Raw genomic sequence first — 70,372 nt, forward strand, 5'->3', positions numbered from 1 at the left:
GGGTTCTTTGAGCCAGCATCACAGGGAAGCACACCAATGGGAGTACCAAGATCATTTCATGTGAGAAGAAGAGAAGTAGACACAACGGTGCCAACATGCCCTACCAGTGGGCTTAAAGAACATTTTCCTAAAAAATTAAGACAAAAAAAATAAAATCCTGAAAGATAACATGATGATTATTAGCACAATTAAGATAGACCACAGTTGAAGGCTTTTTCTATGGACCATCCAAAATACCTTTTACCTTCCACTTATACATTTGTATTCCACAATAACATTCATTAGTGGGATATCGTTGTGGTCATCGGATCTATCAAATTGAGAAGACAAAAGTGGTGAACTTCCCATTGATTTTCCTATAAATTATACTTATATTTACACTAGATATGAAAAAATAGGCCAAATGTTCTTTGTGCCCGTCAGAACATAGGCTATGCCCAAATACATGGGATTGATGAAATGACCACCCTACACTCTAAATGGTAGACCCATGTGTATGAATGCAGACCGTGCTACGACACACTAGTGATTGTGAAGCATTTTATAGACCATAACTATGGCCATCAAATCGTAGATTATGTCAATAGTTTCTTTTTTAAAAATCATAGATTACACAAATTTTTTTTTTGGTAGAATCATAAATTATATCATCTCTGGGCATGGGATGAGGAATATTTATTTTTTTGGTAAGAGATGAGGAATATTTTTAACCAACAATGGTAATGAGGACACGTATCTCTTTGCCCGCCAACAACCCTTGGGCCGGAAAAGCAGAAGAAGTGCGAGAGAGAGAGAGAGAGAGAGGGGCAACCAACAAAAGGACAAGCTTTTGGTTTGATCCGTTCGTATAGGGGAGAGGAAATAAGGCGAGACTAGCCTCGTAAGAGAAGGAAGAACAGAAGAAGAACAGCGAAGCAAAATCGGAGAGAGAGAGAGAGAGAACGCAGCGGCGGCATCGCGAGGATTTTGGTCTGAGTGACAAATGGCTACGCTTCAGACTTCTTGGAGAAAGGCTTATGGTGCTCTCAAAGATACCACCAAAGTCGGCCTCGCCAAAGTTAACAGTGATTTCAAGGTAGGAATTTCTTATATTCTCTCTATTTCTGGACAAAAAAAACTTAAAACGTGATCTTTCTATAACGAAATCTCGAATGAAATTATTTGTTTTTCGTCTTGACTGATTAATGGTTTTTATTCATTGTACAACTTTATAATTTTCTTATTGAAGGACGTGGATGTTGCGATCGTGAAAGCCACGAATCACGTCGAATGCCCTCCTAAGGAGAGGCATATCAGAAGTGAGCATCTATTTATCCAATTCAATTTGATTTTGTTTGGTTCATTTGTTTTAATGCTATTTTAGGTGGGTTTTTCTATTTATGGGAGGGTGTAAATCTTCTGAATTTTTCTTCTGTTTTCAGAAATCTTGAATGCCACTTCAGTGATTCGGCCCCGAGCGGATGTTGCTTATTGTATACATGCTCTTTCCAGGCGACTGGCTAAGACGCACAACTGGACGGTATGGTTTCTTTCATTCTTTGAAAGTCAATAGCAATGTCAGATTGTTTTCCTTTTTATTTTGTTCTTTTGATATTTAGAGCAATTGGGTTGGGTCAATTGCTGTTCCTTTTTTAATTTGTTGGTTTTGGAGTTCCAATTTCTGGTTAAAGGTGACTGGGAGTTGGGGCAAAGGGCCGTTATCAGAGAAACAATGTTTGATCTCTTCATTGATCATTTGGAACTTTAGCAGAAACCTAATTTGAAAATATGAAACTAAAAAGAATATATAGAACAGAGGCAAAACATGTGCCTCAGGGGTGGAGGTCGAAAGTTTGTTGATACCCTCTCTCATTTTTTTTTATAAATTCCCACAGATGAATTATGCTCGTATTCTTTTGTCTCCTGCTGTATGTTTTGATATCATTGCCCTCTTCTGTAATCGAAGCATCCTCTTTGGAAAATTTGTCACCCATCCTCTGCTGAATATCCTTTTGAGATAACTTTTCATTTTTGTTTTACTTCTGAATTTTTTTTTGAAAGTTGTGATATCATGCCACCACTAACTTGGTGTAGAAATACCATCTTCTGTTAATTTTCCTAATCTATTACTATCTGATTTAAGCTTCATGGTGTCGGGGTCTTGCATAGGGTTACTAATAGTGACCTCATAAGTCCTCTTCAGTGATCCACGCACATCTCAACATTTTGTGTCTTTGTAGAATTATTCCTTCGAACATCATTCTGCTTTTATGACTTAACCATACTGATTGTAGTATAAATGTCCTTTTTGGAAACCATCTTCCTGCATTCTCTTACTCTCTTGCTCAACCAAAAATGAATAAGAAGAGGTACCATTGGGTTGAACACTAAATCTCCTGATTCCGTTGTGATGTTGTACTGCAATGCAACAGAAATCCAGTACCAGTTTCAGAAAAAAAAAGGAGGGAAACTCATGGTTCTATTGGCAGTATCCATCCCCACCCCCCCCACCCCCCCCCCCCCCCCAAAAAAAAAAAAAAAAAAAAAGGGGGGGGGGGAACTATTAAGCACAGAGAGGGTGGGCAGAAGAGTAACAGCTATGAAGAAAGCCTTGGATGTTTGTGATTGCACCCATATCAGCTTGATAGCAGCAGAACAGGATTTTCTGACTGAAATACTTGATATCAGACCTTGTGATTTCATTCACCTGAGTTCCTAAACCAGTTGGAGGAGTCAGTAACAGGAGAGTAACAGCTATGAAGAAAGCCATGTCATGTGAGTGGCTCTGGATAATAGAAGGAAGATGAGAATCTTTGAAGAGATTCAGTGCATGTATAGTTTGTATTTATAGTGATAGAGTGGGCTTTTAGAAAACCATCACATACCAATGGGATGTATTCCTAGGTTTGCTCATCTATGAATGGATAAGCAAGATTGGCATTCAATTGGGAAGGATTGTCAGTGTCAAAGGCTGCAGATGTTGTAAGGATGAACTTCCAATCATTTATTGAGTTTCCAGATATAGAGTTGCTATTGTTTCTGGCTCTATGGAGAGAAGAACTGGTTCATCTGTATGGAACCCACTTTTAGAGGACTAGGAATGCTTGCTGGTTTCTTCACCATGAGGAGGTATTTGGAACTTTAAGAAAAGAGAAATATTACATATGTCAAGTTGGTGAAGGAAAATGAGTATTGGTACCCTCAAGAATAGAGATGTTTTTCCTTTTACATCGTTGTTCTGTCCCTCCTTTGCAGAGCTTCTTTCTAGCTACCTTACAATTTTGTTTCATGCCTGTCCTGGTGTGGTGAATTTTTTTTGTCGTCAGTGCTGCAGTGGACAGAATAATTACCATCAACTACTTGATAAGTAAAGGAATGTATGCATAACAGCGAGGATTTGAATCTTTGAAATTAGTTTTTTTAGCACCTCCCCAAAAAGAGATGGTCAGAGGAGCAATTGGCTGGCTGTTGTTGATACTTGTTCTGCTGATTGTTTGAGGTTCTTGCCTTGTATGGTTTGGGGATGGAACTGAGGTTTTTTACTTCACCCCTTTGTGAAATAGATAGAAAAGATTGGTTGAAGTTTTGTGAAAAGACTGACATGTTTTAATGATATGGCCCCCATATAGAGGTGCTTAGCTGAATAAGAATCATTTGATTGGCCCAAAGTTTGGGTAGGACTGTAAGACTGAGGTGAGTTGACTGGCTCGTATCATATCCATGTTTCATAATTTTTTTTTGAAAGAATGGATTGGAAATTTCATAGTTCTAACATCTTGAAACTAAATGAACTGTATAAAAAAAAGAATAAACTAAATGAACAAAATTTTCCATATGGCAATGGAACTAAAAAGTGTTCAGACACCATTCTGACTCAAAACAAGATGGTTCTCCATTACATGAGAAATTAGATGGCTTGAATTTGACTGTGTAGTCATTTTTGGATACTTCAATATCACCTGAGCATTCCCCCATTCTTTGTCTGGTTAGAAGATCTAGTGTCCTGAACAAGAAACGAACATGGGTGTTACATTCTGATGCAGTGATGCAATTCAAGGATATTACTGTTCAAGTGACATGGTTCATGTGGTACTGTTCAAGTGAACAGTGGTGTGGGCCCCATTGGAGATATTCGAGGAAGGAACCAGGCCCAAACTAAGTTCAGTTGGTTCAGGCCAGACCCTCCAGTCCTAAATATTCTAGGCCAAGTTTCATTTAACTCCAGTCAAGATGGGTCAAGAATATTCAATGCATGTGTGCTGAAAAAAAACGGATCAATTAATTCTAGTCCAAGACTTAGTCAAAATGATAAAGAGTTATTAATGCATTTGTGCTGAAAAAGAGGAGTCCCTAAAGACATTTTCTGATAGTGTGGTCAAACTAGGAAAGTGAGACTTTGAGGGAGACACCAATACGATGTGGAACGAGATGATTACTTGTATTAAGATAGTTTCCAAAGATGTACTAGGGGAAGCGAAGGGTAGTCGTCAAGGCCCTAGGGAGATTTGGTGGTGGAACAAAGGGGTCCAAGCAGCCATTAAGACCAAGAAAGTTTGTTTTAAGATTTGGTAAAGGGCTAAAGAACTAGAGGATAAAAAGAGATACTATGATGCCAGAAACGAAGCGAGGAAGATTGTGGGGACGGCTAGGGCGAAGAAATATGAGGATCTCTATATCAACCTAAACACAAAAGAAGGGGAAAAAATTATAAGATAGCTAAGATGAGAGAAAGATAGAGTAGTGATCAAGTGAGGTGTTTCAAGGGTGAAGATGAAATTGTGTTGGTAAGGGACGAGGACATTGTGAAGAATGGGATAAATATATTTGCGACCTACTAAATGGAGATAGGTCGAGTAGACATGACCTAGATGATTACATTATTCAGCAAGACACCACACACCATAAATATGTATGAAAGGTCAGTGTGGCAAAAGTTAAAGAAGCCTTAAAAAAGTTGAAAGTAGGCAAGACACCAGGCCCAGATGAGATTCCAATAGAAATGTGGGAAATCCTAGGAGCTTGTGGGGTATATTGGTTAACCAATCTGTTTAACAGGATTATGAACACAAAGAAGATGCCAGATGAATGGAGGAGAATACAAAAAATAAAGGTGATATCCAAAGTTGCAATAACTATAGAAGCATAAAACTAATGAGTCGTTAGGTACGCCCTTTCATAAAACTAATGATTCACACTATGAAACTTTGAGAGAAGGTTATTGAAGCCTGTTTGAGAAGAGAGACTCATATCTCGGTGAACCAATTTGGCTTTATGTCGGGTAGATCCATGACAGAAGCTATCCACTTATTAAGGGAACTCATGGAAAGATATAGAGATAGCAAGAAGGATCTCCATATGGTTTTTATTGACTTGGAAAAAGCTTATGACCGAGTCTCTAGAGATTTAATCTGGCATGTTCTAGTGAAGAGAGGGGTGTCGAGTAAATATGTGGATGTAATTAAAGATATGTATGAGGGCGTGGTGACTAGTGTGAGATCTGTGGGAGGTCATGGTATGGAATTCCTAATTATGATTGGGTTACATCACTATTTGCGCTTATCATGGACGACTTAACCAAGAGCATTCAAGACGAGGTGCTGTGGTGTATGCTCTTCATTGATGATATCGTTTTGGTGGATGAGACAAAAGCAGGGATTAATGCTAAGTCAGAGTTATGAAGATCAACCTTGGAAACAAGAGGCTTTAAGATTAGCAGAACGAAGATGGAGTATATTACGTGTAATTTTAGTTATACTGGATACTGATATGGTGCGAATTGGGGAAAGAGAGATACCGCAAAGTGACTATTTTAGATATTTGGGGTCAATCATAAATAAAGAAGGTAAAATAGAGGATGGTATTACAAATAAAATTAAAGTGGGATGGATGAAGTGGAGAGGTATGTTCGGAGTGTTGTGTGACTGCCGTATTCGTGTAAAGCTTAAAGGAAAGTTCTATAGGACTGTTGTACGACCGACTATGATGTATGGGGCATTATGTTGGGTAATTAAGAAGTCAAATATTGAGAAGCTATGTGTAACAGAGATGAGGATGGTAAGAGATTTTAATCCTCTCCAATTCCCTAAAATGTGAAGTGCGGCAGTTCGGGGTGGAGATGTCAACACTTGACAGCTCAGACATCCAACGGTCCAAGCTCATTGACTTCAGTTTTTTTTTTTTCTTTCTTCTTGAGCTTGGCACCAGTGGATGTCTGAGCTGCCAGGTATCGGCATCTCCACCCCAAACTGCCGCACTGTACCCTTTTAGGGAATTGGAGAGGATTATTTTCCGATGTTAAGATGGATGTGTGAAAAAACTAGGAAGGATAAAGTAAGGAATGAGTGTATTAGAGCTGGCTTGGGAGTTGTCTCGATCAATGACAAGCTTCGACAGAGCCGTTTGAGGTGGTATGGTCATGTTCAACGGGGGCCTAGGGACGCTCCAATATGGAAGAGTGATATGATCCCGATTGAAGGAGTTAAAAGAACTAGGGGTAGGCCTAAAATGACCATAGGAGAAGTTGTGAGGAAGAACATGCATAGTCTAGTCTTGTACCAAGTATGACCTTGGATAGAGCCTATTGGAGGGCAAGGATCCATGTAGCATACCCCATTTAGCTGAGATTCTCCTGACTTATTGGGTTGTGCCTCGTTCCTCGTACTTCCATCTTTCATTTGTCATTTTCCATTTTTGCATTTCTCATCTCATTCCTCGTCTCTTATTCCCCCCTCCCTTTTTTTTTTGCTTAGACCTCACTTTCCCCTACTTTGTTTTGTTTGGATCCATGTAGCCGACCCCATTAAGTTGGGATAAGGCTGTGTTTTTTGTTGTTGTTGTTGTGCTGAAAAGAAAAGCATTAACTATTTAGTTGTAACTAGTATCTAAAGAAGTTAAGTCTTATTTCAGTCAATAGGTCAGTTTCCTTGTTAGTTGTGAAAGACCTTGAAAATGTAAAGTTCATTAATTGGGCTGCCCGACTGGGCCTACACCTAACCTAACCCTCCTCCATTGTCATACTCAAACAGTTTAACTGCAACCCACCACCTTTTGGGCCCTCTCAACTCGGGTCCAACATTGTTACCGCCACTTCCTGTTCTGGCCCATTACTTTCCTCCATTGTTCGCCCTAACGAACCACCCTAACTCTCTATTGGCTTGTCTCAACCCTTTTCCTCACTGGCTCACCCCTTCCGTCTGGGCCAGCCCATTCCTCCCAACCGGGCCTGGCTCTACCTGAAACCTAGTTGGTTATCTCCTCTGTTTGGTCCTGGCCCATTCCTCCCTAATAGGTGTGGTTTCTGGTCCCGTCGACCTTCTCGCTACATTCTCTGCCCACTAGGGAATTGCAAGCCCCTCTGGTTCTTGCTTCTCAAGCTTTGTAGGGTCATCCCTGCCCCCTCTCATCTCCATCAGTAGGCACTTCTACTCCCCTCCACCCTCTCATTTCCCCCCTCCTTCGGCCCCCTTTGTAATGATTCAATTGCTTCAGCACTTGCCTTTGGAGGCATCCTCCTCCCCCTTGTTGATCATCAGCCTCCCCCCTTTTGTTGCTGCCCCCCTTCCCAAGACCCCCAAATGATTCAGTCCATAATCCCATCCAGCCCTCTGTTGACCCTCTACCCCCCATTTGTGTCTACTTCCGTCACGTCATTAGCTCCCCTCCTTTTTCCCAAAAAGCAATCCCACCTGGACTTTTCCTTGCCCAACAATGAGAAGCTTTTGGCTCTTAAATATGGATATCCGTATTCATGTCCTTTGCAGAGACAACTGGTTGTGATAAGATGGGTCATCAAGTTTTGGTTAGACTTTTGCTTGCTATGGCTTTCTGCTGGTGTGCCGCCTCCCTAAGTTTAGTCTGTTGTGGTTGTTTGGGTTTCTTCCCCTTCCCCTTTTCAGTTCCTTACCTCCTCCTTTGTAAAGTCAGGGTCTTGTAATTTGTTTTGCTTTTGTTTGTGCTCCCCCCCCCCCACCCCCCCCCCACCTTCTTTCCTTTGGTAATGAATTTTGTATTCATCGATAAAGAAGAGGTGCTGGTAAAGAAAATATTTTGGGAAGGAATAATTGTTGCTATTATGATAAGAATATCTGTTATCTCTCATAGAATTGGAAAATACTCATGAATATTGATACTCATCATTCTTTTGTTATTACAGATCATGAGCCTACTATGATTTATGCCCTTCATAATAAAGCTGAACATCTATGTTCTATCATTTGTTAGAAAAACTTAAATAGATTGGTCGTGACTTGCTATACTCAGCTACAGTAGTTCTGCAGGATAGAACTCCCTGAAAAAAGTTTTTTATTGTATACTACTTGCTCAGAAACATTGGTGTGGGGGACTTTAGGTTTTGTTTATCCTTGTCCTTGTTTGTTAAACTTTTCAGCCCTTTCTAATATTTGCTTTCTAAATGGCACTCCACAGGTGGCATTAAAAACATTAATAGTTATTCATAGACTGCTGAGGGAGGGTGACCCTACTTTCCGTGAAGAGCTTCTAAATTTCTCACAGAGAGGGCGAATTCTCCAGCTATCCAATTTCAAGGATGATTCAAGCCCAGTAGGTTAGTCTATTCAATACTTGAACTTGACTATTAAATTTTTATTATTGTTGGCAAAGGCAAACTTCTACAATTTTTCGTGGTCAATGATTTAGAAAGAACATGGGAACTCTGCACTTTAGCTACAATGATCAGGTTGGATTGTTGGAATTATACTGACATCCATACCTCTTTATTAATACAAAGATAGTCCCGGCATATATTTGACCTTTGATAGCTTGATGGCAGGTGCTGTGTAAATTACTACCATTCTTCTTTTGCTTACAATGAGGTTCTGATTAATTCTATTTGAGACGAACGAGTGAGGGTGCAGGGGGTACGACAGAAATCCTTACTTTTTAATGTTTGTTTTACAGCTTGGGACTGCTCTGCATGGGTTCGTACTTATGCACTATTCTTGGAGGAAAGGCTCGAATGTTTTAGGGTTTTGAAATATGATATTGAAGCTGAGCGTCTCCCAAGACCTGTCCAAGGGCAGGATAAGGTAATTTTTTAAGCTACCTTTGTTTTTGTTATGTGCATATTTGTTTTTGTAAACAAGGGTAGGAGAATTTAGATCTTCATATATTGTTGCATTCAGTTTATAACTTTTATATGTATCAATGTCAAGTTTGTTAGCATACTACATTTTCACCATTCTGGACCTGTATCCTCTTTTTTTCAGAGAAGGGTTGTTTATTATTATGTCCTCCTATTATCAGGGCTACAGTAGAACCAGGGATCTTGACAGTGAAGAACTGTTGGAGCAGTTGCCAGCTTTGCAACAGCTGCTGTACCGTCTTATTGGATGCCGGGTAATTTATGAATGTGTGTGAGTGTGACTGTTAGTGCAAGTGACACTTGAAGATCTTTGATTTTAACTTTCTTGACTTTACAGCCAGAAGGAGCTGCTGTTAACAATTACATAATACAGTATGCACTGGCACTGGTATGTCTCTTTTACTCTTTGGTCCCTTGATAATTTTGAGATTCCTGGTTTCTTCTATAAAAATAAGAAATGAAGTATAAATTTTAAAAATAATACCTGATACTTTTCCCAGAACCATGATAATTCTTATTAGAAAAAAGAAGCAATTTCTAATTTTGAAATGACATGGTAGAACGTTGAATCTTTTGCTGCTTATTATTGGCAAATGAAAAAATCTGGTGAGCATAATGTATGATTAGAAGTATGGAAGACTGGACAGTTGAACTGGTTCACCAGGAGCATCTACATTGGGTTGTTTCTTTGGTTGACACTAGGTAGGCTAAAGTGTAGAAACAGTGTATGGCTGTGTGCCTTAGCAGTTCTCTTCAGTCTGTCAACCCAGTATATTCATAGCACCCAATGAAACAGAATAAAAGAGGGAGCTATTTACTAACAGAAACTAAAAATAAAAATAAAAATGAAAATGACAAGCAGACACAAATCCCGAGGAGTGATAAATGTGCCAGGACTTGTTTGGGCTTTGGTTTCCTTGGTTCTCAAGCACAATGATTTCATTTACTCTCAGGTCTTGTTTCTTGGCAAAGTAGAACACTTTAGCCACTTTTGGTTATTCCTTCATAGTGAATGATCGTTTTGTTTTAACCTTTTTAAGCCTTTCAGATGCTGAGGGGATTTTGGGGCTTTTTCCTGATTCATTGTATCTTTACTTTTCCTTCTCAGTTTAATTTTATCTTTTTAAAACCTTGGTTTCCAGGTTTATAAAATTTCCTATGTGTTTTTTTTAAACAATACAGACTCTGTCTCTTTCTACACAGTTGTATTCTTCGATAGCCTTATTCATATTATCAGGTCAACCTAGTTTCACCTGATGGTTGACCGGATTGATTTGTGGCCTTTTTTTTTGTGTTAATCTATAGGTTGCCTTGTTAAAAATTGTCCACATTTTGGAAACAATATACCTTCTTTCCTAGCATTTCATTGCCTAAAAAAGCATATGGTCGGCACAACCACCCGATCATTGGACTGTAATTTAAATTATGACACCTTTTCCTTTTTCTTTTAGAAAATAGGGAGATTGAATTCCAGTTTCTTAATGTAAAAATGTGAATTCCCATCTACTTCTTACCCCATATCCTGCAATGTTGGGTCCCTGTCTCAAGAAAAGTTACTCAGATCCTGTTCATCTTTGCGGTTCTAGTTAATATTGTTTCTACATGCATTGACATCTCCTGATCCTAATAATCTAGTCTCACTTTTCAGGTACTCAAAGAGAGTTTTAAAATGTATTGTGCTATTAACGATGGTATCATTAATCTTATTGACAAGGTAAAATGATATTATCATTTATGGAGAGTTGCCTACATGCCCGAAGAATATCCTTTGCCTTCATTTCCTTTCCTCATCATTAATTTTATATTCTTGCAGTTTTTTGAGATGCCAAGACATGAAGCCATGAAAGCCCTGGAAATCTATAAACGAGCTGGTCAGCAGGTAATGTTACGTATATATTTTCATAAAATTTTCTTTGGAACAAATCTTCTGATTAATATGTTTGGTTAGGGTATGTTACATTTGGGATTAACTGTTGTGGATAAGAGCAAGGATTTAAAACTCAGTATCTGAGACCAGATCGGGCTCCACCAATCCCAATACAGACCAGTCAATCTGCCTGAACCTGGCCAAGCTTTGGCTGAAACCTCACTGTTGTTGCAATATTGTCAGATCGGTTTTGACTGATATGCCCGATCTGATCCTGATACTTGAAACTTGTATCTTAGATCAAGAATAGTTAGGAACAAACTTCTTAGTTTTTTATGTTTTTTTTACTGAGGAAGTTTAAATTTCAATGGCAGGCTGGGGGCCTTTCTGATTTCTACGAAGTTTGCAGAGGATTGGAACTTGCTAGAAATTTCCAGTTTCCTGTTTTGAGAGAGGTAGATTCTAGTTGATTTTTAGATTTTTTCATTGGTATTGTTTAAATTGAAGCCAAGATAATATTCTTCTCTCCTTATACAGCCTCCACAGTCGTTTGTCGCAACCATGGAAGAATACATAAAAGAAGCACCACGGATGGTTTCGGTTTCAACGGAGCAATTGGTTAGTAAGAGATATACATTAATAAGAGGGATTGTAGTAGCATCACTTGGTTTATACTACTGAATGTTGAACAGTATATATTGTTATTTCCTTTAAAAAAGAAAAAAAAAATATTATTATTTCCTTTAAACAGACACATTATTTTTTACCCTTTTTGTGTATTGAGAATGCTTCTGTTGCACTCATTACTTAGTTTAATAAGCTATTCAAATGCCTTTGGACTTGGGTATGAATATGTATGCTGTAGAACTAACAACTGCCAGTGTTGAGTCAGGAATTTCCGGAGAGACTACTTTTGACTTACAAACCAGAAGAAGCACCTTCTCCTGATGATGCAACACCTCCCGTAGAGGAACAAAAGCCACTTCCTTCCGTTGAGGTTGTTGCTGCTCCTCCTGAGGTTACTCCTGAAGTTGCTCCTCCGCCTAACAGCCTTGACACCGGAGATCTTCTGGTAAATCTCTTTACTGGATAATTACATATCTTCAGGTTTTGATTATTGAATCAACTGTAATTCACTGTAATGCATCTCTCACTTGACTTCTTGTCTGCAGGGATTAAATGTTATGACTCCTGATGCATTTGCATTAGAGGAAAGAAATGCACTGGCTCTGGCTATAGTTCCATCTAGTAAGTTATGCTACTGATCTCTCTCTCCTCCCCTCCCAAGTGAAAAAGAGGTTTTTTTCTACTTTTTATGTGTTTATTTATTTTTAAAAGCAAATGATGTTTTGTTTGCAGATGACACCGCATCATATGATTCTGGTGCCTTTCAAGCAAAAGTTCTGGATCCGACTGGATGGGAGCTTGCACTGGTTACTACTCCAAGCAGCAATTTATCTACAGTTAATGAAAGACAATTGGTGGGTCTATCTGCTTTTTAGTTGTTCTTTTTTCAGTTTGACTCATGTCAGGCACCTTAAAAATGGTGAAAATAGCAGAAAACAAAGTTACATTGGTTTTCCTAGGAATTTAACATGTTTGATTAAATTGGTGCTCCGAACTGCATCCTATCTGGGAATACAAACATTACTCTCTCTCTCTCTCTCTCTCTCTCTCTCTTTGGTAATGCACATGCATATATACATAATTTCATACATGCATGTATGCAAACATTTTGTGTAATATGTATGAAGGTGTAAATTCTTATTCAATGCGGGACCATTAGGGGAATACTTTTGCACTTTCTCTCTTCATATTCCTTTGGTTGCATTGGACTCTCATGAAGTTTACAGCAAACTATAGCTTGGGAAAAGTCATAAATAGCTAAGGAAGAGAAGTTACATGTTGCATGTCTTTTTCTTTCCCTTTTTTCTGTAGAGCTAGCTGCTACCTCTACTCAAACTGCATGGCCCTCTTTTGTTTTTGTTTTTTTTAGATGAATATGTTTTCCATTGCCTTGCCTTAAGAGGGAGAGAAAATAAAAGGAAACATGAAAGAGAAAGTTAGTGTACAATATCAGTAAGGAGCAACCTGATGCAGGTTAAGAGGCTTCAGAAGGATTTAATGGAAAGGCAGAACTTAAATGAAATAATACGGACTTGTGTGATATGTGACTCCATTTGTAGTGGCAATAATTTTTGTCTGACCTGCCCTGCTTATTTTGTCTGAACTTGGTTATAAGCGGGTTCAGACATGAATCTTTTGGTCAGAATCTGTATCTGATTGAATAACTCTGTTTAATCTGGGAGCTTGTCTGAATTGCGAACATTAGGATATACTGAAATTGTAGGTTGATTCAAGTAAGAAGTCAAGCATTTGTTTATTTGGTTAGAGTTGTGAACTCTGACCAATAGCCTTAGCTCAAATCTAAAAAGGTGTTTTGGGAATTATCTAAACTCAGTCAGAACAGTAGTCTTAGCATCAATTCTCCCCAAGGACAAATCAGATAGGGCATGGTCAACCTGGATCAAAACCAAGTTGGACACAGAAAAAATCCTTGTAACTAGGTCTGGGTAAAACAGCTATACATGGATACAGCTCAGTGTCTAATGTAAACCCATGTTTTTTGGTTTTGGCAAAACTTCATTTACATGGCCTGTTTGGATAAGCTTATACGAATGGTCTACCATTTTTAGTCACATGAACTGTTGGATCTGCCCAACAGAATGGTTCAGTTGTTCACCTTTTGGATTAGCTATGTATTAAATTTCAGGCTCAAATTCAATCAATACCTCTACTATATATCCATGCATCGTTTTATGTTCAGCGGTCCATGTATCTATATTCCATCTCATTTCATAAAATCTCGTTGTTACCTGTCGTTAAAGTTTCCTTTTTTCCCCATTTAATAAATCTCTTTACTTGTTAGAAACCAAAAAAAATGAAAAAGACCTGCTCTGTTTTACTTATCTACTAGAGAGACGGAGAGATAAAATGGTATGCCAGGATTTTGTAGCTTATGTAAGTTGGAAAACAGAACCTCAGATCATAGTTGTCATGGCGCCGCCATGGCGTCCTGGCGCTGGGAGAGGTGGCATATCGAGCTACGCCATGGTGGATGTAAATATATCGTTCGATATGGCTTCCATGGCGACGCCATGACGTCGCCATGGACGCCATACCACGATATGTTGGCATATCGGTCGATATTTGTACATATAAAAGTTAAATTAAATTTTTTTTTTTTAAACCATTTAATAGCTTAGATGCTTTGCTCCAAATCACACACACTAAAGAAAGACTATTGCTATCAAGCTTCAGTAAACAGGTTAGCCTATCATTTGATTTTTACTATTGCTTTCAATTATTTGACAGGTTAATCTATATTTTCAATTTTTCATACTTTCATATACACTAATGGATATTAGTTGCACTTTCATGAATTAAACCATAGTGGCATAGTATATTAGTAGTAGTGTAGTACACTTTCATGTTGATTTTTGATGTTATAAGACTTATATTATAGCATATTAAATGACATTAAAAATACAGAAAATAAAAAATTAAACATGGTTGCCATGGCGGGCGACATGTCGATATATCGACGTGACACCCTTCCACCGACTTGGATCGCCGTGATGCTGTGACAACTATGCCTCAGATCCTCAACTTAGAAATTTCCCTGTTATTTATGGTTGGGGACATAAATTTTGTTCCATCATTTCATCTGCCCTTTGTCTTTTTCTGGTTTTCTGATAGAAGCCATTCCACTCTCTCATACTTCTGCAGCTTCTGTCTCTGATAATATTCCTGTGGTCTTTTGATGTTTTGGTCTGTCAATGTTCATTCCATATCTTGCATTTTGTATTGTTCTCATCAATGTATGTTTGACGAATCATGGTTTGAGCAATTGGAATGGATCGGGAGCCTCGCACAATTCGAATCCGAATTGCCTGGTTTCATGGTTGATCTTCATTTTTGGCCATTGTTTCCTTCTTTTAGTCAGTAAAATAGCAGAAAGTAAATGAGACTTATCTCTGACAGCAAGATCTCCAAGTTTATTGAATAAAAAACTCCGAAAAATAACAGAAGTTGGGAAATCTTTGCTTCTTCTTCCCACTTCCAATTTTTAGGGTTTCAACCGATGCCGGGCTGATTCCAATCCAATTCGGAATCGGAATCGACAGGAACTGATCTGTCCCCAATTCCATTCTCTTGAACCTTACGGGGAACGTTCTATATCTGGATGTGGGTTGTATGGACATTTTATGAGCTTGCAGTTTCCTGTTTCAATATTTAGTTGGTTGTCCATGAGATTTTTGTGGGTGTTTTTACCTTTTACAATGCAAAGTTGCATGTGTTAGCAGGTGTTCTCAACCCTGTTTTAGTTTACACAATATTGAGTTGTTAGGGAGGGCGGGCCTTGGTGCAATGGTAAGGTTGCTCCAATGTGACCAAGTGGCCACGGGTTCGAGTCTGGAAACAGCATCTTTGCAAAAGCAGGGGTAAGGCTACATACATTATGACCCTTCCCAGACCCCGCAGGGGCAGGAGCCTCGTGCACTGGGTACGCCCTTGTTTTTTTTAAAAAAAAATAGAGTTCTCCTTGGACGATTGTTGATGTAACATAGGGGTTGGCTGAAACTGCCCCCTGGATGGAAAGTGAAATGTTTTATGGCAAACATGTCATTAGAAGTTTTTAAGGGGAGGTTGCGTTATTTTGACTGCAGATTGTTGCTTGATTTCTTTGGAGTTGTTTTGATTTATTGAATGCAAGAAATACCTTTTCGGTTAGAATGTCATTTTTAGGTTACTGCTGCACATATAATACCCTCATTATTTAAAATCTCAATGAGTTAGGTGTTGAAGATCTTCCCTTTGGTTTGGTCATTGCAGGCTGGTGGATTGGATGCGTTAACTCTCAATAGTTTGTATGATGAAGGTGCATATAGAGCTGCTCGACAGCCTGTATATGGAGTGCCAGCTCCAAACCCTTTTGAAGTGACGGATCCATTTGCTTTGTCAAACAGCATTGCTCCCCCACCAGCGGTTCAAATGGCAGCAATGGCTCAGCAGCAATCGAATCCCTTTGCGCAATATCAGCCCACCTATCAGCAACAGCAGCAGCATTTGATCATGGGCCCATCAAATCCTTTTGGTGATACAAGCTTCAGGGCCTTTCCTGTGAACCCCGCTCTTCACCCGCAGAATAATAATCCTTTTGGAACCACTGGCCTGTTATAGTTGTATTATGAGGTTTATACTTTGTAATCTTACGGCATTCGTGCATAGCTTTCTAGTTTTCTGTATTTAGTCAGTGTCAGTGTGCGGCCTGAGTCATATATTGTTTGAGTCACGGAAGACAGGAAGTCACATTTGGAATAGAGGATGTAAAAGATTTTTTTTTTTGTTGGTAACTGGATGTAAAAGATTTTAGATGTTAATATAGTTCTTACATTGTCAACCTGTTAACGGGATACTTAATTTGCAATCTAGATCGTCCTTGCCTTGTCCAAAGATACATCTTTTGGTTTCTTCTGATCCTTCCATTTCTGCTCATTACATCTTATTAGAAATTTTGTTATGCCCTTGGTTATTCACTCTGACCATTCACTTGAGTTGCTGCTCTTGGTTACTCCAGTTTAAGCATTGGACATGCCAACTAGTTAATCTGAGAACAGTAAAATGTGCTGTTAGAGAGCTGGATCGGGTAGCCACGTCGAACACTCTGATTAAAACTTGAAGAGTATTCTGCACGCAAATCTTGCTAACTTACTGCCGATAGGTTTCACCTTTTGAGTTTGGGGGCTGCAAAACTGAATGTATTTTATTTGGCACTATTGGATTGTCATTTCTAGTCCAACTTGTTTAGACAAATCTTTGATGACTCTGTCTGACGATATCAGGCAAATGCAAGTCTACCATTGTTATTAGAACCCTTAGTCAGGTTCAGGTATGAAATCTAGTGACCTGTTGAACTACAGCAATAACTGAAGTGAGAAAACATTAGAAAGGAAAAACAGAATGCAACATAATCCATGTAACTAAGGCAGTGTTTGGTATGCATTCTTGGAATGCATTCTAGGTAGATTTCGCATTCTCGGATGATAAAAATAGGTGTTTTTATCGCCCCAGAATGCAAAATCGACTTAGAAACAAATGTAGAAAACAATATATTGTGTGAATTGCAGAATGTTTTTTTCCCATTAAATTTCTTGGTAATCTATGCACAACAATGGACTAAAGGGTAAAAAGGAAGTATGTGTGGTCAATGGATATCTCCCTCTTACAGTCTATCTCCCCTCCTCTCTATCGTTCCTCTTTAAATATATTGGCTCCTCCTCTATCTTCCCATTAAATATATTGTTTCACTTTCTGCTATGGACTTGACATGTAAGATGTCAATATTAAACGACAGCATATAGATCCCTAACCTGCGCCACCCACTATATTTGCACGCCATTCATGTGCTGCCTCTCTATCTTCTGAAGTTGACTCATCATTCTTCATTTTGCACACTTAACAAAGAAAGCTACTTCCCATCATCCCTTGTGATATTGAGTGATGGCAACTACTATTTCTATATTAGATCATTTAGATGCTATAGGCCAAGACTTTGACATTTGAAATATTTGGGGATAGAATCCCTAATAGTTCTAGAATGAAACATGCAACATAAAAATTTAAAATGCAACATGGACTAGGCATTAGACTAGACAGGGATCATAATAATTAACAAAGCTTTATTAAACAGACTTACCTATCCCATGTGTTATGAGAGGGGGCAATTTCTCTGTTTCTATATTTGATGTTATTGACCAAGCACTTTGCATGTGTTGTCAAATCCATATTTGTTCAATCTATGTTCTACACTCAAGATGAATCTAGAAGCTGGCCTGAACTCCTAAAACCTTTTTTGAATCACTAAAGTAATGGTAGACACTGTGATCCATTGATCCCTTCAGTCAGATTTGCATATTTTTAAAGGACTGAATCAGATCAAGAGATTTTCCAAGGAAGAGCCAACTCTTCTAGAAGGTATGAGTTTATCTCATTTTTATTAATGTTTTTTTCAAATTGGAAGAATCAATTATTCTAAGATGGTGATATGAATGAAAAACTACGTTTAACACACAAATATTAAAACAGGAAAAGTTTCTCTAGAACATCAGCCTAGCCTATACTTTCTCACATGAAATTTTTTAAGGCTGATGTTCGTTGTGCCGCAACGCAGGCTATGCCCAGACATATGGGATGGGTATTTCTGCCATTCAAAGGGACAGGGTAATCATTTTTCTCATCACCATGTGTCTGGTCCCAGACTGCGCTTCGGCTCAGAGAACATTTGGCCAATTTCTTATTAAAATTTTCTCTTGTGAGCACCTATCCCCTTTTGTATACTTGCATAAAATATTAGATTTTAACCTATAAATAAAGATATAAAAACATATACAATTTGTTGCCCCTTTTCATTTGGGAAAAAAAGGGTGGGTATATATTATGGAAGTCAATGAACACACCTCATTGGTGAAGTTTCAGCCACAAACAAATAAGAAATACCTCAAAAATGAATTCGAAATGGGGAGAAAAATAAATGATACTCTTATAATTTTGTGAAACTGTAAACAAATGTTATAATAACTCTAATTGATTTTTGTATTAATGCATTTTGAGTGGACCTTGAAACGGATTAAAAAATAAAAAAGGGCCAAAGTGAACCAAATTTTAATAAATTAAATGTTTTTGTTATGGTCACTGAAACAAAATATTTCAAACCTTAAGTCAAAACAAAATGAAATTGATGAAAACTAATTAAGATTTACATTTTCCCCATACAACTGGTAACCCCAAATGCAAACAAACATGAATCACGATATTAGGACTGCAGTCTTAAAATTAGATTTCAACCTAAAAGTTCAAGTTTTTGAGTTGGAACTTAACATGGTATCATAGCAAGGTGTAGCCTTCCAAAGGTAGAGGTGGTATTGAGAATAATACTACATTGGTCAGTTTGGGACTTTAGGTATTTTCATATGATAGTTACGCTCCTCTATCTAATAAATCGAGCTTTTTATTGGAATCTAACACTTAACTATTTGATAGTCGGTGGTAGTATTAGTCTATCAAGCAATTTGTAATTATCTCCCACCATCTAATCATCAGAGTTGGAACTCCATGGGACCACTTAATGAATGTTTCCTTCCTAACTATTAATAGAAGAATAAATGGGAAGAATGAACATTATTAATGAGTCATTATTTGTAAGTATTAGCTACTAGTCCATCTACTTTCGGCGTGTGGTAGGACTTCTTTATGTTTATTTCAACTCTAATAAGGTTAATTAGTTTGGTATTGATGTTGATTTTGTTATTATATGGTTTTATTTTTCGTTCACAATTTTATAAAATTGGGGGGGGGGGGGGTGTGTTCACTGTGGGGGGAGTGGGGCAGCGCATCCTCTGCCAACGCTCGGAAAACATTTTCCCATAAAATAAATACCGAGGGAGAGAGAGAGAGAGAGAATTGCAAAAGAGCTTTTCAAAAATGAAAGAAGAGAGGGTGAAAGCACAGGCAAAAGCAAAGGTATGGGAGAGGCTGGAGGGATCCATGGGGGAAGAGGAAGGGTGGAAGGGGGTAGCTATGGCCTACCACTTCACTTATTTGTTCAAAAGCTTCTTAAATCACTATCATTACATTTCCCATTCGGAGACACTTTTTTTTTAACTTAATACTTTTCCTTTCTCTGAAATCCTAAGCCTTTTGTGGACAGCTATGATTCATCATACACCCCTCCCTCTCTCCAATTTTGAATAAAGAATCCGAAGTTTTATAATAAGAAACTTTTAATTACTATTATCTTCAAATAGGGAATAAATCAATTCTTCAGAAAATACTTTTTTCTTGTTTTTTTTTTTTTTGGGTGAGGGAGGGAAGGAGATTGCATGATCACTAATTCCCCAAGTCATGGTTATTATAAAGAGAAAGAAGTGAGGGATATGATATGAGAAACTAAAATTTAGATGGTTAATGATAATTGCCTTATATCATACCTCCACAAGGGAAATGGATAACACCATTATAGGTTTCCATTCATGTGAGAAACTATACTTTGTCTTTGTCCATGAAAGCCACAAGAAATAAAACCAAACAGTGGGAGTATGTAATAATCTCCCTATTTTCAAGTAGGTAGACAAAAGACAACATTGCATAACTTGTAAGATTTGTAGCTAAGCACCTATTAGACATTAATTTCTGAGCTAAATAATGGTTTTTTATTTTTTTGGGGTAGTTACAGAAGTGGATTTAATGGATTGGATTATCATGGATTTAAGTAAAATTAGGTAGACCCATCATACAAATGAAGGCTTATTATGTGGGTCATGCAGCACATCATATAAAGGCACCCCTAGGCCTTCAAATGGGTTCTAACATCAAAGAATAACCATATAAAGTTCTATGCATATTTTGGCTTTGACCCATCCAAGTTTGAACCCATTGATAAAGACAATCTCTCTCTCTCTCTCTTAGGTTGTGGGGACTTGAGTTGCATTGCTGATCCATTCCACATATGAAGGCTTGTTTTGAAAGTTGAATTGTTGATGATACCAAAGTGACATGGTCTCAGTTCTTTTCTTGCTGGTTCAGATGTGGCCAGGCTAGTTCTGCCGAGTATGGGCTATGGGAAACTGGATTGCTCATGAAGTCATGAGTCACGAGTCATGAGGTTGCTCATGGTCTACTGGATTGAACCCTCCCATCTTCATGCCTCTTTGGTCATAAAAGTAAAAGGTTGTGGCTTTACTATTTTTCCCCCTTTTGGAAGAAGGGGAGGAAGATAACAATTACATTTTTGAAAAGTAGAACAGCTTTGGTTTTTATTTTATTTTAGGGTAAAGTATACGTACCCTCCTAAAATACACCCAATATTCTTCATACCCCCTTAAGGTTCTGATAAGTTCACAAGCACCTCCTACAAATTCCACGTACCATTTCTATTTTACCCCCTAAAGCCATTTAAGTCCACATCGTCAATTTTAGCTGTTAAATGCTAGCGTGAAGAGGTAAAGTACAGTTTTACCCTTTCTAGGATTAAATTACCAAAATACCCTTAAGTTAAATAACAAAAAGACAGAATCTTTCAAAATGTAAAATACCCAAATCACCCTTTCTCCCTTTCCCTTTTCTCCTACTCTTTCCTTGCTTCTTCTCCTTGTCGCATACCCTAAAACCTCTCCTATTCTTGTCCAATGGTAGGGGTGAGATGGTCCTTTCACATGAGGAGGGGAGAAAGATGGACACAGGACGGACGGGCACCCTGGCAACATGCCCACTCTTTTCCCAATTTTATTTTTTTGAAAAATAGAAAGGGAGGAAATCAAGAATTACACATTTTTTAAAATTAAATTTTACGAAGCATCCAAGCAGCCCTTATTCTTTGCACCCTTTTTGTAGTTCCATGATAGGGACCATCCTCAACTTTATCTGAGGAATTTTATTTTATTTTCCAATCAAAAACTGAAGCATGAATCTTCACTTGGTCAAATAAGGGCAGTTTTGAGATAAGCATTAGAGTTGCTGTCAAATGCAAAATGTGACAGTTATTGGGTCAAGCATGCCATTTTGTATTCTATATTCAACTCCATTTAATGACATTTTGATAAATTTATTAAAACTTTTTTTTTTTTGTAACAATAAATTTATTAAAACTTTGAATTAAAAGTTTGAGCAACTTTCCTTGCTTAATTTGGACTAAAATTTGGCCATGAAGATGTAATGGGACCCTCTATCATATGAACCAACCAATGTACTTTAAGTGACAAACACTGAAGCATTATATTTCACTAGGCATAGTGGCACTTAGAACAACCTTTTTTAACGTGGTACTTTTAAAATTTAACTTTTAATGTCTTTCAAAATAAATAAATATATTCGAAACATATAAAATGTAATTAATATTACTATAGAGTAACCGATTATTGCAAAAACAGAGGAATACAACTAACTATTATTAAAGAATTTCATCTTTGGATAAAAACAAGGAAAGAGGCTGAATACCACAAAGAGATACTATAACTAATCATAAGATAATTTTTTCTTTTAAGATATATATATATATAGGGTAGACTTTTAAGAAATATATAAAGATACCTAATTTATGAAGATATTTAGAAATATAAAGAATGATTAATAAAGGACCTTTTTTTTTTGGGTAAGAATTAATTAATTAATTAATTAAGGAACTTCAAGGATGGCAAATTGCCCTACTTTAAAAACAAGCAATGCGAATCAAGAATTTAAACAATTTGTAACCCAACAAATGTGAAAAAAATAATAATGGCATCTTTGTTATTAATGAGAAATGAAATTTTTAGCTTTTATTTTTTAAAGATTAAAGATGTGTTTTTTTTTTTTAATAAGAAAATTAAACATCTAAAAAATGTAAAGAAGACAGGCATGATGAGAGTTGAGGGTCCGTAACATTTCATATTCTGGTGGAACCAACAACTCACCTTAAATATATATATATATGTATATAAATGTGACATTGTGACCACACCATTTCATTTCTATGGATGGTGGGTCCCTCTTGCGCGGGTGTTTGAACTTTGAAGAGGACAGATTTGGAATGTTTGGTTGTTAGGATAGTTCTACTCGAATTTAGGAATAAGATTAGCAAGGTTTAAATGCAATCTTCCTTTTGTTTTGACACTTAAGCAAGCTTTTATAACTCAGGAGAGGATCAGGGGATCCGATACATTTTGGGATTGGGTATCCTAATCACTAATTATTTTTTGGAAAGGGGTTTGTTGCATAGACATCCAAGGGGAAGGTGGAGGGTGGTCATTTCAAGGCTGGCTCAAGGTCTCGTATGAGAACCATTCTCGTATGGCTTAAACCGCACAGATAGAATTCATTCATAAGAATGGTTCCATCTATCAGGCTCAGATTGTACGAGAATGGTTCTTTCTCGTACAAGAACTTAAGCTGCCCTCGATCATTTCACTGTCCCATGTGACTATGTGAGAGGATGTAGAAAGCTTTAGTGGGTGACTTTTTTCTTTTCCTACTTAGAATCTAATTCTTTCTACCGTTCCATCTCCTAAGTATAGGAAGGAGCGAAATTGCATTTAGTTACAATAAAATCATTCATGATTACACAGAGAAAAACCCTATAAAAATAACTCACATAATAAATTGGGGGTTTCATACATCACTAATGTCTGCAACCACACAGGAGTGATGTATCGTATCAAGAATGGAAAGTATGGGTGGATGGCTCACATATGCTTCTTGGGTTTCGAATTTCAGACTTTTTTAAGTTTTAATGTAGTCCATTATTCAAATCGATAGAACTTTAATTTTAATTCTCTAAGTTCCTAATTGCTAGAGATTGGCAACATTAATTAATCATGATATGAGGGAAAACTTTGAATATGATTTTTTTTTGGGTAATAACTTAGCATATGATCCCTTTACCTAAAAAAACTTAGCATATGATCAAAGACACCAATTTTTGTAATTCATTTGATATGGTTAGTTTAGAGATTCCATTCCATACCTCAAAAAAAAACAGAGTTAACAGATTTAACTCTAGGGTTTGAAGAATTGGGACAGGATCGATCTATTTAGATTCTGGCCAATTTGACTTATTCGATTCTTGTTCACAATCTAACCCGATTTTTCATTAATCTTCCAGGTTTTTAAAAATCTGGATTGAATCAATTGATCATGATTATGGTCAATCTAGCTTGTACGATTCTTGTATGAAAACTAGGGTTAGGAATTAGGACTTGTTTTGATTGATTCCAATCGAATTCTCAATGACCCTAACCGATTTCAATCCGCTCCGAATCAAAATCAACTGAGACTGATTCCGATCTCAATTCCATGTATAAATACTAATCAATCACATTCCAAATAAAGGGCCTAACACGAGTTTGAAATGACTTAGGTAAGATCAACAAATCAGAATTAAAGATTGAGAACTATCTTTAGTTCTCCCCCCCCCCCCCTCTCCTTTTTATAAAGAATCCATGCCTTGCACGAGTGTAATCCTAGCCATTCACTATATTGACTAATTGGTCAAAGATTGATGAAAGAAGGCTACACTAACAGTTGCCCACATCCAGTCTACAAATCTGTTAAATTGGCCCAGAATTTTTAGTTTGCCAATGCAGAACTTCTACTTATCCTTTTTGAATATTATAGGATGGGCAGTTCTGTATGATGGTTTTAGTGCATGGTATCGGATTGAATGTCGATCATCTACAAAATCAATATGATATCGATACGTCATTGGTATGGAACGGCCATATTGAACATATTTGCCCATGATTTTTCTTTAAAAAAAGCAAGGTTTTTGACTGTTTTACCCTTGTCTGTACTGTCATTGATACGATATCGACACAGCATTAGAATCAACAACTAGCAAAACTGTTATCTATCACCGGATATGATATGATACTGATACCGATACCGATACCGATACCTCAAACCATGTTCTGTATCCAATATTCCAATGTTTTTACATCTGTTTTTTTTTTTTAATTATTTTCATGGAATTCACATTTCACCAAAAAAAATGTAAAAATTAAAAAATAAATCCAGCAATCTCTCTCTGCATTCCTCTTCTTTTGCTTTGTCAAACCTTAAAAAAAATTCTTTCTTGAATTCCTCAGTTTCTCTCTCTCTCTCTGTAACTTCTTCGCCGAATTCTTTTCTCAGAGAGTCTTCTTTGGCACTCTCTATCGAATCTCTACTTCTCTACTTCTCTACTTCGTCATTACCGCCATCTTCGTTCCCATAAATATAGTCTCTTTTTTCTCTCTCCATTTCGTCTTCAATTCTTCATCTCTCGATCTCTTTCTCTCTCTTCCCTTCTGTAAATAACTAGAGAATAGAGCATCGGAAGGAACATCATCAGAATCATCCATGGCTGCCAACAAGTTTGCGACCATGTTGCACAGAAATACCCATAGAATTACTGTAGTTCTTGTCTATGCAGTCCTCGAATGGATTTTGATAATTCTTCTACTCCTTAACTCCTTGTTCTCTTATCTGATTTCAAAATTCGCCGATTTCTTCGGCCTTAAATCTCCCTGCCTTTGGTGTTCCAGACTTGATCATGTGTTCGAGCCCGGAAAGAGTAGGGCTTCTTACAGAGATCTCGTTTGTGAAACCCATGCCTCTGAGATTTCCAAATTGAGTTACTGTACCAAACATGGTAAGTTGGCTGTAGCTCAGGGTATGTGTGAGGATTGCTCGTCCTCTCGGCCAGATTCTCATAGTAAGACATACGACATCGGACGAAAGGTCGCTCTTTTTTCTTGGGTGAAACAGAAGAGCATGATTTCCCGTAATGGGGAGAAGCAGATTGAGGAGGGAGACAAGAATTATAGGTGTTCATGCTGTGATGTGAGCTTGGATAGCAAACTTTGCTCTCCTTTTTTGCTACTCAAGCCTTCCTGGGGTGTTCTGGATTATGCCCAGAAAGCCAATTTGATTGCTTCTGCCATTGGTACGGACAACGATGGAGGTGAATACTCGGATCCCTGTAAATCTGATTGCCTCACAGATGAACATGAGATGGAAAGAATCAGAGGAGCAAATAGAGACGAAGTTGTTTATAATGACGATGAAGATGATGAAGGAGCGGAAGATGAACTTCAGATACCAACTGATGTTGATGAAAGTGATCGAAGAAGAGAAGAGGCAGAGGAGGACTGCTCCCATTGCAGAGAAATGTCGGGAGTCGAAGAAGAAAAAAAGAGTACTTTTGGGATGACAGAACAAAAGCCCATCGATGAGGTTGAGTCAAATGCCGAGATTCTGGGTTGTTCCAGAACAGATGCATCTGCTGAAATTTTTCATCCGCGTTTGGAGAATCCTGATGATGTGGATGATCATCGCCTGGTGCCTGTCGAATTGATTGATTTTATGACTGCTGAAAACCAAAGCGTATCCAGTTGCAGAAAGGAAGATCAGAAGAAGCCTGAGCATCTGGAAGTAGTGTTAGGTTCTGAATCACTCATCGACTCCCAATTTAAATTCATTTCCACACAATTTGATTTCATACTCGAGAGGGGTAATATTTTAGAAGGGGCAGCAGCAGTGCCTTCAATAGATGAGAACACAATGTCTACAAAGCTTGAATTCATGGATTCATTTTTAGATGCTGATCAGAAGTACAGAGATGGTTTTGAAGCGGCAGGAGGGAAGCAATCAGACGTTCGTCCAGGTATAAACACATTACAAATTTATCAAATTTAAAATTTCGATTAGTTATTTCTATATTTGTGTCTGGGGAAAACAATAGCTTCAGCTTCCTTATAATAATCTATGATTCCTGGACATGTGCAGCATCAGAAGAAGCTGTTTCTGAATTGCTGGTAGATATCAGATCAAAGATCTTGGCTACGACAGAGGAAGCATCTGATTGGCTGCAAGATATTGAGCTTGTTCCTTCTTTGCCATGTTTACAAGAAGATCAATCTTCCAAGGATCATGATAATGCTAGAAATTCTAAGCATTCTGATACTTTGTTGGTAGAAAGTGATCAAGGTAAGGCTCAAATTATCATTGTTACTCCAGTAAATCCTCTTTATTCTCTGAAGTGTTCACATTTGTCATTCGATAGGAGCTAAGTTTATAATTTGTGTTACTACATTAGGTCCGAAGCAAGCTGAGGATGCAACCATGGAAGACAGAAGCAAACTCTTTGATAGGGCTGAGCAGGGAATAAATAATCATTTATTCTTATATTCAGAAATCAATGAAGTTGATGAAGAGAGGACACCATCAACACCCACTTACATGGAAGGTCTCTATAACCTACATCAGAAGCTACTGTTACAACAGAAAAAGGAATTTGGAGCTGAGGAATCTCTGGATGGAAGTGTCATAAGTGAGTTTGAAGGAGGGGATGCGGTTCTGACTATTGAACGCCTAAAATCAGCTCTGAGAGAAGAACGCAAGGCTCTTCATGCTATGTATTCAGAACTAGAAGAAGAGAGGAGTGCCTCTGCAATAGCTGCCAACCAAACAATGGCTATGATAACTAGACTGCAGGAAGAGAAGTCTGCAATGCAGATGGAAGCTCTGCAATATCAAAGGATGATGGAAGAACAGTCTGAATACGACCAGGAAGCTCTGCAACTCTTAAATGATCTCATGGTCAAGAGGGAGAAGGAGAAGCAAGAGCTAGAGAAAGAGCTGGAAATATATCGCAAGAAGGCTCTTGATTATGAAACTAAAGGGCAAAGGACGATGAGAAGGAAGAACAGTAGTGGAAGGAGCAGAACTACATCTGCTTATTCTAGCAATGCGGAGGACAGCGATGAGTTATCTATTGATCTTAATCATGAAGTCAGAGATGAAGATGGCTTTTATAGCCACAGAGAAAGCAGCAACAGCAGTCACTACACTCCTGGTGATGTAGTTCTAAATTTGGAGGATGTGGGGCTAGAGAGCACAAAGCATTTGAGCACGCTTAATGAATCACTGTCCGACTTTGAAGAAGAAAGGATTTCAATTCTAGAGCAGCTCAAGGCACTGGAGGAGAAGCTCTTCACATTGGATGATGACGAGGAACAATTCTTTGAGGACATAAGACCAATGGAACATATTCTGGAACAGAATGGCGAAGAGTTGAATGAAAAATCAGACTTCAGCCATCAAGAAGCAAATGGTGTTGCAAATGGTTTCTCCGATGACATGGATGTCAAACATCATCAAGAGAGAAGAAACATGGGTGCAAATGGAAAGAAGCTCCTTCCCCTTTTTGATGAGATTAGTACAGAAAATGACAATGGTATACTGAATGGACATCATGGAGAGCCTAATGGTATACTCTTGCAGAACTCTCTGGTTTCCAAGTTCACACCGGACAACAGGAGGACTGCTATTGAAGAGGAGGTGGATCATCTCCATGAGAGGCTACAGGCTCTTGAGGCAGATAGGGGGTTCCTGAAACACTGCATGAGCTCCTTGAAGAAAGGAGACAAGGGGATGGATCTTCTCCAGGAGATATTACAACACCTTCGCGATCTAAGGTCTATAGAACTGCGTGCGAGGAATATGAATGATGGTGCTCTAGCATAAGACTACTTAATTGTTTCTTGAGTAGATAATTGGTAAGACATACCCCCTTCTCTCCATGTTTTGTGATACACTAGAGTTCATTTCTCATTGTTCTGTACCACTCAATTTGTCAATGCCAACCATCTTGTGCTTGTGTTCATGCAACTCCATTGGCATTTTAAAGTTCTGGTTGGCATAGATCTTATTCACTACACTAATTTCTGTTGCTCAGTAAAACTCTAAGTAGCTGATGTATTTCATCTGCTTGATACGTGCAGAGCAATTTCTTGGAGTTGATCAATTACAGTCCAGATTCAAGTGGGACGAGCTCTTGGCCCGCGGTGACCATACAAGACTAGATGCAGAATGAATTTTGCATCTTTTACAAATGGGAAGCCTCCCCCCCCCTGAAGAAAGGGAGGCTTCTGGTATGGTCGGTTTGATGTTGGTCCATGAGGAGCAGACTGGGAATGAAGTCTGCCTCCTTTTCCTTTTCTTTTGGCTTCCAAGAAAGCCCAAGTTTTTGTGGCTTGAACCCATCAAAACCTTTTGCAGGGAAAGGTGGAAGATGGGGAAGCAGGGAGGTGAGTGTGTGTATGTTTAGGTCAGTCAGGTCAGGCCACCCTGTCATTGTAAGTGTGAGAAATCCTGGCTTGCAAAGTTTGAGAGATCCAACCAAGATTCTTGTGCCAGGAAGGCAACATTAGTTTTATATGCAGATAGGACTAGTAGAGTCTCTCCTTTTCAAAATTTTTTATTATTTTGGAGAAGGGAGAGGAGTGTTAATTCTTTCTCTCCCACATCTTTGCGTCATTATATCATATTGGTTTTGGCTTTTTGGTGGTCTTAGTTGGATTTCTTTGTACAATATATGTATCCATCTGTATGTATATGAGTGCTGAGACTGATTTTGCAGTTGCTGATATCATTACATCGATACTGTAGATGGATTAGAAAAATAAGAGCAAAGATTGCTTTCACAATATATTATGCTCTAAGCAACAATAATCAATGGCATCCGCTAATGAATAAAGAAGTTATAAAGTTGTTCTCTGTGGGTTCAAATGCTAAATAAGAGAAACATTGTTGGCGGCATTCAAAAAGATGGTCCATAAAATTTCCTGGCAGGTAGCAAATTTTGTATTTTCTAATGAGGTCCAATGAGGAAATGGATAAGGAAATTGAAAGGGGATGGGGTGGTTGGTGTTGGTTAGTAACAGATCGACCTATCCCTTTTAAGGTTCCCTTGCTAACATATAGAAGGTTGGCTAGCAGCTATCAACCCTCTGTGACTTAGGGAGGCATTCTTGTAGGTTGGCCTGCCTTGGGGATCAAGCAAATGCTGGCTAGAACTATGAAAAGACACTTGGCTGTTGGGGTTCTACATGAAAATAACGATCCCACATTGGATGTAAGTTTTACATTGATTTGGGCATCCATCAGAGCCAGGAAACGGAGAAATTCCCTCGGGGAAGATTTCAATTCTCATATGTGCTCGTAATTGGAGGGAAAGATTGTTGAAATTCCACACGAAAGCAACAATCCCACATTAAATATAAGTAATTGACATCAAGTATACCCCTTCTAAGACATCCGATAAACCGAGGGCTTATAACTTATGACCACTTGATGGCTGCCTGATGAGCTGAGAGTTGAAAGTTAAGATCTTACTCTTAGCAATGCTAATAAGCTATGTTGCTTTGGCTACACAAGTGGACTCCTTGAACTCTGTCTGCCCAAGATGAGATATTGTTTGTTATTATTCTTTGAGAATTAAAATAATGTCTCTTACTTAAGAAAATCACCCACATAAGAGCTGACGTGATAATCAACTATACTATGACACCCATTATTTAGTATTTACTGACCCATTGCTCACATAGTAGAGATTGTGGCCAAGCAGTCATTATCCATGGCAACCAATTTCTTATTGAAGAGGTCTAGGCCAAATGTCAACGATCAAACACGTCATGAACAACTCTCTTTTTAAGTATGGAAAAATGCCTAAGGAATACAGTATGCTACATTTCATGCCGGCATTCATTTTCCCAAACTAATGGCTAAGCTCTAAAATGGTATGGGTTGGGCTGCTGATGGCATGGTTTGAGGTATGGATTGGATCGGCCGATATTGACTAGATCGGATTGGTATCGGTCGAGGCCAATCCTGAGATTTGACCGATACAACAAGGTTTGACTGGATCGTTGATTGGATTGCCCAACTCGGTTGGATCGGTCGATCTAATTCGATCCTTGGTCGATCCAACTAAATATATATATATATATATATATATATATATATATATATATATATATATATATATATATTTTTTATTTTTTTTTTCAAAGTTTTTATATATATTTTTTTAGTTTTATATTATCTTGACCGATACCGATCGAAACCAACCAATTTTGACTAATCCAATCCATATAATATCAGCCGATCCAATCCCGAGATCACAACACCCACCAACTCTGGCCGATACATGACCCGATCCATAAAAAAACGATTTTGGGGAGGTTTTTTTATTGATCCTGACCGATTTGGACCGATCCGATCCTGATCCAAAAAGAATTCAGACATGACTGATCCCAAGTCCGATACCTGGATTTTGAACTTTGGCTGATGGACCCTTAGGGGTGGTGGTCCACTCCTTAGTCTACCACGCACCTAGACATTGTAGTGACTCATTCTGGACCTGGCTCAGATCTCATAACACATCATGTACAGAGTCATTGGGTAGCTTTAGCATTTTGGTCCATGGCCCGCTCGGCTTGTAAAGATCTTAGCCTGAAAGGCATAAAATCTTTCATTGCATCTTAAAGGTTAAAGGGGATAGGCTTCTTTTACCCACGGAAAGAAAATGGAAAGAGCTTTCCTTCACCATGGGGAAAAGGAAATAGAATCTCATCTAGGGTTATTATTGCTTCCCCTTTTGTACGAAGTCGATAATGCCCTCTATTTCTGATGCCCATCCCAAAACACACACCAATTGGTGAAGGAATTCCTACTTTGCCACGGTTGAAGAGAAAGTGTCTTCAAAGAAACTAATTTTCCCTCGTCTCTTTTAGATTTCAACACACTTGTGATATGATGGAACTTAAAAAGAAAAAGGAAGAATAATAAAGAAAAAGAAAAAAAAAAATCAAAAAATATGATGACACCAAGGACCTTTATTCGAGCCAGTACAGCAGTGGCTGCTGTACGCATTGTATGGCGCAGCAGCAGCCATGTCTGCACAGTGAGGTCCCCCATACACACATGATTGCTGCTGCACCGCACTATGTGTACAACAATGCTGCCTGCCTCTTGATCATTAGAGGGATATCTTCCTTGGATCTTCAACCATGGAGATTGGCTTCTCCTCTATGACTCTTTCTCCGTTTAGTAGGGACAGAGACCCAGGGTCTCCACGACGGGTGATGAGCTGGCAGAGAATGGAGTGGTGAGACATTCTTTGTATTCGGGAACCCCTTGCATGACCCATTGATGAACAAATAAGAGTGCTAGGGCAAGTAGGGCAAGTAGGGCAAGAACAATGATAGGAACCATAGGTTAGGTAATTGTACAACCAGGAAAGGTTCAGTGTAGGGTATCACCCTTTTAGAGACAACTCAGAAAGGTACCCAAACTAAAGTGGAGGTAATGATATCATACTAAAACTACAGTATCCACCAGCAAAGGAAACAGATATGATCCATGCAAGTGACTGCAATGATACTAAACAAAAGGTTCATGGAATTTTCAAGATCTATAGATGCAGTTTTATCGTTGTACATGGAAAAACCCTAAATGTCAAGAATATACTAATTCCAGGACCGATCCATTCCAACCCAATTCCATTTCGATCCCGATCCCGATTCTGTGTTTTGAATTCCTGTACAAAAGGAATCTCAATTTATTTGAATTGCTGTTATTAATCTGAAGTCTCAAGGGATTAACTGTTTTAACAATATATTCAACAGTTTGGCTTTAAATCAGTCATGGATCTATTGAATCACAGTTTAATTCAGAGGACCAACCACTGTGCAATACAGGGTAGCATCTCAAAGCTTGGAAGTATTTGTTTCCTAGAAAAGATATCACAAAAAGCTTTGAGGGAGCATATAATCGTAATCTACCTCTAAATAAATTAGAATCTACTAACATATTACTTTACTAGTTCATTATGTGCTGTTCTTTGATGTTCTCTTGTACCCAACAGGAAAGTGGGTCATTTTAATCTACCAATGAAATCTGAAAAAAGTAAACTTGAGACCTGTCTGGTGGGAGCTAAAGAGAAAATATGTAAATTGCAAAGTGCAGTGCATTTTTAAATTTAAATCTGTCTTCCTCACTGGGATAGTTCAGACAAGAACTAAATCAAAAAATTACTGAGTTAATCATATTATTTGTCATGGAATCTGGAAAATTCTCATTTTGAGATGAAAAAACTTCTTGCTCCATTCAGTAGACAGTCAGAATGAAAAATTGAATGGCTTCCATAACCTTCTGTGAAGGGATTTTCATTAAGAATCTCACTAGTGCTTCACTAAATTCAATGACTGTAGTGAAGAACTAATTATGGGGCAATCAAACAGAACATACGAGGACTAGTAGCATCACTAGCATGGGACAGGTTAATGTTTTGCTAGCCAACAAAATGCATAAAATTAATAGTGGTCTCTGGTATTTGAACCCTTTCCAGTTTAGCTAGTAGTGTTGGGTGTTTATGTCTCCTGTCTTCCAGGTTTCTATGTTTTACAACTCATCTATTAAACTTATCTTGTCTCTGATACAATTGTAACTAGAACTCCATTTGTTTTCAGTTAAAATCTGTATAAAAGGAATATCTAAAGGCAAATTTAGTACAAAAAAGTGAATTTGAATATTTTCATTTTACATGGCTTTTACTTGGAAACAAAATTGAGCCTAATCCAAAAAAACATAAAATTCAACTCTTCGATTCAACAAAAAATTATTTTATTAAACATAAAAACTTTTAATGTTCTAACTCAACATTTAGAATGAGAGCTGGACCTCAAAAAGGAAACATGAAAAAAGAAAAAGACAGATTTTGTGCACCTATGTACCTCTTCGAAGATGACTGTTTACTCCACTGAGAACTCAAACAACATGGTGTTTTTATATTTCTCAGTTGATTGAATAACAATAGAAGGAAAGTTTGGCTGGTTAATAGCATTAGGGAATCCCTGCGTCTCCAAACAAAGCCCTGAATGCTTTCCATAAACTGCTCCACTTTTACCAACAACACCATTAACATAGTTCCCAGTATAAAACTGCACACCAGGGGCATCAGTCCATAAGTTCAAAACCCTTGAGCTCGAGGAATCTTTCACTTTAGCAGCATGTTTCAAGCCTGATTTCTCTTCACCACAGTCGAGCACATAATTGTGATCATAACCCAAGCCAGGAACCTCATGGATCGAGACACCAATCTTCTTTTCTGTTGTGAAATCAAAGGGAGTACCTTTAACAGGAATGATTTCACCTGTGGGGATTGTGTTTTCATCAACAGGGGTAATGTGATTTGCCCAAATCTGAACCACATGCTCAAGAACATTCCCAGAGCTGTGACCAGCCAAATTCCAGTAGGTATGCTGAGCTAAGTTAATTGGAGTAGCCTTGTTCTTGGGCACAGCTTCCATTTCAAGCTTCATTGTTGTGATCGAAGTAAGCGTGTAAGTTGCAGTTACTATAACATCACCTGGGTAACCTGGTTTGAGGAACAACTGAGAATTCAGTCTACAGAGATGATTAAGAGCATGAAAATATTAAGGATATACCTTCCTCCCCATCATGACTATGATATTTGAACATAATTGATGGGGTTTTCCCTTCTTTACGATCAACTACGTCCCACACCACCTTATCGAACCCCTTGTTCCCACCTGAATAGAAGAATAAAAGACACTAAATACAAACAGTGGCAAATACAACTTGAGAACAGAGTTCCTCAAAAAGTTTTAATGCACTGTTTATAACAAACAACATGAGAAAAATGTAATTCTGACACTACTTTGCTAAGCATGGAAGTAGATTCTAGCCTAATTTTAGATACAAACAATAAAGTAGGAACATACCTTATATTCAAAATTCAAGGAAAATGGTACAGTTCATGAAACATCATAGTTACTTTAATTCCTCCAAATAGAAACATCCCTGATTTCTTAATACAACAAATTCAAAACTCTAACACATGAAAGCAAAATTAGAAGGTGACTTCTTGATTTTATTTACTCATTGCAATTTGCGATTAAAGCAACAAATTAAAATGTGATCAATTTATCAATGGCACAAAGTAATACCCAGAAAATGAGAAGGGAATCCAATTATGCTTTTGTTTTTTTTTTTTTTTGGAGGAGAAAAGAAAATTTCTGGATGTTTGTGGTCCATTAATAAGTCCAAAGTGTTGCTAACTCCAGAGTGTTCAATGGAGAATCCACCCTTTCCATCCCCTCCCCCCCCCCCCCCTTTCCCACCTTCAACTTTCACCCATTTGACCATACACCTAGAAGGCATCTCATAGTTCATGCATCATTCATAGGAATTCTCATCAAGACATAACCGGGAGAAGAAAAACAAGGTGCATAATTATGCTTTACGATTCGATCATTATGCTGGGAGAAACATATTTCTACGTTTTTGCAACAATATAGCACTTTTATGCCAATATATTTGCTTACTTTGTAGTTGTTGGATTTCCAGAATCAAAATCACATTGCAGAATGCATTACCAGGTGGATAGTTTATAAAAGACATGGAAACAGCAGGAGAAACAACAAATTCTGTCTTCCCATACATATCAAACAATAAACAAGGATTTTTACACTTGTTCATCAAAAGCTGTTATCACCCAGATATTTTCTTACTTGGATTGTAGACTAGACAAGCCCTACTGGATTCTCATGATGAAACCAGGTTGCAAAATTAAGAGAAGAATTTATTAAAGACATGGAACCACGGAAGCAGGAGCAAATTCAGTTTTTGCATCTCTATTTGACAATTCATTAGGGTTTTACATTTGATCATTAAGAGTTCTCACAAGTTTCACAATACAGAATCGAAAATTCCATACCGTGGAGACTATTAGGGGGATTGTTGAGTGGCAATGTATACTCCACTCCGTTAAGATTAAACTTCCCATCTTTGATTCTGTTCGCTACCCGACCCACAATACAGCCGAAATAAGGAGCCTCGCCTTTCTGAATCAACAGAAATCGTGCAAAAAAGAAAAGACCAAAATCAGTCGAGGAGAAGAAGACCAGAATGATAAAACAGTTTAACAGCAAAGGTAGAATAAATCACGAACTGTGTTCCCATTTTTTCCATAAATTAAAATTTATAACCCGTTTATTCATCAGGAACAAAAACTCAAGAAAATAAGGAGATGTGATATTGTTTGATGAAAGAGGAAAGATAGAACTCACGAGATAAGGCTCAAGAGAATCGAATCCAAGAACGACATCATCGAGGTGTCCTTTGAAATCCAAGTAAAACCAAATACATCAACAACAATTCTACTAGCAGATGAACAAGAAAGGGTGGGTTTTTTTCTCTGAAAAATAAATAAAGAAAGGTACACCTTGTTTGTTGGGAACGAAGAGGGAAGTGATGGTGGCGCCATAATTGCTGACTCTAACCCGCATGGTTCCATTGTTGAGTTCGAAGAGCTCCGGCTTGCCCTGCTTGGCCATGGCTTATTGGCTTTCTTATCCGCTGCTCCCTCTAAAGTTCAAGCCTTGGCGAATACTGTGAAAGAGCAAGTATTCCAAATTTCCAGGGAGCGAGAGAGAGCGAGAGGGGCGCTTTGACCGCCTCACCCCTGGTGCCGGGCAGGGGTAAGGCGGTCAAAGCGCCCCTGCCAATCTCAGGCGCTGGACGGTCCTGCGCCCTGCCCGGATTGACAGGAGCTTTTTCCAATTTTTGATAATCTTCTAACAATGTAAAACCGACAAGCGGCAGTAACTATCAGTTTCGGAGTAATAGAACGATACGGGAATCGAAATCCTATACTTCCGCCACGGTACTACCATGTGCGCCCCCACACACAAGCAAGGTGGGAAATACCACCTTACCCTTGCCTGAGCGCCTTATCCGAGTGTGGGTAAGGCGGTATTTTCTGCCTTGCTTGTGTGTGAGGCGCATGGCAGTATCGGACAGGCAGAAGTAGAGGATCAAGACTCCGAACCAGGGTTTGTGATGTGGAGATCTTAGCCATAGCCCATGGGGCATGGATTTCCAATTCGGCTCCTCTGTAGTGTAGTGCGACAGACCTCGCCACATGGATGAGTTCCAATTTAGACGGTGTGGATTGAGCTGCAAATACTAAGTGTGGTACACATGGGATGGATAGAAAAATTTCTTATTTTTAAAATCTATATTTTCAGCTTGATCCATGCCGTCCAAATGGGAGCTAGTCCACACGGCAAGCTCTGGTTCCACACTACAAGATCTATAGCACACCCCCACTCTACAGAGGAGCTCAAGTCTGGATTTTGGGATCCGGTTCCACTGTAGCGTGGGGATGCGTTACAGATCTTATAATGCGACAGCAGAGCTTGTCATTTGTACGAGCTCCCATTTGAACGGCGTGTATCGAGCCAGATAGGAGGATTTCTTAATATCTATATCTGGATTTTCAACTTGATCCGCATCATACAAATGGGAGCTCGTCCACATGGCGAGCTTTGGTGTTGTGCTACAAATCTTGTAGTGCACCTCTGCACTACAGAGGAGCCTGATCTTGGATTTCCGAGTAATATTGTCCCTAAAAACTTTATGGGAAGCAGTTTTCTATTGAGAAGTATTGATGTATTCGGGAATGTGGCCTACGCCAACACTCCCATGAGTCTCTCTCTCCTTAACTTTTGAGAATAAAACAAGAGACAAAAAAATAAACTTACAAATCTATAAACACCTTAGGGGGTTTCAAATTCAATTACATGGGGCAGCAAGTATTGTCTTTTTAAATATTTCTATTAGCTTTTTCACTTGTCAACTTTAACATTTTGATCTCAAATACATTTCTATTAAGGATAAATTACATGTCACCCCTTGGTTTTCAAACGAAACTCAGATCACCCTTTGGTTTTTGAATAAACTCAAATCACCCCCTGATTTAGAGCCAAATATGAAAAATTAGTCCCTATCATTAATTTTATTCTGATAAGTGATGATGTCAGTCAGTTAAATAAATTTAAATTCCTAAACTACCTTTGACATCCAAACATAGATTTTGAAGGATAGTATTATAAATTTATTTCTAATGTTTTAGTACAAGGGTAAAATAGTCATTTCATACCAATAACTAATAGTAGACTAAACACCGTTATTGTAGAAGGGGTGATTTGAATTTTTTCAAAAACCAAAAGGTGATCTGAGTTTCATTTGAAAACCAGGGGTGATGTGTAATTTATACTTCTTTTAACTAATTCTGTTTTTTTTTTATCACCTAATATTCAATTCGGTTAAGCATTATTGGCCTTGTTGTTCTATAAATTTTGCCCATGAAATTAGTGGTACTGCACTAATTATATAACACTTAAGAAACACTCTTCCACTTCCTCAACCCTGCTCTAATTCTAAGAGTAGCATCCTTGTCAATTTCTCTCTCTTTTTATAATTATATGTTGGTATTGGAATGTATCACTCTTAGGTATCATGCTACCACCAATTTCCATATATTTTGTTGGGGTGTTGTTCTCTGTGCCACAGCGTAGGCTGCGCCCAGACACATGGGGGTGGGCACAATGACCACCCTGCTCCCCTGTATAGGTTGCTCATGTATCTAGATGCTACCTGTGCTGCAGCACAGGGAACATTCTCCCTATTTTATTTTAGTTTTATTTACCTTAAAATCCTTTGATTTTCCAAAGGGATTATTTCATCTTTTAAATTAGTTGCATGTAAAATCATGACAGCCCTAGAGAAAATTTAAGATTTAAAAAATATTGTGTTATTTTTAAGTCTTGGGTGGTCAATCGGTGGTTAAAGGGATGAAGAGTCATGTCAAAATATATTATAATGTAGGTTACATGTCCACAAAAACTTTGGTACCAATTCAGAGTACTACATGTCAAAATAAAGGTGATGCTTCAAAGCTTGGCTACATGATTATTGCTTCAATCCTGTTCCCTTAGTTTATTTTTCAGAAATATACAATTTGTTGAAGAAATAATTAGTGTATTTTTTTTGTTTCATTTGTTTGGATTCTTCTTATTGCAAGTAAACAGAAGGAAAGGAAATGAAATGGAAATTAATTTAGAAAAGCAAAAGAAAAGTTTTGTAATAATGATCGTGTAACCTACTTAAAATTCTTATCATATTTAGTAATTATCTTCTAAAAATATAATACGTATTTTTTTTTTATATCAGAGAGATTTGATTGCAAAGTAAGGCAAATTTTAATAATCATAAATGGTAATGATGAATGGAATTCAGATATGTTCACTTATATAGTTAGGGTTTCTAGATTTTAGATGGTGGACATATTACTTGCTTACAATTCTATGCAATATTTGTTCCATCTCCCCCTAACCCTAATTCTAGATAATAAGATCTCTATTTGGTGGTGTTTTCTACGCCCTCTCATAGGGCACTATGAGATGATGGCTCTGCCCCCTGGACAGATACCAAGGTGTGCTCAACCATTGGCCTAGATGCTTGTGTAGAGACCATATGACCAATTAGAGATCTCTTGCTCATATTTTTAATAGTACTTGTTAAGATCAAAATGGAAAGTAAAAAAGAAAACGTGAGACAAATCAAAGATGAAACAGCTAAATAATCACAATTAAAAACATGAAAAGCAATCAATGAGGACAAAAAGGTAATACTGTGATACATAGTTTTTTTTCAAATGAGGATAACAGTGTCATTTCATATGTACACTCGAAAAATATACATGACAATGATACATTCTGAAAACCGTTTTATACTCTTATCCTAAAAAACTTTTGGAATTTAGACAAAGGATAATTTAAAGAAAATGTCCGAAATTCTAAATACACCAATAGAAGGTGTCAATCTGACACTCCCTTCTTTAAAGTAATAACTCTTTCATTTTTCCAACCCTCCTTGGCTATGGGACCCACGCCCCATGGAGGGTTTAGATCTGTCACCACCATCCCCAAGTGGGGAGCAGATCGTTTTCCTTTTCCCTAAATATAATTAAGCAAATTATTTGTGTTCCATTTGGTTGCAAGAGAAATTGAAGGCACAGAAAGTGAAAATTTTAAATATAATAAAGAAATTTTTATAATCATTACTGTATATGGTTATGTCAATTCCATATTTGATTATTAAATTGACTTTGTCTTTACATCTAAATCCCTTGGATCTGAAAAGTAAAACAAAATTAACATCTAAAAATTATCATTTACTAAATACGGTAACAAGTTTTAATAATTTATACAATCATGTTTGTATTTAATTTTACACATCCATTCTCTTCAATTTGCCTTGCAACTAAATAGAGCCTCCACTTTAAAAGAAATGGAAAAGATTTCCATGACAAAAAAAATTATTATTTCCGTATTACATTGGCTCCATGTATATGATACCATTTTTTTCATTAGTGTAGATTCATCTCCACATTGACCTAATGGGAAACCCTCTCCTTGGACAGAAAACAAAGTTCTCCAATCTTGGATCCAATGGGTAAACTGATTTTTTTTTTCTTTTTAATTTAGGAAAATTAGTTAATTCACTATAAATTGTGGACTTACTCACAGAGGTGAACACCTGCTGTAGATCCATACTAAAATCTGGATTTGCAATAGGAACATTCAAGCTTTGAATCAGACCAGCCGAGAAATACAATCTGGTCCAGCCAGGCCAAATAGATGGCAACTGTCTTAACTTGGTTTAATCCCAATCACGATTATAACACAAATCAAACTCATTTGGACCCTATTAGCTTGCATTTGTATCTCATCATTTGATTAAAATTAATTGGCTAATTTTAGAGAGTCACTATATGAATATGATAGCCAAACTCTTTCATGCCCCAGTTAGAGATGATGAGACAACTGTCGGAGTACATTATCGGATCCGTGGGACAGGATTGGCATCTGCCGAAGCTGATTCAGATCTGAAACGATTGATTAAAGCCCAAAATCGGCCTAACTTATTACTAAACGTGTCGGGCTCAAACACCAAAGGCTCAAACACCAACCGGTTAATAATCGGGCTTTCCCAATGCATGGTGGTGACCTAATGGTTGATTGACTAGGGTCAACTGAAAAATGTGACCGATTGATAACTGGTCATTTATAGCATGACTAGCCCATTTAGTCCGATTATAACTTGTTTATGGCCCAATTAATCCATTTAAAGCCCAATTACCTTGAGGTTGATTATGGACTGGAAACTGACCGACCAAATGAAAAGGAATCCATACCTTAGCCTACGAGGTCAAATTACCTGAATAGAAGGAAAGAGTATGGGGCCTTAAATTGGTAAGGATTGATCTAACCGATCATTTGTCAATGTGGGATTGTACCTTTATGAAGTAATTTCTTTTTCAACTTGCTGAAACCAAATTTAAATTGAATTACCAAGACCGTATACGAATCGAATGAAACTGAATACAGAAGTCGAATAGGAACTGAATAAAATCAAGTTTGGTTTAGTCTTAAATACATACACCTCCCCTGTGTTTCTAAAATATACACGAAAGAGAGGGACTCCAGGTTTTCTCTATCATTTTTTTGTTTTCTTTTTTGTTTCCTTCTTCTAAATGGTGGTGGTGGTGTTGGAGAGGGAGGTAGAAAGAGAGGAAGAGAGTCAGTACAAGAGGAAGCAGCGAAGCAGCGGGCAGAGTGGAGCGGGGAAGAGGAGAATAGCAGGTGGAGTAGAGGAGGAGAGGAAGGAGACGGTAAGATTCTGGAGCTCTTCCCTTTACACCCAGAAGGCAGATGAAGGAGTTCTCCAAGTTCACAAAATTTTGGGTTTCTTTCATGTGAAATGTTAATTTCTTCTTTCTCTCTCTCGAAAGAAGAAAGTGAAGTTAAGCTCTGGTATAAAACTATACTCTCTTTAATTTCTCTCTTAAATATTCTTCTCCAGCCAAGGCACTTGCAGTGCGCAAACCAGCCTTGATTGGTGACTTTAAATATGAAATGCCTCCATGAATGTATCCTCATCATAGTGTGTTTATGTCGATCTATATGAATCAAATGTGATGGTTGATTGTAGTTTTCCAACAGGCATATTCAATATCACTTCTGGAATGATTCAACCTGCAAATGGGTCTATCCTTCATTTTACTCAATGGACAAAGAATATATTGAATGAAAATTATTCCAGTGAGATGGTTGTGGATGGAATTAATCCCCGTACCTAGATTGTTCAGTGAGAATTTTAGATTTATCAACTGTGGGTATTTTGGATGAAATTTTGCTGCTACCTTTGTAGCAGTAATGCTCCTACTACAAGACTAGCAGCCAAGGAAATGGGATTTTAGAAGGTATTTTAAAAAAGGAAAAAATCTATGCCAGCACTCCCATGAGTCTATCTCTCTCCTCCCCATGTGAAAAGACACTTCTACCTCCTTGTTTTAAGGAGGAGAGAGATAGACACATGGGAGTACTGGCTTAGGCCACACTACCGTACAGAAAACTACTTTCCTTTAAAAAATACTAAAACCTAGGAGGGTATTTATGAATCCAAAGGGGAAGTGAATTATTCCATTTGTACAACCTAACTCGATGGATCGGCCGGATCCGATGGAGGAGTATTTATATTCTTTACCCGCTTTATTGTAAAGAGTAGTGTGATTTGTGGTTTTTGTTTTAGGGTTTCAGGGAGAGAGCAGTAGCGTCGTTTTGGGTGTTCTCCATTGTAACTTTCTCGGATTTACATAGTGAAACAGCTTCGCCTTCGCCCGTGGACGTAGCACACCATACTGGTGTGTGAACCATGTTAAATCTCTGTGTCATCTTGATCTATTTTTGTTTTTGTTTTTATTATTTTTTTTTGTTTTTTTTTTGTTTTGGTTTGTGTTTGTTCTAACATAAATAAAGAGGGGAGATTTAAATAATAATAATAATAATAAATAGAAAGAAACTACTTAACGAAAGGAGATCTTCCGTGAGGAGGTTGGACACTTGTCAAGAGGAGAGTGTGTGTCCAAAGTAACAGATGCTGCGGACTCGATTGTAGAGTGGAGTGGAGTGGAATTTATAAATTTTGAAGTTTTTTTAATAGAATTAAGGGAGAAAGAACGTTAATCGGTGTAGTGTGTGGCTGTGTATCTGCACCCAGACACAATTTAGCGCAAAAAGACCGCCACACCCCTAGACCTCTTCATCTTTCCAAGGGGTATGGCAATCTTTTCGTGCCGGGCTGTGTCTAAGCATAGGTACACGCCTGCACACAACATCGGTTACCATTTCTTTTCCCTAGAATTAATACTAAGATAGCCAAAATATTGGAGAATGGATCATATACATCCCAGAGCTAATCATATGTTTATTTTGTTTCCATAAATACCCCAATTCCCCTTGTAAATGGCACAATAGAAAAGGCAGTTGCCTCTCATGTGTACGTGCAGAGGAACCAAAACCATCATTCATTCGAGCTAGGATCACATATACGTGAACGTCCGAGAATGATTCACAACCGTTCAGATGGAATCCACTTTGTGGAGGCCCCCATGAAGTGGATTCCATCTGAACGACTCATGGGGCTCAACAGCCAAAATAGAGAAGGTATAAAACACGGCCGAATTCGTAAAAAGAGTCGTCTGCTCACATCGCTTTATTCAATTAGGATTTGGTACAATTGTTATCATGTTTCGTGACACTTGAATTTTGGTGGGTTGGCTTGGGTTAGCAGCACCACAAGTTTTGTCAAAAGTAATTCATAGCGGGCCAACCAAAGGAGATATTTTCTATATGTCGGTGGTTCATCCCCAATGAGCAGTCACTAATTTCCATCCACTAAAAATTCGTTGCGAAGGATAAGATCTGATAGGATAAATACTCACTGAACATCATAGCTCTTACACAGTTGCAGATACAATTTCCTGCTTGCTCTCTACGTACCTCGTTCAAAAGCAACAATGGTTGATGCTATTGTTTCCAGTGTCATCCAGCAATTGGGCGTGATCATCCAAAAGGAGATCGAACAAGAGGTACGATTGGTCATCGGTGTGGAAAAGGACATTGAAGACCTCTCTACTACTTTTACAACAATCCGTGCTGCGCTTAAGGTTGCTGAAGATAGGCAATTCAAGGATGCATCGGTGCGTGTTTGGTTGCAAAATCTGAAAGATGTGGCCTATGATATTGATGATGTGTTGGATGAGTGGAGCACAACAATTCTCAAAGCATCCTCCTCACAAATGATAGATCATGGAGTTGATGATGATGATGCTGATCATCATCGTGCCAGTAGTAGTAGTAGTGGTTTCAAGAAGGTATGCCCCCGCAACTTGTTTTCTCCTTGTTATTGTTTCAAGCAAATTGGTTTGCGCCGTGACATTGGTCATAAGATAAAGGATATAAAAGAAAGACTAGATAAGATTGCAAGTGACAAACATAAGTTTGGTTTTATTACTCATGAAACTCATACTAGAAATATTGATGACATAGATGATGAGTCTAGGAGGAGGAGACTAGAAACTAGTTCCATTGTTGATGTCAATGAGATATTTGGTCGTGACATGGATAGGGAAATCATAATAAGCAAGTTGTTAATCAGTGAGGGCAGTCAACAACAGCAACAAGTAGTGGCCGTCTCCAATAAGGAAGAAGTCCCCATAATCTCCATTGTGGGTTTGGGAGGTATGGGCAAAACGACCCTTGCCCAACTTGTTTTTAATGATGATAGGGTGAAGAACCATTTTAACAACAGAATGTGGATACATGTGTCTCAATCTTTTGATAAAATGAAGATTGCAATGCATATTATTAAAGAAATTGGTGGTGGTGGTGGGAACAACATCAATGTGACCACCCAGCAAGGTGGTGGTGTGATCTCATGGGAAGATGTGCATCGTCAATTGACTAGTTCTGTTGAGGGAAAGCATTTTCTACTAGTGTTAGACGATATGTGGAATGAGGATCCTATGCAGTGGGATCCATTGAGGTTATCTCTCAAACATGGTTCTTCCCAAGGAAGTAGAATTATTCTCACAACACGCAACGAGAGGGTTGCAGGCATGATGGGTACGAGGTATATCCATAGGTTAGGAATATTGTCTGACGAAGCCTGTTGGTCATTGTTAAGACATTATGCCTTTGTTGGATTAAGGCAAGAAGAAGAAGAAGAAGAAAAGTGTGAGAAATTGAAAGAAATTGGCATGGAACTCGCAAAGAAGTGTCATGGATTACCTCTTTCGGTGAAGACTTTAGGAAGTCTTTTGCGGTTCAAAGAGTCAAAACAAGATTGGCAATATGTGTTGGACAGTGATATATGGAGGGTTGTATCAACCGATGATAAACCAGTCTTGCCAGCTCTATTACTAAGTTATAATGATTTACCCTCTTCTCATTTAAAGCAATGCTTTGCATATTGTTCTCTCACCCCAAGAGGTAATTATATTAACAAATCGGGCATAATCCCAGAATGGATGGCACAAGGCTTTCTTGATGGCAGCTTGACCACAGCAGACGGTGAAGAAGATTTGATCAAAATAGGTGATGAGTACATTAATAATTTAGCCATGCGCTCATTTTTTCAGAAAGACATTACAAAATCAAGAGGACCAAATCAAGTTTACCGAATGCATGATGTTGTCCATGATTTTGCCAAATACATTGTAGAGGACGAATGCTTCACTCTCACGATTAATTCTGCTGCTGCTGCTCCTCAGGAATTAAGTAACTTTAAGAAAGCCCGTCATTTATGTCTATCAATAGCAGAAGAGATACGCATGATTCCTTCTTTCATTTACGAGGCAAAGAAACTGCGCACTCTCCAAATCTACGGAGGACATATACCTTCAGTTTCTTCTGATTTATTTCGTCACTTAACATGTCTGAGGACATTAAATTTGGGTGGTACTTACCTTGAAGAGCTTCCAAATGAGATAGAGAAGTTAGTACATCTAAGGTATCTTAATTTGGACAAGGCAAGGTTCAAAGAACTACCTAAAACGGTGACTAGTCTGTACAATTTGCGAGTATTAAGTCTTTACAGATGCATAAATCTTTGTAAACTACCTGAAGGGATTTGGAGATTGGTCAATTTGATAGTTCTTGATTTGAAAGAATGCCGCCAACTAAGCTACTTACCAGAAGGAATTGGGAAATTATGCAAATTGCGTATATTGTCATACTTCACTATCGGTGGTGGGGTGGAGCAGAGAGGAGGATGTAAGATTGGAGAACTAAAAGATCTCAACTTCCTCCAATATACTCTAAAGATAATAGGTTTGGGGAGAGTGGAAAATGGAAATGAGGCTAAGTTGGCATGCTTGAATAATAAGCAACATCTTCGTGCTTTGTATATCTATTTTAATCAATTTACCGGTGTTTCACTAGTTGATGAGGGAGGTATTGTTGATGAGGAAGGTATTGTTGATGAAGAAGCAGATTACAAAGAAAAAGAAGAAGAAGCAGTCGATGGAGAAGAGAAAACAGAAGAAGTCGATGAAGAAGATAAAATAGAAGAAGAAGTTGTTGATGGAGGAGATATGTCGTCGAGGAAGAGGATGGAGGATGTTCTAGAAAGCCTTCGACCACATCCAAACCTTGAGAAACTATCAATTGTTGATTACCCTGGTGTTGTGTTCCCCAATTGGATGGGTAGTCATGCAGAGCCCATGATTTTCTCCAATCTAGTTTTCTTGGAACTGCGTGGGTGGAGGAAGTGTAAGCAATTGCCTCCTACCTTAGGGAAACTTCCATCCCTTGAAACCCTTGTAATAGATGGAATGGATAAGGTGAAATTCATGGGTGTTGAGTTTTTTGGAATCGATGATGATGGTGGTGCTACAAGAAGAAGCAGTGACACAATTATATTCCCAAAGTTGAAAGTATTTCTGTTGGGTGTGATGCAGAATTTGGAGGAGTGGAATATGAGAGTACAAGACAAAGAAGAAAAAGATGGGAATAATAAAGAGTTCATCTTTATGCCGTGTCTACAGCATCTTGTTCTTGCTGTATTGCCCAAGTTAAGGTCGTTTCCACAACACCTTACCCGGGGGGCTACATTCCTGAGGAAATTGTTCATATGGAACTGTCCAAAATTGAATTGGATGATGCCATCATCTCCATCTTCTACCTCCCATGATCTTCCCTACCTACATGTTGAGGAGTTGATTTTAAAATGGGATGCAGGTTCATTTTCAAAATCATTATTATTAGAAGTACCAAACAACAACCACATGTGGTGGTTGTTTCTCCCTAAGCTAAAGTTGCTGCGTGTGAGACAATCACCTTACTCCTCGTTACCTCAAGGCTTAGGGAAACTCACATCCCTTGAGATTCTGGATATCCGAACCTGTTCTAAGATCAAGTCCATACCTGAGGGGGAGTTGCAACATCTCACCGCACTCCAAGAGTTGAGGGTCATGAGGTGTCCTGCCTTGAGACCACGTTGCCGAAAGGAGATAGGAGAAGATTGGAGCAAGATATCCCATATCCCAAATATCTTCATCGACCGCGAGAAGATCAAATGATCAGTAGAGGCAAAACCTCCACAACACATCTAAGGTAATTCAATTGAAAGGTAAGCACTGTATGCTAAAAGTTAATTCTTTAATAAGCAATTCTTGCCGCGGAATTCATGGTGCTTTCTCATTCTATTCTATCATATAATTTTTCTTTTTTTATTTACCATTTTTTAGATGATAGAGAAAATCCAACAACTATTTCCACTCCTCCTCCATGGGAATGTCAGTCAACGTATCCCATCTGCAAATCTCAAACTCAGAAAGAACTTGGGGGGGGGGGGGGATAGGCAACAAACGCATGAGCAACTAACTCCACAGCAATTTCGCTTCCAGATATGTTAGTACATCTCTTCCCAGGTCCATTCATTACTTGATTTGTTGTTTAGTTCTTTTATTATTTTTTTGTTTTAGTTTAATTTATATTTTTTTGGATAATAGCAGTTAATTGGACTCGAATTCTCAGAGCCAATATTGAACAGAAACGAATTTGGCATCTTCCTTCACCACCGAGCTCCAGGCATGTCTCTAGTAAAAGTACCTTTTTCTTTTTCTTTTGGTTTGGTGTTTTTTTCCCCCTAATTTTCTATTCTTTCTTCTTTTATTGATAGATCAGATAAGAGCCTACTCTGCGTGTCAAGGTCTTGCCATTTTGATTCTAAAATTCTATGATTCAAAAAGAAGTTCGCTGGATAAGCTGATAATAGTGGTTAATTGGGGATTTGAGGTTCTTGCCATCATTTTGAGTGTTCTTGAGAGATATCCATTGTCTCTTCTTCCATTACATAGTGAATCATCTTCAGCTTCGCCAGTGGACGTAGCATATCATATTGGTGTGTGAACCACATTAAATCTGTGTGTCATCTTTGCTCTGTTTTGTTTCTATTTGTGTGTTTCGTGATGTTTGTTTTAACTTTGTTTCTATCAACTTCTATTTTCTGTTTTCTTTCTTGTTTCAAGGCATCAATATTTTGAAAGCACATGGTAAAAGTACAAAAGACAGTTACTTGTTGTGCTGCCCAAGGAATGCACCTTACAGGAGTTGCCCTGCAAGGATTGCTTGCCTTGATTTTAATCTTCAGAAGACAGAAACTGCAAATGGGTGTCCAAGTCCTTGTCACTGATCCCAACTCCCAAGGAGTTTGAAAGATTCATCAAAGGTAATTTGATGAACATTGGTTCTTTTGAAATAGTGTGTCACAGTGCAATTTATTGTATACCTTTTGCTTCTTATTGATTCAATCCTTATATCTATGATCAGATTCCAAAAGTGGACCTAAAGCCTGATTCTGACTTCAGCTGCAAATCAGTATTTGGCATTTGATATATTGGGTATCAGTCCAGATTCAAATGTCTCTTGGTCTTCTATTATAATAGATATACCATTGCATGTTATGGAACAACACCATGAGGTGGTTTCTTGTCATTTCTAGCACTTCCTTCCCCACTTTTTGAGGCTGATACATGTCCTGTGTCCAAAACTGTGTGACAGAACCCAGTTTATAGGGTCTCAACATTTGTATATTTCAATCCAATCTGCTCTCTTAGGTACATTGCTTGTGTATCCCTGCATATAAGTTTCTTAGTTGGAAATTTGATATGTTAGATGATCCTGATAAAAATTGTTTTCTCAATTTGTATTTCAGGACTTATTCATTGAGGTTGGGGCTATTGTTGCAACAGTGGTATGTTTCATTTTCCTGTAAATATCCTGCAAATGACAGATGTATTAATGCTTGTGAATTGGTTCTCTAATTATGCTGTGCTCAAATATAATTTGGGAGTTACTCTGTTCGCGACACATCCTGTAGGATGGAACTTGGGCATATTTTACCTGCTCAACTGTTCCTGTGATGATTCTGGGGCAGAGGAATAATCCAAATTGCCTTGCTTGTTTTTGTTTCTTTTTTTCTTTTTTATTTTGAATCAAGAAGCTGCTGGCAAGTTTTTGGTAAAGCCATGATATGATCATATGACACAAACAAAACATCATCCTCTACTCCCATAGAATATTTAAAAATTCAAAACCGCAAATACACTAACCTAGCTGTCCCTATTTATTTCTTTTATGCTTTCTGAAAATGTTTTGTTCACTGGACTTGTTAATTTCCTGTGAACCCCTAGTGACATTTGGTTCCATATATGGCCGAGTAGTGATGAGGACGTCATTGATGAAGAAGAAGAAGAAGTAGTCGATGAAGAAGATAAAACAGAGGAAGGAGAAGAAGAAGAAGTTGATGGAGGAGATATGTTGTCGAGGAGGATGGAGGATGTTCTGGAAAGTCTACAACCACATCCAAACCTTGTAAAACTATCAATTAATGACTACCCCAGTGTTGTGTTCCCCAATTGGATGAGGAGTAGTAGTCATGTGATGATTTTCGACAAATGCATGAGCAACTTGGCAGCAATTTCACTTTCAGATATTTCAGTACATCTCTTCCCAGGTCCATTCATTACTTGATATGTTGTTTAATTCTTTTTTTTTTTCGTTTTATTTATTTATTTGTTATTTATTTTGTTTCTGATCGATTAATAGTGGTTGTTAATTGGGGATTTGAGATTCAGGATACCATGGAACTCGAATTCTCAGAGTCAATATTGAACAGAAACGAACTTGGCCCTCTTCCTTCACCACTGAGCTCCTCCAGGCGTGTCTCTAATAAAAGTACCTTTTCTTTTTCTTTTGGTTTGTTGTTTTTTTTTTCCTAATTTTTTATTCTTTCTTCTTTTATTGACAGATCATACTAGAGCCTACTCTGCGTTTTAAGGTCCTGTCGTTTTGATTCAAAAAATCTAGAGGATCAAAGAAGAAGTTCGCTGGAATACATAAGAGAGGATACATGGCTAGGATGGTTGGATAAGCTGATTTTTAGCGTAATTGATTTCTGTTGTGGTTCTCATCTTATGATGGTTCTGTACTGATCACTTTTTTTATGGGAGCTAAATTAACTATAATAAATCCATCTTGGTTCCTGCATATCAACTTTTTTTTTTTTTGGGTATGGTTTGCTTTCATGTTTCAGGCATCACTTTTTTGAAAGCACATGGTAAAAGTGCAAAAGACAGCAACTTGCTGTGCTGCCCAAGGAGTGCACCTTAGAGGAGTTACCATGCAAGGATTGATTGCTTACCTTGATTTTAATCTTCAGAAGACAGAAAATGCAAATGGGTGTCCAAGTCCTTGTCACTGATCCCAGGGAACTTGAAATATATTAATCAAAGGTAATTTGATGAACATTGGATCTTTTGAAATAGGGTGTCACAGTGCAAAATAATAAGATGAATTCTGAGGGGCTATAAACTAAATTTAAACCTCTCAGAGGTTCTCGAAGGAACTTTCTCTTCTGGAAGTACAATGGGTGTGGATTCTGGAGATTGGGGTAGGCCACAAGGGTTTTGAGTATTAATTGAAATTGTTATGGTTAAAGGAGCTTATACATGGCTATAATTGTACACCTTTTGCTTCTTATTGATTCAATCCTGTCTATGATCAGATTCCAAAAGTAGACCTGAACAAAACCTGGTGACAAACATGATTCTGACTTCAGCTGCAACTCAGTATTTGGAATTTGATATATTGGGTATCAGGTATGGAAGGGATACTTTGTTGTTGGATTTAGGTTCAGTTCGGATTAAAATGTCTCTTTGTCTTCTATTATAATAAGAATACCATTGCATGTTTTGGAACAATACCATGAGCTGATTTCTTGTGTATAGAGTCAATGTTTGGGTATTCTACATTCCTACTTACTGAAACCGTTGCACATTTGACATGTTAGATGATCCTGATGAAATTCATTTTCCCTATTTGTATTTCAGTACTTCTAAGAGGCTGGGATGGGATTGTGGCACTCTACTCGCCGCCAATGGGGAAGGATACTGTTGAAAAGAATGGAAGGCTGCTTCGCTCTGCTGGATGCGTTGGATCCCATATAACAAGCGAGTTCTTTACCCTCAAATCCAAACATGTGGGTACAAAATGCTATCTTGCTCTATTGTTGCATAGCAATAGAAGCTTGCTCATGCTGCTTCGTTGGTGCAAAATGCTATCCTGCTCTGTTGTTACTGTCTGACCCTTTTTTTTCCCCTCCGCCATTTTCAACTACTGATCCTTGTTTATACCCTTGATTGTCATATTTAAATGTTCAGAAAGGAAATCAAATAGAAAATTGAAACCAATTCATTCAATTGATTGCCACAGGTTGCTGCTTTTGTCTTGGAACACTTTGTTGTTGTTGTTGGTTTTTTTATTATTATATTTTTATTTTAAGGGCAACTCTTTGCATTTAGATGTTGTGAATTGAAGTTGGCAGTCGCCATGATCAACCATGATATCTTTCTTTTTTTATTTATATTTATTTATTTTTTGTGTAAGGGAGGGAGTCACAAATTCCCTATTTTCTCTTCTTCAAATTTAACAATCCAGCATACTTTTCTTTTAACCTGAAATAGTTTTAGTTTTGCTATGTAGCCATTGCACACACAGAAAAAAACAACTAAAGGAAGCTTATAACAGGAACCTTTTCTAGTATCCAGAGCTTATAGTTGTCACATTATTTCTGACTAGTGGGGGTTCTATGCCATAACATTCATTTCTATGGTTACAAAGGAAATGTCACGGGAATTGTCAAACAACTCAGAGGTAGCAAATTTATTGAATCCGTCTCTCTGCATGTTGGTAAAATGTCTTTTATTAGTTCTGAAAAATTTATAACATTATCTATTCTTTGATTCAATTTTCATCTTCAACATTATCACCTGTAGGTTTCAACATTTGCTGATTGGGAAGGAGAGGAAACATGTGATTCCTCACTTCTTCGGCTTGCAGATGAAGTTAAGCTGAACCAGGGTAACCGGGATTCTCAGTTTGCATGGAATTCAACTTGGACAGGCAGGAGCTCAGGTCTAGTCTACAAACAATAAAAGTTTTGAAGCCCATGCTGAGCCATATGGGGCATATCCAATTGCTTAATGCTTCAGTCGCCAAAAAAAAAACCTTTCAACTGAAAATTATTTTCACTATGATTGGATTTAATTCTGTAGTACTGTTCTTGTTAGATGTCTTTACTCTTTATGACTAGTCATTGGCCTATTACATTCTCATGCCTGTGCCTGCAAACTTGATTGCATGTTCTTTTACTCAAAGAAAGAAATTTTGACTAGTTTGATTCTTCTTGGCTTCCATAGTTAATTTATATACTTCTTTCCAGGTCTCCTTCATTCTCAGAGGTGCGAATGACTACATGCTTGATGAGATGATGTGAGCTTTGGGTGATTCTTTAGCATCTTTAAGAGAACATTTGAGTCCAATTTGGTAAAGACCCACACTTGTTGATCTTTCATTTGTTGTTTTAACTTTTTAAGATCCTCATTTTGCTGATTATTCTTCATTTCCACTTATATTATGGGTTTGAATTTAATTTCTAAAGTTGTTCGTAACACAGGGTTCCTGTAAAGGCAGACTAGAAACTAGTTCCTTTTAGCCATGTCTCTTATTTTTCTTTTTGACATAAATTGGGGCAATACAGGTGGTTGCTGGTGTTGGTGCAGTTGAGGCTGCTTTGACTGTATTCTTGGAGTGTCTTGCAACAACTTTAGGTTCTAGAGAACAGTTTGCAACTGCAGAGTTCTCTGAATCGCTACTGATTATACCAAAGGTCTTCACTCTTCACATGGCATCTTTTTTTTTTTTGTTTTTTTTTTGTGGGGGTGGGGTGGGGAGGGAGGGAGGGAGGGGTTTGGGGGTTGTTGATAAAATAAAAGAAAAATTCAATTCAATTATGATATGTGTGAAACCTGTATTGACTGCAGGTTCTTGCAGTGAGCGCTGCAAAGGATGTGATTGAGTTGGTTGCAAAACCAGCAGATAGTTGATTTTGTACTGAGACATAAGCAGCATTATGTAGGTATGATTGTCTTCTCATTTTATTTCCTATTCCATTAACTTGACTCTGTTTAGACCAGTGCTTAAGCCAGAAAATGGACTTTGGAGTGAAAAGTTGACCCTAGCTGCCTCAGTATGGTGAGTGTGGGATGTTCCATAATGCTTGTCATGCATGATTGCCCAATGTGTGTTTCAATAATTGGGTGGGATCAATGGGACTTGGGAGAAAATAATACCCATTACTGTGTAGAAATCACCAGCCAGCCACACATAAAAGCCATCTCATGCAATCATACTGTATTTTGTTAATCTGGAAAGAGTGATAATTAACTACTTCCATCAGCTTTCTAAAAATTCTATGGCTTTGAGTTACATACTTGTGAATATAGTTAACAGTAACCACATGAAAAGAAAACCATGAAATTACCTCCCGAGGTAGTAGTAACCATTGTTTTCTAATACAAGGCTATACTCTCATGACTGGAGAGTTGTTGAGAAGACATTTTTATTATCTTGAAAGATGTGGCTTGAGTATACCCTTGTTCCTTGTCTGCTTTGTCCTTTGAATCGAGTCAGTCCTTGGGTTGTTTTGCTTTTCTTTTTCCTTCATTTAACTCTATAGTGTTCCTTAATATTGAATGAGGGAATTAAAAGCATCTGCACTATTTGTATCTGTTATTTCCTGTTGTAATACTTTCTAGAATAATAAAGAAAATGTGAATCATTCTGCTTAAATTTTACCTCAAGTAGGACTCTGGTTGGAAGGGAATGATTTTAACGCAAAACTAAAATGAAAAATTTTATAATAATTACCAGCAAGGATTATGGAACTCACTCCAAAATATATCAAATCTGGTTATTAAAATTTTTACTTTACTTTGCAGCCAAATCCCTTGAATTTGAAAGGGAAAATAAAGATTACATCTGAAAATCATAATTACTTCCCTTTCCTTCGTTTTACTTGCAACCATACTGAGCCTAAATGTAAGATGTATCTTCTACCCAATCACTCTTCCCATTATTGATTGCTTTGATCTCCTTAATTTTTTGCCTTTTCTTTCTGTATTGCAGTATGATGTTAATTAGACCTTTCCAGGGGAACCACCCGCAACAACTTAGAAGCTGGGGTAGTGAGCCTGCAATGTTCAAAGTGAAGATTTTACAGGTAGAGACAAAAAGACTTAGTAGCTAGGATGTCAATTTGGATGAAATTTATAGTTGGTTCTCATCATGATATATTCATATCCTGAATTATGTATCCCAGCTTGCTACCGAAACATGATCAAGATTTTCAAAGATGAACCTGAAAACAAAGAGTAGGACTCCCAAGTCCCAAACCCCATGACATAACAAAGTTACAGTTATTGTTATCTTTCCAAAATTTGATGTTGGGTACTGGAGCCTGGAGGGAGGAGGGGTGACTATTCATTTTCTCTGTTTTCCTTCCCTGCACCAAAAGACTAGTCTTCTTGGGTTCTTGTAAACACCTGTCTCCTGTTTGAAACAGGAGTGGTCTATTTTGGATTTAGTACTTGTTGAAATAACTTGTGATTAAAGCATAAATTTTTGGTAAAAGTTTTTAAAACTCAATGGCATCAATTGTGTGTGGGGGCCATTGCATCAGTTAACGCGAGACTAGGTTCTCCCAAGTTCTCAATTAGATCTTGGGATCGAGCTCCAGCAATGACGGGACATGTGCGAAGTGATACTGATACCTTGATCCATGGATTCAACTATGGCTCATATTAATGGTTGCTTAAAAACTGAATACTATGGGCTTATACATTCTAATGTTGGTGCTGACAAACATGACTGCATGCATTTCTTACCCAATGCAATGATAATTCAACATTGATTGATTCTTGGTTTCCATTAATTAGTTCAATAGAAAAAGATTGTCATGCAGCCGCGGGTGTGTGTAGATTCTTGTGCACACCCTCTCACATCCAACCCATGGATCCCACACTCTCTCTCTCTCTTACTGGAGTATCATGAGAGTTAGCCTTGCTAGAGAAGACCTAAATGCCAACATGTGTAGACAATATACTTCCCTTTCTTTTCAAATAGAATATAAGTGTACTAACCGTCTACCATCAAGTCACAAGTTTAAAGTTTCATAAAATTACAAATGTGATGACAGAGTAATGGATTATCGCAGTATTAACGCAAGTCTCTGTCATTTCTGACTCACTTTTGGGTCTATGAACCTTATATGTAAACCAAATCAGAATGCTTTTGCACTTAATCCTAATTAAAAATCTATTGACTTCAAGTGGGTCTTAGGGATACCACAAGTATGGACTCGTAATCCAATGGACCCACAAGTAGGCCCATGCTCTCCTTAAATGTCTAATGATACAAAATTGGGCTCACTAGGCCCACTTTACCTGCTTATAGAATGTGGCTCATGGGCCAACATCATTGTTTTTGAAGCCTCTAAATTTTCGCCTAAGGTAAACAGGCTGAGTCCCACGATATGTAGATTTCCCCGCATTATTTATGCAAAGGAGAACAGTAGAAATAAATATACTCCAAATCTCTACTGGGCTCTCCATTCCAAGCAAAGAGAATTTTGAAGCTCTTTCCTAACAAGAGAATAAGGATATGTGAGAACAATGCATGTTCCCCAAAGGAAACATCTTCTTCTTTGGAGAGAATGAATGATGGGAGAGAGAGTGACTCGGCACTTATATTAGAGTTTAGAATTCATGAATACGACTTCAATGGTGACTAGTTAAACCATGAGATGTGCATGTGTCAAGTTGCTAACTGGCTAGGGAAGGTGTTCGACTCCTCGGCCCACCTGATTAAATTGATCTTCCTAGTTATTTGGTATTTTTGTAAAATAATGATAAATATTCTTACCTAAATACATGCATCACAACAAGAAAGAAGAAAGCGCCTCATTCAACTCCCGTTGCTACAAAACAAAGTTAGTAGACAAAACACATATGTGAATGGAAACATAAGTTATATAACGGTTGAGAAATTTAATAGGACCCTAAACATTTTTGAAAACCACTTTGAATTAGATCTTTCCTTATCAAGGACACGTGTAAATATTAGTTAAAAATTACTTCTATATGCACACGATAAAACCCTAGTCCTAATATGGACTAACGCAATATGAATATGCAAAACATAATGAGAGGTGAAAATAATGTAAAAATTATAGAAAAAGTAAATCATATAGAAGAAAGGGATTTCAAAGTTGACCTTGAAGAGATTTTGAGCAAGATGAAGACATATCATGGTGAATGCAATAAACAAGCATATTAAAGACTTGCTGGATTTTATTAGATCATGCAAGGAAGAATTTTTTTTTTTTTTTGATAAAAACAAATTAATCTAAGATGAGTAACATATTCTAATATAACGAAATCATGGTAAAAAAAAAAAAAATGAGCAGAAATCAAAATGGAAACATATAAGGAACACGCCGCCACTACCTTGTGAGGCAATGACAATATGTGCAGATGATCCATTCTCCATTTCTTTTGGGTTAGGTTTGAACGGGTCCGATTTGGTTTAATTCTAATTAATTATTTAGAATTCATTTAAATGTTTTGAAAAGCATAACTTTCAATCTATAGATCCAAATTGGATGACTCAAAAAAGTCATTGAAAAATTACCAACAAATAAAAAATGTCATTTAAAATCTTATTTCGAATATGAAATTTGGAAACTATTTGCCAGAATAAACAATTTGGACAAGAACTCTTCAGAACGCTCCACCCCCCTCCAACCCCTAAAAAAAATAAAAACTTTTCTGGAAGGTTGTTCAAATAAATTTAGTTTCAAACATTCTTCAAGTGTAAGAACTTTAATTATGAAAAAACCCTCAATTTTGGAAATTTAGATTGATTCCAAAGCTATTTGACCATTTTTACCTGGTCAATCCTCTAAGGGTACTTTGGTCATTTTCTCATAATTGATTCCACACACTACTCTAACTCAAAGATTACTTGGAGTTTCTTAGACTAATAATTGGATCGGACTTCTGCCACTGCTCCATTACAACTTTTCATCATTGCCAAATAATGTCAATCGGTTCAGTTCAGTTCGGTTCGGTTTCAAAGAGTGTTGTTGTGATTCAAAATCGAATCGAAAATCAAATCGATTCTGAAATTCGATACTCAAATCGAATCTGTTCGATTTCGATTCGATGATCAATTCTGAAATTCAGTTATATGAAGTTCTTACATGGTTTGGTTTCGATTCCTCTACTCAGTCCATATACTATAATATATATATTATAATATTGTAATATAATATAATAGTATTATAAAATCTATATTAACATTAGTAATATATATTATAATATATTAATATAATAATATATTATAATATTATAATATGGTAGTATTATAATAAAATAACATACTATAATATACTACTATCTAAAGTCAGATCGATTCCGGTTCTCGAATTCAATTCTTATACTTGATCTGAAATCGAACCAAAAACCGAATCGATTTTAAAATCTAATACTCAAATTCAGTTTCTCCGGTCTGATTTCGGTTTCGATTTTCTGTTACTGTTCTAAATTGCCACTCTTACAATCTGATTTGACAACGAGCAATAATTGCACACCTGATTTGATAAGAAGCAATAATTGCTCTGCAGGATGCACGTCTTTAATTATGCTCACTTTAAAGTGGGAAAAAAAGAAAAAGCATGAAAAAGATTATTCTTGTTGCCTTCTCTTTACTCTCCATGTGGGGTCACTTGGGTTTCTTTATGTGATCCTAAATAGTTTTTTTACTTTTTTAGATTTAGGAGTTTTATATATATAATAAAAAATCACAGCGTGAGTAGAAAAATAGGATAAATGCACCGTTAAAACGTGATGCTTAAACCATTGATTAAATAACCTTAAATCTAAACCATTGAAAATAAAACCTGCAATCGGTTCCCACTGTCTTCTTCTTTGCCTACCGACCTTATCTCATCTTTTTTGAAAAAGACCGATGAACTTCCGCCGCTGAAACCCTAATTTTGTTTAGAAGAAGGGTGGAAGAAGCGATAAACAAAACTAGGGGTTCAACGTCGGAGGTTCATCGGTCTTTTTCAAGAAAGATGGGGGTGAGGCCCGGTAGGCGAAGAAGAAAAAGAAGGTGGGAACCAATTGCAGGTTATAGTTTCAATGGTTTAGATTTAAAGTTATTTAATCAATGGCTTTGATTTAAGCGTCGCGTTTTAACGGTGCGTTTATCTTACTTTCCTACTTGCGCTGTGACTATTTATCCAAAAGGAAAATGCATATTTGTTTTTTTTCCTTTCCTTTTTCATATTTCCAATGTCATATGGTCGCATCGTGCCAGTGATTTTGGTGATTTTGGTGGGTTAGTTGGAATGGCTTTACTATTGGCCCTTTAACTGACGTGATCTTTCACCTATTTCCGTCCACTGAATTCCACTAAAAAATGTTCACAGAAGGAAAAGATACGAGGGGATAAATACGACTCCCTCCCTGAACATGAACTAAATAAAGCATCCAAGAAAACTCACATGCATCTCTTAATATATATAACTAGATTTACAATTTCCTGCTTAATTGCTCTCTCGTTCGTTCTTACTTACATTCCTTATTTGTCACTGCCTAGTACTACTTTGGATCATTAATTACCAAAGAAAGGCGGCAACAATGGTTGATGCTATTGTTTCCAGTGTCATCCAGCAATTGGGAGTGATCATCCAAAAGGAGATCGAACAAGAGGTACGATTGATCATCGGTGTGGAAAAGGACATTGAAGACCTCTCCACCACTTTTACAACAATCCGTGCTGCGCTTAAGGATGCTGAAGATAGGCAATTCAAGGATGCATCGGTGCGTGTTTGGTTGCAAAATCTGAAAGATGTGGCCTATGATATTGATGATGTGTTGGATGAGTGGAGCACAACAATTAAACTCAAATCATCCTCCTCCTCACAAATGGTGGTAGATCATGGAGTTGATGATGCTGATCATCGTGTCACTAGTCCTTTTAAGAAGGTATGGCCCAGCAACTTGTTTTCTCCTTGTTATTGTTTCAAGCAAATTGGTTTGCGCCGTGACATTGGTCATAAGATAAAGGAGGTAAAAGAAAGACTAGATAAGATTGCAAGTGACAAACATAAGTTTGGTTTTATTTCTCATGAAACTCATACTAGCAGAAATATTGAAAACATAGATGATGAGTCGAGGAGGAGGAGACTAGAAACTAGTTCCTTCGTTGATGTCACTGAGGTATATGGTCGTGACATGGATAGGGAAATCATAATAAGCAAGTTGTTAATCAGTGAGGGCAGTCAACAACAGCAACAAGTAGTGGCCGTCTCCAATAAGGAAGAAGTCCCCATAATCTCCATTGTGGGTTTGGGAGGTATGGGCAAAACGACCCTTGCCCAACTTGTTTTTAATGATGATAGGGTGATAAACCATTTTAACAACAGAATGTGGATACATGTGTCTGAATCTTTTGATAAAATGAAGATTGCCATGCATATTATTAAAGAAATTGGTGGTGGTGGTGGGAACAACATTAATAATGTCACCACCCAGCAAGGTGGTGGTGTGATCTCATGGGAAGATGTGCATCGTCAATTGACTAGTTCTGTTGAGGGAAAGCATTTTCTACTAGTGTTAGACGATATGTGGAATGAGGATCCTACGCAGTGGGATCCATTGAGGTTATCTCTCAAACATGGTTCTTCCCAAGGAAGTAGAATTATTCTCACAACACGCAACGAGAGGGTTGCAGGCATGATGGGTACGAGGTATATCCATAGGTTAGGAATACTGTCTGACGAAGCCTGTTGGTCATTGTTAAGACATTATGCCTTCGTTGGATTAAGGCAAGAAGAAGAAGAAGAAGAAGAAAAGTGTGAGAAATTGAAAGAAATTGGCATGGAACTCGCAAAGAAGTGTCATGGATTACCTCTTTCGGTGAAGACTTTAGGAAGTCTTTTGCGGTTCAAAGAGTCAAAACAAGATTGGCAATATGTGTTGGACAGTGATTTATGGAAGGTTGTATCAACCGATGATACACCAATCTTGCCGGCTCTATTACTAAGTTATAATGATTTACCCTCCTCTCATTTAAAACAATGCTTTGCATATTGTTCTCTCACCTGAAGAGTTTATCGTATTAACAAATGGGGAGTAATCTTCGACTGGATGGCACAAGGTTTTCTTGATGGCAGCTTGACCAAAGCAAAAGGTGAAGATTTGATCAAAATAGGTGATGAGTACTTTAATAATTTAGCCATGCGCTCATTTTTTCAAAAAGACACTATAAAATCAAGAGGATCAAGACAGATTTACAGAATGCATGATGTTGTCCATGATTTTGCCAAATACCTTGCAGAGGACGAATGCTTTACTCTCACGATTAATTGTGCTGCTGCTGCTGCTCCTCAGGAATTAATCAACTTTAAGAAAGCCCGTCATTTATGTCTATCAATAGCAGAAGAGATACGCATGATTCCTTCTTTCATTTACAAGGCAAAGAAACTGCGCACTCTTCAAATCTATAGAGGACATATACCTTCAATTTCTTCTGATTTATTTCGTCACTTAACATGTCTGAGGACATTAAATTTGGGTGATACTTACCTTGAAGAGCTTCCAAATGAGATAGAGAAGTTAATACATCTAAGGCACCTTAATTTGGAGAATGCAAGGTTCAAAGAACTACCTAAAACGGTGACTAGTCTGTACAATTTGCGAGTATTACGTCTTTACAGATGCATGAATCTTTGTAAACTACCTGAAGGTATTGGGAGATTGGTCAATTTGATAGTTCTTGATTTGAAAGAATGCCGCCAACTAAGCAACTTACCAAAAGGAATTGGGAGATTATGCAAATTGCGTATATTGTCGTACTTCACTATCAGTGGTGGGGTGGAGCAAAGAGGAGGATGTAAGATTGGAGAACTAAAAGATCTCAACTTCCTCAAAGATACTCTAAAGATAATAGGTTTGGGAAGAGTGGAAAATGGAAATGAGGCTAAGATGGCATGCTTGAATAATAAGCAACATCTTCGTGCTTTGTATTTCTATTTTAATCAATTTACCGGTCTTTCACTAGTTGATGACGAAGGTATTGTTGATGAGGAAGGTTTTGTTGATGAAGAAGCGGATAACAAAGAAGAAGAACAAGAAGTATTCGATGGAGAAGATAAAACAGAAGAAGTCGATGGAGAAGACAAAACAGAAGAAGTAGAAGAAGAAGAAGAAGAAGTTGTTGATGGAGGAGATATGTCGTCAAGGAAGAGGATGGAGGATGTTCTAGAAAGCCTCCGGCCACATCCAAACCTTGAGAAGCTATCAATTGTTGATTACCCTGGTGTCGTGTTCCCCAATTGGATGGGTAGTCATACAGAGCCCATGATTTTCTCCAATCTAGTTTTCTTGGAACTGCGTGGGTGGAGGAAGTGTAAGCAATTGCCTCCGACTGTAGGGAAACTACCATCCCTTGAAACCCTTGTAATAAGTGGAATGGATAAGGTGAAATTCATGGGTGTTGAGTTTTTTGGAATCGATGATGATGATGATTATGATGGTGCTACAAGAAGAAGAAGTGACACAATTATATTCCCAAAATTGAAAGTATTTATGTTGGGTCCGATGCAGAAGTTGGAGGAGTGGAATATGAGAGTACAAGAAGAAGATGAGAATAATAAAGAGTTCATCTTTATGCCGTGTCTACAGCATCTTGATCTTGCTGTATTGCCCAAGTTAAGGTCGTTTCCACAACACCTTACCCGGGGGGCCACATCCCTGAGAAAATTGATGATATGGGACTGTTCAAAATTGAATTGGATGATGCCATCATCTCCATCTTCTACCTCCCATGATCTTCCCTACCTACATGTTGAGGAGTTGATTTTAAAATGGGATGCAGGTTCATTTTCAAAATCATTATTATTACAAGTACCAAACAATAACCACATGTTGTGGTTGTTTCTCCCTAAGCTCAAGTTGCTGCGTGTGAGACAATCACCTTACTCCTCGTTACCTCAAGGCTTAGGGAAACTCACATCCCTTGAGATTCTGGATATCCGAACCTGTTCTAAGATCAAGTCCATACCTGAGGGGGAGTTGCAACATCTCACCGCACTCCAAGAGTTGAGGATCATGAGGTGTCCTGCCTTGAGACCACGTTGCCGAAATGAGATAGGAGAAGATTGGAGCAAGATATCCCATATCCCAAATATCTTCATTGACCGCGAGAAGATAAAATGATCAGTAGAAGCAAAACCTCCACAACACCTCTGAGGTACTTCAATTGAAAGGTAAGCATTGTATGTTAAAAGTTAATTCTTTAATAAGCAATTCTTGCCACAGAATTCTTGGTGCTTTCTCATTCTATTCTATCATATAATTTTTCTTTTTTTATTTACCATTTTTTAGATGATAGAGAAAATCCAACAACTGTTTCAACTCCTCCTCCATGGGGAATGTCAGTCAACGTATCCCATCTGCAAAGCTCAAACTCAGAAAGAACTGGGGGGGGGGGGGGGGAGAGGGGATAGGCAACAAACGCATGAGCAACTAACTCCACAGCAATTTCGCAACTAACTCCACAGCAATTTCGCTTCCAGATATGTTAGTACATCTCTTCCCAGGTCCATTCATTACTTGATTTGTTGTTTAGTTCTTTTATTATTTTTTTGTTTTAGTTTAATTTATATTTTTTTGGATAATAGCAGTTAATTGGACTCGAATTCTCAGAGCCAATATTGAACAGAAACGAATTTGGCATCTTCCTTCACCACCGAGCTCCAGGCATGTCTCTAGTAAAAGTACCTTTTCTTTTTCTTTTGGTTTGGTGTTTTTTCCCCCCTAATTTTCTATTCTTTCTTCTTTTATTGATAGATCAGATAAGAGCCTACTCTGCGTGTCAAGGTCTTGCCATTTTGATTCTAAAAATCTATGATTCAAAAAGAAGTTCGCTGGATAAGCTGATAATAGTGGTTAATTGGGGATTTGAGGTTCTTGCCATCATTTTGAGTGTTCTTGAGAGATATCCATTGTATCTTCTTCCATTACATAGTGAATCATCTTCAGCTTCGGCAGTGGACGTAGCACATCATATTGGTGTGTGAACCACATTAAATCTGTGTGTCATCTTTGCTCTGTTTTGTTTCTATTTGTGTGTTTCGTGATGTTTGTCTTAACTTTGTTTCTATCAACTTCTATATTCTGTTTTCTTTCTTGTTTCCAGGCATCAATATTTTGAAAGCACATGGTAAAAGTACAAAGGACAATTACTTGTTGTGCTGCCCAAGGAATGCACCTTAGAGGAGTTGCCCTGCAAGGATTGCTTGCCTTGATTTTAATCTTCAGAAGACAGAAAATGCAAATGGGTGTCCAAGTCCTTGTCACTGATCCCAACTCCCAAGGAGTTTGAAAGATTCATCAAAGGTAATTTGATGAACATTGGTTCTTTTGAAATAGTGTGTCACAGTGCAATTTATTGTATACCTTTTGCTTCTTATTGATTCAATCCTTATATCTATGATCAGATTCCAAAAGTGGACCTAAAACATGATTCTGACTTCAGCTGCAAATCAGTATTTGGCATTTGATATATTGGGTATCAGTCCAGATTCAAATGTCTCTTGGTCTTCTATTATAATAGATATACCATTGCATGTTATGAAACAACACCATGAGGTGGTTTCTTGTCATTTCTAGCACTTCCTTCCCCACTTTTTGAGGCTGATACATGTCCTGTGTCCAAAACTGTGTGACAGAACCCAGTTTATAGGGTCTCAACATTTGTATATTTCAATCCAATCTGCTCTCTTAGGTACATTGCTTGTGTATCCCTGCATATAAGTTTCTTAGTTGGAAATTTGATATGTTAGATGATCCTGATAAAAATTGTTTTCTCAATTTGTATTTCAGGACTTATTCATTGAGGTTGGGGCTATTGTTGTAACAGTGGTATGTTTCATTTTCCTGTAAATATCCTGCAAATGACAGATGTATTAATGCTTGTGAATTGGTTCTCTAATTATGCTGTGCTCAAATATAATTTGGGAGTTACTCTGTTCGTGACACATCCTGTAGGATGGAACTTGGGCATATTTTACCTGCTCAACTGTTCCTGTGATGATTCTGGGGCAGAGGAATAATCCAAATTGCCTTGCTTGTTTTTGTTTCTTTTTTTCTTTTTTATTTTGAATCAAGAAGCTGCTGGCAAGTTTTTGGTAAAGCCATGATATGATCATATGACACAAACAAAACATCATCCTCTACTCCCATAGAATATTTAAAAATTCAAAACCTCAAATACACTTACCTAGCTGTCCCTATTTATTTCTTTTATGCTTTCTGAAAATGGTTTGTTCACTGGACTTGTTAATTTCCTGTGAGCCCCTAGTGACATTTGGTTCCATATATGGCAGAGTAGTGATTATTCGCTATTCTTCCTGTCTGGAGCTTTTCTTTTTCCTCTGCCATTTTGAGCTGCCCATCCTTATTTATCCCCTTAATTGTCATATCTAAATATTCATAAAAAGGAAAGTAAATAGAAACTTGAAACAAAGTCATTCAGTTGATCACCGCAAGTTGTTGTTTTTATCTTGGAACTTTGTCTTCTTTCTTTTTTTGGTTCCCGGGATGGGTAACTCTTTGCTTTTAGAAACTGCTATCCAAGTTGACAGTCGTCATGATCAACCGTGATATTTACTCTTTGCTTTTAGAAACTGCTATCCAAGTTGACAGTCGTCATGATCAACCTTGATATTTTTCCTTCCTTTTTTTTAGTTTTATTTTTTGTGTAGGGGATGGAGTAGCAAATATCATTTTTTCTCGTCTTCAAATTTTGCAATCCATCATACTTTACTTTTAACCTAAAATACTTTTAGATTTTTATGAAGCCATTATCACGACTAAACCCTTCCCCATCCGTATCCAATTGCTTTGTTCTTCAGTCACAATATTATCTTTAAACTGAAAATCATATTCACTCTGATTATTGTAAGCTCTGTCTTTAGGACTAGTCATGGGCCTATTCCATTCTCATGCCTGTGCCTGCAAACTTGATTACATGTTCTTTTACTCAAAGCAATACAATTCGACTAGTTTGATTCTTCTTGGCTTCCTTGGTAAATTAATGTACTTCTTTGCAGGTCTCCTTGATCCTCAGAGGTGCGAATGACTACATGCCTGACGAGATGGAGCGAGCTTTGCGTGATGCTTTAGCATCTTTAAGAGATCACTTGAGTCCAATGTGGTAATGACCCACACTTGTTAATCTTTCTTTTGTTGTTTTAACTTTTCAAGATTCTCATTTTGCTGATAAAGATTACATTTGAAAAGTAAAATTACTTCCCTTCCCTTTATTTTACTTGCAACCAGACAGAGCCTAAATGTAAAATATATGTTCAACCCTATAAGTGAAATAATTTCAGAATGAGATGCGAAGAGAGAAAGAGAGACACAAAGAGTTTAATGTGGTTCGGTTCTTGTTGAACCTATGTCCACAGTGCTGAAAGTTTCACTACTATGTTTTCATACTATTACGGCCATACTCTTTGTAGGAAGCAATTGAATCAACCAAAGATTGTGTCTGTGAATCAATCAAGGATTATGTCTGTTCTTTACAAGGAAATAATTTGAATTGAGATTGACTCTTATCTTTGAGGATTCCATTAGCTTTTTCAACAGTATTTTTATTTAAAAACTTTCCTTCTCTGATTTCGAAAATCTTTGTTGGGTGATTAGGATCCTTGAGATCTTTGTGATCCTTGTCAATCAATTGTGCTGGCCTTCCATCCTTGTAGAGAACGATTTGAGCTGTTGGAGCTGTTGGATGGGATTTGAAGGTATTCAAATCAACATTTGAATTATTCCTTCCATAAACCCTATCACTCTTCTCATTCTATTCTATATTTATAAATTTTTTTTTTTCATTTTTATGATGATTGAGAGAATTGAGAAAAATCTTGGGGTGATGACAACAAATGCATAAGCAACTAACTCCACAGCAATTTTGCTTCCAGATATGCCAACACATCTCTTCCCAGGTTCATTGATTACTTGATTTTTTGTTTGGTTCTTTCTTTATTTTTTTTTTTGTTTTATTTATTTATTTATTTATTTGTTTCTGATCGATTAGTAGTGGTTAATTGGGGATTTGAGGTTCAAGATACCAGAGAACTCAGAATGGTCAATTCCTTATGCTCAAAGCGGATATTGAACGGAAATGAACTTGGCCTCTTCCTCTTTTCTGTCTTCTATTATAATATGAATACAGTTGCATGTTATGGAACAACTCCATGAGCTGGTTTATGGTGTTATGGAACAACACCATCCTATCCACTGGACTGTTTGACATGTTTTGGCCATTTTGTGGGTTTATCTGGGTGGTCTCTTGTGTACAGGGTCAATGTTTGGGTATTCTACATACTGAAGTTTATTTTGTGTCATTTCTAGTACTTCTCCCCCCACCCCGACCTTACATAGGCTGATACATGTCTTGTGTATCACCCTTTTTTCTGATACATGTCCTGTGCCTAAGTTATGGTTGCAAGGAATATCTGAACCTCGACTCATACTTGTACCCAGTCCTGTGCCCAAAACTGTTTGACAGAGCCCAGTACATATAGTCTCAACATTTGTTTATTTCAATGTAATCTACCCTCTTAAGTAAATTGTTTGTGTATCCCTGCATATAAGTTTCTTAGTTGGAAATTTGATATGTTAGATGCTCCTAATGAAAATTGTTTTCTCAATTAGTATTTCAGTACTTCATAGAGGCTGGGGCTATTGTAGCAACAGTGGTATGTTTCATTTTCCTGAAACTATCCTGTAAATGAAAAATATATTAGTGCTTGTGAATTGGTTCTCTAGTTATGCTGTGCTAAAAGATAATTTGGGAGTTGCTCTGTTCGTAGCACATCTTGTAGGATGGAAATCGGGCATAGTTTACTTTCCAGTTTTTTCTGTGGTAGCTCTGTGACAGATGAATGGTCCAAAACTTTCTGTGTTATGTTTGCCTTTCTTGCTTTTGTTTCTTTTTTTCCCTCGCTATTCTGCCTGTCTAGGCCCCCGATTTTTTACTCTGCCATTTTCAGCTGCTGATCCTTATTTATACCCTTGTCATAGTTTAATGTTCAGAAACGAAATAAAATAGAAAATTGAAACCAAATCATTCAGTTGATCACCACAAGTTGCTGTTTTTGTCGTGGAATTATTTTTATTTTATTTCTTTTATGATGGGTAACTCTTTTCTTTTAGAAGCTGCTAATTCAAGTTGGTGGTCGTCGTGCTCAACCTTGATATCTTTCTTTTTTTTTTTTTAGGTGTGTGTAGGGCCTGGAGTATATCCCTTTTTCTCATCTTCAAATTTCAACAATCCAGCGTACTTTGCTTTTAGGTTAAATTTCTATGTAGTCATTACCACACTTCAACTCCCCCACCTCCATAATAGGAACCCTTTCAAGTATCCGAAGCTTATAGCTGTCATATTGTGTTTGACTAGTGGGGGTTCTATTCCATAACATTCATTTCTTTGGCTACAAAGAAAAATGGAAAAATAAAATTCACTTTAAAAGTGTCATGGGAAATGTAAAACAACTCAAGCATGATAAATTTATTGAATCCATCTACTCTGCATGTTGGTAAAATGTATTTTATTAGTTCTGAAAGATTTATAACACTATCTGTCCTTTGATTGAATTTTCAACATTTGCTGATAGGGTAGGAGAGAAAACATTTGATTTGTCTCTTCTTCATCTTGCAGATGGAGGAGCGCGTTGCTGATGATGATGTGATCCTGATAAATGGGACCAAAACCACTAGTGTGGTATGTGGGTTATTGTATTTAATTATGTTTTTAGTCTGCAGAACCAGGGTTACCAGGATCCTGTTTGCATGGAATTCAACTTGGACAGGCCGGAGCTCAGTGTGTAGTCTACAAACAATAAAAGTTTGGAAGCCCATGCTCAGCCATATCGGGGATATCCAATTGCTTTATGCTTCAGTCACAAAAATATCTTTAAACTGAAAATCATGTTCACTGTGATTGGATTTAACTCTATAGTTCTGTTGTTGTAATTTGTCTTTACTCTTTATGACTAGTCATTGGCCTATTTCATTCTCATGCCTGCGCCTGCAAACTTGATTACATGTTCTTTTACTCAAAGCAAGACAATTCGACTAGTTTGATTCTTCTTGGCTTCCTTAGTAAATTTATTACTTCTTTCCTGGTCTCCTTGATCCTCAGAGGTGCGAATGACTACATCCTTGATGAGATGGAACAAGCTTTGGGTGATGCTTTAGCATCTTTAAGAGAACACTTGAGTCTAATGTGGTAAACCCCCACTTGTTGATCTTTGTTTTGTTGCTTTAACTTTTCAAGATCCTCATTTTGCTGATTATTCTTCATTTCCACTTATATTTTGGGTTTGAATTTAATTTTCAGAGTTATTCATAACACAGGCAGACTAGACACTAGTTCCTTTTAGTGTTGAGGTGGTTGCTGGTGGTGCTACAGTTGGCTGCTTTATCTGTGTACTTGGAGTGTCTTGCAACAACTTTAGATTCTGGAGAGCAGTTTGCAACTGCAGAATTCTCTGAATCATTTCTGATTATACAAAAGGTCTTCACTCTTCACATGCCATCTTTTTTTTTTTTTTTTTTTGCGGGGGGTGTTGGGATAAAATAAAAGATAAATTCTATTCAACTGTGAGATGTGTGACACCTATATTGAATGCAAGTTCTTGCAGTGAACGCTGCGAAGGATGTGACTGAGTTGGTTGCAAAGGATTTCCTATTCCATTGTCTCGACTCTGTTTAGAAATTGCTTAAGCCAGAGTATGGATTTTGTACTTGAGAAGTTGACCCTAGCTGCCTCAATATGGTGAGAGTGCGAGGTTCCATAATGCCTATCATGCATGATTGCCAATGTGTGCTTCAAAAATTGGGTGAGATCAATGGGACTTTGGAGAATATACCCATTACTGTGTAGAAATCACCAGCCTGCCACACATGGGAGCCATCTCATGCAGTCATAATGTATTTCCTTAATTTGAAAAGAATGATACCTAACTACTTCCATCAGCTTTCTAAAAATTATATTGCTTTGAATTTCATACTTGTGACTACAGTTGACAGTTGCCACATGAAAAGAAAAGCATGAAATTCCCTCCCGAGGTTATAGTAACCATTGTTTTCTAATCCAAGTGCTTGAGTATACACTTGTTCCTTGTTCACTCTGTCCTTTGAATCGAGTCAATCCTTGGGTTGTTTTTGCTCTCCTTTTTCCTTGATTTATCTCTATAGGGTTCCTTAATATTGAATGAGGGAATTAAAAGCATCTGCACTATTTATTGTATATGTTATTTCCTGCTGTAATACTTTCTAAGATAACGAAGACCAGAAAAAATTCTGTAACTCACTCCATAATATATCAAATCTCATTATTAAAAATTTTACTTTACTTTGCCGCCAAATCCCTTGAATTTGAAAAGGAAAATAGAGATTACATTTGAAAATCATAATTACTTCCCTTCCCTTCATAAATATAAGATGTATCTTCTACCCAATCACACTTCCCATGTTATTGGTCACTTTGATCTCCTTAATTTTTTGCCTTTCCTTTTTGAGTTTTTGAATTGCAGTATGAGGTCAGACCTTTCCAGGGGAACCATCTACAACAACTTAGAAGCTGGGGGTATTGAGTCTGCCATGTTCAAAGTGAAGATTTTACAGGTAGAGAAACAAAAAGACTTAGTAGCTAGGATGTCAATTTTGATGAAATTTATATATAGTTGGTTCTCATCATGATTTATTTATTCATTTCGTGAATTCTTTATTCCAGTTCTCTACTGAAACATGATCAAGATTGACAAAGATGATGGTGAAAATGAAGAGTAGGACTCCCAAGTCTCAAAACCCGAAGACATAACAAATTTACAGTTATGCCCAGTTCGTGCATTGCATTGGTGCTGTGAAAGTCACTGAATGGTGTGTATTGTTAGATTTCCAAAATTTGATGTTGGGTACTGGAGGGGAGGAAGGGTGACTTTAGTTTTCTCTGTTTTCCTTCTATCAACTCAATATCTAGTTTCCCATTCTATAATGGAAACTAGATATTCGATACCCAAGTTCTATTTGTATAGGTTACCATAACATTTGTGGTCTCCTTGTAATCCATCATATATAAATACGATGAGCCTAACCAATCACGGTTAAGGAATTCCAGCAAATATCATTCCACTTAACATGGTATCAAGAGCAAATTTTTTGCTCCACCGAGTCCTAGTTTTCATTTTTTGGGTCGGGCCCCCCTATGAAATGACCAACCCCCCCCCCCCCCCAAATGTTTTTGTGGGGCTGGATCCTCCAGCTCCCGCCACGGCTAGAGGAGAGCCAAGTCCGAGTTCCCTAATGGAACCACCACTGCCAAACTATCTCTGGCTGATTGTCCTTTATCCACGGTCTTCCCTTCTCTATTCCTTAATTAAGCTTTTATGTTTAGATAATTCATTGAGTTATGATAATTAATTAAGACATTCTAATCCAGTGGTTCTCAAAGAGTCTATGTAACAAATTTTCACCTTAATCCTAAATCTATGAATCTTAAATTAAAGATCCTAACTTTCAACTCATGCCTTTTTTTTTTTAATGATGGTAAATTCAATCATTTCACATGCATTGTCTACTCCAAAAATTTGTAATTTTTAATAAAGATATACTGAAATTCATTTTCAAATTATTTTGAAAATCTTTTTTACTCCTACAGAAATAACTTTTAAGAATTAAAAGAAAATTACAACTTCCCACTTCACCATTTTGATGACCACAAAATGCATCCTAAGGTATAACTATTAAATAT

At 37.6% G+C, this 70,372-nt stretch overlaps 6 protein-coding genes across 7 annotated transcripts; 5 read left to right on the plus strand and 1 right to left on the minus strand.

Moving 5' to 3' along the window:
• Positions 1 to 840: 840 nt before the first annotated feature.
• LOC122646349 (putative clathrin assembly protein At2g01600) lies at positions 841 to 16,348 on the plus strand. The gene is made up of 15 exons (XM_043839897.1): positions 841 to 1,075; positions 1,229 to 1,298; positions 1,422 to 1,519; positions 8,404 to 8,542; positions 8,896 to 9,023; positions 9,241 to 9,333; positions 9,417 to 9,467; positions 10,728 to 10,793; positions 10,893 to 10,958; positions 11,321 to 11,401; positions 11,484 to 11,564; positions 11,839 to 12,018; positions 12,119 to 12,194; positions 12,306 to 12,427; positions 15,843 to 16,348. The coding sequence occupies exons 1-15, from the start codon at positions 983 to 985 to the stop codon at positions 16,188 to 16,190; spliced, it is 1,692 nt and encodes a 563-aa protein (XP_043695832.1). The 5' UTR covers positions 841 to 982; the 3' UTR covers positions 16,191 to 16,348.
• Positions 16,349 to 24,621: 8,273 nt separating this feature from the next.
• Positions 24,622 to 28,940, plus strand: LOC122645750 (myosin-binding protein 2). 2 transcript variants are annotated; one of them, XR_006330516.1, is made up of 6 exons: positions 24,622 to 26,106; positions 26,152 to 26,184; positions 26,307 to 26,507; positions 26,617 to 28,078; positions 28,304 to 28,711; positions 28,760 to 28,940. XR_006330516.1 is itself a non-coding variant. In XM_043839100.1 (5 exons), exons 1-4 carry the CDS (start codon positions 24,879 to 24,881, stop codon positions 28,044 to 28,046), a joined length of 2,892 nt encoding a protein of 963 aa, XP_043695035.1. In that variant the 5' UTR covers positions 24,622 to 24,878; the 3' UTR covers positions 28,047 to 28,078; positions 28,304 to 28,940. The 2 variants fall into 2 exon arrangements, 1 of the variants encoding a protein (XP_043695035.1); XM_043839100.1 differs by having other exon boundaries at positions 28,304 to 28,940.
• Positions 28,941 to 33,029: 4,089 nt separating this feature from the next.
• Positions 33,030 to 35,820, minus strand: LOC122645752 (galactose mutarotase-like). The gene is made up of 5 exons (XM_043839103.1): positions 35,611 to 35,820; positions 35,456 to 35,505; positions 35,104 to 35,230; positions 33,812 to 33,916; positions 33,030 to 33,741 (listed from the first exon to the last, which is right to left on the minus strand). Exons 1-5 carry the CDS (start codon positions 35,720 to 35,722, stop codon positions 33,116 to 33,118), a joined length of 1,020 nt encoding a protein of 339 aa, XP_043695038.1. The 5' UTR covers positions 35,723 to 35,820; the 3' UTR covers positions 33,030 to 33,115.
• A 7,266-nt stretch (positions 35,821 to 43,086) lies between these two features.
• Positions 43,087 to 44,825, plus strand: LOC122645303 (putative disease resistance protein RGA3). The gene is made up of 3 exons (XM_043838620.1): positions 43,087 to 43,404; positions 43,444 to 44,207; positions 44,798 to 44,825. The coding sequence occupies exons 1-3, from the start codon at positions 43,093 to 43,095 to the stop codon at positions 44,823 to 44,825; spliced, it is 1,104 nt and encodes a 367-aa protein (XP_043694555.1). The 5' UTR covers positions 43,087 to 43,092.
• A 17-nt stretch (positions 44,826 to 44,842) lies between these two features.
• Positions 44,843 to 46,657, plus strand: LOC122645751 (putative disease resistance protein RGA3). The gene is made up of 2 exons (XM_043839102.1): positions 44,843 to 45,529; positions 45,623 to 46,657. Exons 1-2 carry the CDS (start codon positions 44,908 to 44,910, stop codon positions 46,654 to 46,656), a joined length of 1,656 nt encoding a protein of 551 aa, XP_043695037.1. The 5' UTR covers positions 44,843 to 44,907; the 3' UTR covers position 46,657.
• Positions 46,658 to 58,182: 11,525 nt separating this feature from the next.
• On the plus strand, positions 58,183 to 67,446 carry LOC122645304 (putative disease resistance protein RGA3). The gene is made up of 8 exons (XM_043838621.1): positions 58,183 to 59,294; positions 59,655 to 61,245; positions 63,433 to 63,471; positions 64,662 to 64,765; positions 65,257 to 65,357; positions 66,271 to 66,314; positions 67,277 to 67,339; positions 67,381 to 67,446. Exons 1-8 carry the CDS (start codon positions 58,183 to 58,185, stop codon positions 67,444 to 67,446), a joined length of 3,120 nt encoding a protein of 1,039 aa, XP_043694556.1.
• The last annotated feature ends 2,926 nt before the right edge of the window (positions 67,447 to 70,372 follow it).

Source organism: Telopea speciosissima, chromosome 11, assembly GCF_018873765.1.
Source record: "Telopea speciosissima isolate NSW1024214 ecotype Mountain lineage chromosome 11, Tspe_v1, whole genome shotgun sequence".
Taxonomy (NCBI): domain Eukaryota; kingdom Viridiplantae; phylum Streptophyta; class Magnoliopsida; order Proteales; family Proteaceae; genus Telopea; species Telopea speciosissima.

Bases quoted from the DNA above. Each gene is read 5' to 3' on its own strand.
- LOC122646349 (XM_043839897.1), top strand. From the start codon at position 983: ATGGCTACGCTTCAGACTTCTTGGAGAAAGGCTTATGGTGCTCTCAAA. The intron at 1,076-1,228 runs GTAGGAATTTCT...TTCTTATTGAAG, and splicing joins AAGTTAACAGTGATTTCAAG to GACGTGGATGTTGCGATCGT. The intron at 10,959-11,320 runs GTAATGTTACGT...TTTCAATGGCAG, and splicing joins ATAAACGAGCTGGTCAGCAG to GCTGGGGGCCTTTCTGATTT.
- LOC122645750 (XM_043839100.1), top strand. From the start codon at position 24,879: ATGGCTGCCAACAAGTTTGCGACCATGTTGCACAGAAATACCCATAGA. The intron at 26,107-26,151 runs ATTCATTTTTAG...ATGGTTTTGAAG, and splicing joins TACAAAGCTTGAATTCATGG to CGGCAGGAGGGAAGCAATCA. The intron at 26,185-26,306 runs GTATAAACACAT...GGACATGTGCAG, and splicing joins GCAATCAGACGTTCGTCCAG to CATCAGAAGAAGCTGTTTCT.
- LOC122645752 (XM_043839103.1), bottom strand. From the start codon at position 35,722: ATGGCCAAGCAGGGCAAGCCGGAGCTCTTCGAACTCAACAATGGAACC. The intron at 33,917-35,103 runs GTATGGAATTTT...TCTTCTATTCAG, and splicing joins TCCCCCTAATAGTCTCCACG to GTGGGAACAAGGGGTTCGAT. The intron at 33,742-33,811 runs GTATATCCTTAA...TCCTCAAACCAG, and splicing joins TAGTCATGATGGGGAGGAAG to GTTACCCAGGTGATGTTATA.
- LOC122645303 (XM_043838620.1), top strand. From the start codon at position 43,093: ATGGTTGATGCTATTGTTTCCAGTGTCATCCAGCAATTGGGCGTGATC. The intron at 43,405-43,443 runs GCTGATCATCAT...AGTAGTGGTTTC, and splicing joins ATGGAGTTGATGATGATGAT to AAGAAGGTATGCCCCCGCAA. The intron at 44,208-44,797 runs GTATATCCATAG...AATACATTGTAG, and splicing joins GCAGGCATGATGGGTACGAG to AGGACGAATGCTTCACTCTC.
- LOC122645751 (XM_043839102.1), top strand. From the start codon at position 44,908: ATGATTCCTTCTTTCATTTACGAGGCAAAGAAACTGCGCACTCTCCAA. The intron at 45,530-45,622 runs GTATTGTTGATG...AAACAGAAGAAG, and splicing joins TTCACTAGTTGATGAGGGAG to TCGATGAAGAAGATAAAATA.
- LOC122645304 (XM_043838621.1), top strand. From the start codon at position 58,183: ATGGTTGATGCTATTGTTTCCAGTGTCATCCAGCAATTGGGAGTGATC. The intron at 63,472-64,661 runs GTATGTTTCATT...ACTTCTTTGCAG, and splicing joins GGGCTATTGTTGTAACAGTG to GTCTCCTTGATCCTCAGAGG. The intron at 67,340-67,380 runs GTATGTGGGTTA...TTTAGTCTGCAG, and splicing joins GGACCAAAACCACTAGTGTG to AACCAGGGTTACCAGGATCC.